The sequence below is a fragment of the Paramisgurnus dabryanus genome, chromosome 12 (assembly GCF_030506205.2).
Source record: "Paramisgurnus dabryanus chromosome 12, PD_genome_1.1, whole genome shotgun sequence".
In the NCBI taxonomy this organism is placed as follows: domain Eukaryota; kingdom Metazoa; phylum Chordata; class Actinopteri; order Cypriniformes; family Cobitidae; genus Paramisgurnus; species Paramisgurnus dabryanus.
In genome coordinates this window covers 1,241,579-1,313,667 of record NC_133348.1, presented here as the reverse complement: position 1 = coordinate 1,313,667, position 72,089 = coordinate 1,241,579, and the positions used below count along the sequence as shown (strand labels likewise).

At 37.1% G+C, this 72,089-nt stretch overlaps 4 protein-coding genes and 1 long non-coding RNA gene across 5 annotated transcripts in view; 4 read left to right on the top strand and 1 right to left on the bottom strand.

The window, feature by feature from the left end:
* Positions 1–8,610, bottom strand: part of cd2ap (CD2-associated protein) — a 56,875-nt gene extending 48,265 nt beyond the window's left edge. The window contains exon 1 of the mRNA XM_065256100.2: positions 8,341–8,610. Coding sequence (XP_065112172.2) covers positions 8,341–8,344 — 4 coding nt within the window. The 5' untranslated portion in view covers positions 8,345–8,610. The remainder of the gene's footprint in view (positions 1–8,340) is intronic.
* A 4,991-nt stretch (positions 8,611–13,601) lies between these two features.
* On the top strand, positions 13,602–36,585 carry tnfrsf21 (tumor necrosis factor receptor superfamily, member 21). Its single transcript, XM_065256099.2, has 6 exons — positions 13,602–13,927; positions 20,018–20,636; positions 21,040–21,546; positions 29,174–29,439; positions 35,542–35,755; positions 36,145–36,585. Exons 1-6 carry the CDS (start codon positions 13,808–13,810, stop codon positions 36,372–36,374), a joined length of 1,956 nt encoding a protein of 651 aa, XP_065112171.2. The 5' UTR covers positions 13,602–13,807; the 3' UTR covers positions 36,375–36,585.
* A 5,549-nt stretch (positions 36,586–42,134) lies between these two features.
* LOC141279914 (adhesion G-protein coupled receptor F1-like) lies at positions 42,135–43,577 on the top strand. Its single transcript, XM_073811477.1, has one exon. The coding sequence runs from the start codon at positions 42,135–42,137 to the stop codon at positions 43,575–43,577; it is 1,443 nt and encodes a 480-aa protein (XP_073667578.1).
* An 11,213-nt stretch (positions 43,578–54,790) lies between these two features.
* LOC135738182 (adhesion G-protein coupled receptor F1-like) lies at positions 54,791–67,208 on the top strand. The gene is made up of 16 exons (XM_073811476.1): positions 54,791–54,837; positions 55,295–55,370; positions 56,383–56,492; positions 59,770–59,818; positions 60,451–60,525; positions 61,320–61,420; positions 61,507–61,571; positions 61,684–61,820; positions 62,044–62,247; positions 62,465–62,671; positions 63,421–63,564; positions 63,670–63,860; positions 63,957–64,127; positions 65,170–66,510; positions 67,059–67,100; positions 67,182–67,208. Exons 2-16 carry the CDS (start codon positions 55,358–55,360, stop codon positions 67,206–67,208), a joined length of 2,877 nt encoding a protein of 958 aa, XP_073667577.1. The 5' UTR covers positions 54,791–54,837; positions 55,295–55,357.
* Positions 67,209–67,287: 79 nt separating this feature from the next.
* Positions 67,288–68,063, top strand: LOC135749686 (uncharacterized). The gene is made up of 3 exons (XR_012338064.1): positions 67,288–67,409; positions 67,502–67,544; positions 67,698–68,063. It is a non-coding gene; the product is annotated as an uncharacterized lncRNA (long non-coding RNA).
* The last annotated feature ends 4,026 nt before the right edge of the window (positions 68,064–72,089 follow it).

The window sequence follows — 72,089 nt, the reverse complement described above, 5'->3', positions numbered from 1 at the left end:
CTTTAACAGCAGACAGTTCAAGAACAATTCAAACTCTTTCTCGAGTGCTTTGGAATTACAGTGTTTAAGATTTTAATTCCATCAAGCTTATGGTCAAACAAACATGACAATGTCTAAATGATGTGTTTTTGCTTACTACCTAATCATTACCATGGACACAAACATCCAATTAACTTAGACATTCTTTGAGTCTTGTGGAGCGTTCTGAACAGTGCCTTAGGAAAACCGCTAAATCTGGCTGCGAGAGCGGTGCACGGGTCAGTGAAAAATGCGATTAGTAGCATACGCAGACACTATCTCCATTGACATAGGTTATTTACACAGCAATGCCAGAGATAGCTTAGAGAGATTTCTCATGGAAAATAGAGAATTTGGAAGTTAGGGGAATATTCACATGCAGTGTGTTTAACATGATCTTTGCTGATGTACATCTACTGAAACATTTTTTTTCCAAACTCACAGGTCATGAGACAAGGAAGGACGGAAATATAAGAAACAGTCCAGGAAAATTATCTTAAGAATCCTGAAATACAAATTCAAAGTAATGAATCATATTTTTCCAGTATTTGCAGTAAAATTCAATGTATTGCCCAATGCTAGTACACAAAGGCACGTACCGAATGTTCGTCAACCGAAACTATTTGGCCGAATATTGTTTTACCCATATAAGCAAAAAGACTGAAAACACTTACAGTGTAGAGCGAGAGGTAGGGGTGGGCAATACAGCCTCAAAATTATATAATGATATTTTAAGAATTTTTGTGGTAATGATATTTATGACGGTAAAAACAATTATGGAAAAGGAAGGGCCAAGTTTAAATCCATTGTCATAAGGTGGCAGAAACAGCATTAAAGTACAGCAGTAGTGACACAATCACACAGCATGAGTCAAATTTAAACAAAGTACAAACTAGAAATGAAATGGTATAAAAATTTTACATCACTATGACACTACCACATATTTTCAGTAATTTTCACAGATCCCAGTAAGTCATTAGCTAACAATTTAAAAATGTTATTTTAAAATGATTTTACATGTACGTGCACTTTTGTTCGCATAAACATCAAATAAATAACATAAACATTAATCATGGCACATTTGGGATAAAGATAAATGTTAATCCAGTTCAGATAAAACACAAGTGAATAAATCAGATTTTGATATAAACACAGGAAAAATCAGCAAATCTGTTATGTCTATGGTCTGTATGTTGTGAGAAATTTGGTGTACTTTAGGACCCAGTAGGGGACGATGCGCTCGCGCCTCACGGCACTCGCTGAAGAAACAAACAGGGTAAAACGGAGCTTTAAACTCATCAGATCCCATAATTTAATGGAAAATGAATAGAAAAGATGGATCTGTCTAATTAAATATTAAGTAAACGTGCGTCAGCACAACTAGAATGTGAATTTTTTTTGGATTTAATTCAGTCAGTAAAGTTACTGTCATCACAGTGGTACAGTGTTTTCCCTATATAACACAACTCCTTAACACTTCAGTTTAACAGTAACTAAAGTAGTTTGCACAGCGATGCGCAGTTGAGTCATTAGTTTATTTTTACCCGCATATCACCCGCTGCTAGTGCTCTCAGGTGTGCGCGTTAAGGAACGTAAATTAAGTAAACGTCATTGCGTTGCGCGTCGCTATATCATTGATATCATGATATGACATTTTTTATCATGTAAATTTTTTTTATCATTTTTTATCATGTAAAAAAATTATACCGGTATTATCTTGAACGGTATGATATGGCACACACCTAGCAAGAGGTGTGCATGCTTTATAAATGCAACCATGTGAAAGCATTTTAAAGTGTCCAGGAAAGATGTTTTTTGCTATTTTCGGCCAAATTTTCTGAACATCCCACGTTTTAGAGGAACTTGTTTCGGAAAGTCTATTATATAGGTGCAAAATAAATCGGTTCCTGGAAAGATTACAATGAAAAATCTCTTATAAGTCCCTGGGAAACTAAATGTAATCAATAGATTCACAATCCATAAAAGGGACCTTTCTGATCAAATGTCAGACTGTCTGCAGTCATCTCAACTTTTGACATCATCTTTTTTCAGCACTCTCTTTAGGCTCCAGTTGGCTAAAAATGTTCAGCTCTTCCTCTTCTTGCTGGTGTGCAGAAGTTTCATTAATCACTAAATTAAGGTTGTCTGATTGATTTTACCTAAAATCTACTCTTGATCCTCTTGCCAGCAACCACAAAGAACAAGAATATCCAAAATACCATAAGCTTATTTAGCTCTTTATTGAGCAGAAAATGCTTGCATTTCTCTCTCTTCAGATTTAGTTGTTTAATTTTATAAGCTTGAAAAACTGATTGCCAATACAAAAGAAAGACAGACTAAGTGAGGGCAGGCTTTGTGATGCAAACACTTTTAGTAAATCAATATTGCAGCTGCTGTATTGTAAGCATAGACTGCTGACTAAAGCACTTTTTAGACATTATTTGGTTGGTTTCTAAACAACATTTGAGTTACAAATGAACAGCTCAGAATGCAAAAGCCACTAAACGCCACATCCGTCAAGAATGTGATAATGATATTGACGAATGCTCTCTGCACGTATTATACGATCATCATGAAATACTTTGGATCAAATCCGCTTAAAACCCCAGCATCAGGCCATTTAGAAATACTGCTTTGTTGACAGAATCCATTAAATAACGATTTTTCAGCAAAGTGCACAGAAGAAGAATTAGATGAATGACGACACACGCGCCTAAGTCGGATATCAATTGTCATGCTGCAAGAGTTTTTTAACCTATAAAAAGAAGGTTTTCCCAGCTATTTTAGAACATTGATGGATTTTTTGAAGAGTGGCTTAAGACTTTATTAGAAGTGGGGTTTTTTTGCCAAAAAAAGCTTGCATGCACTTAGAGGGTTTTGCGGCAAAAGACAGACAAATTTGTTTTACCAATGAAAAGACTTAAAGAGCACCTATTTCAATGCTAAAAACCACGTTATTTTGTGTATTTGGTATAATACAATGTGTTTGCGTGGTTTATGGTAAATAAACACATTATTTTCCACATACCGTAAATTTTTGTAGCTCCTGGTATCCTGTCTTCCAGAAACGCAATGATTTTGTACAAAACCCATCGATCTGAAAATTTCTGTGTCCCTGAATGGCCAGCTAACATGTACGTTATGATTGGCCTGAATACCTCTGACGTCAGCAGGAAATGTGACACTCTCTACCATGTTTGAAAGATTTGCTTACAATGCAATGCTAACAGGAGTTAACTTACAGGCTGAGTCCAAGTGGGAGAAATTATGATAATGTCGGTCTTGTCTACATCAACTGGCCCAGGAAGTATAGCCTACAATCCATGTGTTTGTTGTAGTCCAAGAAAAGAGATTTACGTTGGAGACGATAACTCGCATCATCAATTACTTTGGGGTATGTACCTTTTGCATACCTTTAACATGTACTAATACACACTTACACACCAAAGGAAATGTAAAATCGTGAATCGGAGGATATGTGCTCTTTAAATAACCTTTTCATTTCCATTAAAGTGATATACCTGAACCTAAACAAAGCTTGATAAAAAAAATGCTCATTTACAAGAAAACATGTCAGACGCACTTAGAGGGTTTTGCATCTGAACTTGTCAACTATTACTATAAGATCAGTATGTCTGTCACATACCATACTGTTTGGGATGGGATCTCTGCAGTTTTTATGATATGAATTATACAGATGACATAGCATAGCTTCCAAATGGGGCGTTAGGCTGCCAAAACGTCCTGATTTACAGCACAGCATTGTATTTACATTTTGTACTTACATTTTTATGCACTTTCTAGATGTTTTTCCTACATTTTTTCAGTTTGTGTGTTTTCTGGGACTTTTTGAGCTGCTAATGCAATGCTTTACAGAAACACAATTATACTTTGCCAGAAACTGTCTACCTAGAGTTGACATACAGACAAGGTTGAGCGACTGTGGCTTCTTTGGCATGAGCGTCAGGATGCTCATGCCAAAGGCGCAAACCCAGGGCTTCCGATTTTATGTTTCTGCTGCTCTCCCTTATTCCCTCTGCTGCCATTCGGAAAGGAAGCCAGATAAGGTAATTCGCTGCTGAGCGCTCTGATCATTAAAATCTCGTCATGCTTTGCTCACGTGCGACTGTGTTACAATTTTTCCACAGTGTAGCTACAGGAAAAGACCGGGTGAGTGAAATTATACAAAAGACTAAAGCGAGCAGGAAATAACTTTAACTCTGAATCTGTGCCGTTAAAATAACTCAAAGGTTTTTTTAAATACAGCCAAAACTCCAACATTATGACTTGCACACCCTTGCCAAAGTTACACACTGAGGGACTATTACGGCATGGAAAAGAGATGCGTGTGAATCTGATCCACAAAAATGGCTTGCAATGTTTTCTGGGAAAAATGCGAGGTTCTTGGTCAGAATACGCTACAGCACATGATTGTTGGAAAAAAGCGAACCAGAATAGTTGCATGTGCTGTGAACCAAAGAGTCAGGTCAGACATTAAATGGGTCAGTGGTTTAATAAAATAAAATTACTACACAACAAAAACACACGCATACGACTGCAATAAATATTGACTTGGAAGAAATGAAGCAGTGGGCGCCCATAATATGGGATGCTACCATTCAACCTCATTATGATGCCCTCAAGCACCCTGGGCTAAGTCAAACAAAAGCCTGAATAACACCAACACGCATGTACACTGTGTAAACTGCTAAATTAGCCATTTAGCATATGCTTTTATCCAAAAAGACTTACAAATCTTAGCAAAAGAAGGCGATTTGTCACATGGAGGCAAGAATACAAAAAGTGCTTATAAAAGTTACTAGTTTTCACTATTCTAAAACAAGATTTTTCTTAAAGAAAATAGAATAGATAGAAAAGCATTCAACATATATTTATCAAAGAGTCTTTTAAAGGGGGGGTCCAATATTATTTCAAGCATTCTGACTTATTAACACAGTTATAGAGTTGTTTCCTCATGCTAAACGTAGGCAAAGTGTCAAAAAGCAGTTGGACATGTTACAGAGTATTTCTGTGCTGAATGCACTTCGCCAGGGTTCGTACAAGTTTCGGAAAGTTTTTTTCGATTACAGTTCTAACTGACGTTTCAGGTTTTTTTTATACGTATCACTTCTTTATATGGGCACTTCCCCCGGAAAACCCCTCCCACCGGTCAATCAGCGGGAAACGCTAGAACATTCACATCACGCGACAGCTCTGTTTAATTTCAAACTCAACAATGGCACGAATGAAGAAGTGTGTTTTTGGATGTAAGGAGAAGAAATCCAGCCTTATCAAAACAATGGATATAGTTTATTATCCGGGGTAGCAGCGGAGTTTTGCGTGTGTTTTTGATGCACTGGATTTTCCCAACCGGTTCACGAGTTGCATGCGGTAAGTAAGACTTCTGTCTTATGTTGTAAATATGCGCGTGCATATTATATAAATGACACGAACATGTAGTGAATCATAAGTTATAAGTGTTGTATAGTGTTGCATGACTTGTACTCGCTCCACCCGCGGTAGTAACTCCTCCTTCTTCATTTTTTCGTACGTTATCAGAAAGATTCGGTAAAGCTAATCTTTCTTTTATCTGATTAAACTAAAGACTCTTCGGAGATATAAAGGATGTCATACTACTCTATAGGTACTCCAGATTAAAATTAGAAATGCATCACAAATGTTATGTGAGCTTTAAAATATAAGTTTTTAGTTGTTGTTTTTTTATGTTGCTTTTTATGTTTACCGGACTGCATTAGGAAGATCATTCCACCAACATAGCAAAGGAAATAATTCAGTGTCCAAGATATCATCAATAGCCTCACATAAGAAGCAGAACTTAAATCTACCAAGAATAGAAGTGCATTTTTAGAAAATGACCAAACATAAAGGAAGAGTTTTTGACTAGCTTCAAAGATAAAATCTAGGTTTGCGGTGATGTTAGCTGTCACAAATATGAATGTCTAATATTTCCTAGTATGGTGCCAAACCATTAGTCTATTTACTAACATATTGACTTTAAACCACAAATATGTACAGCAAGCAAAATATTTATGCCGACAGTTACATCAAATGCAATCAAACCCATTATTATTATTATAATAATGTCAGCATGGTATTTTTCCGGAAAGTCACTTTGCATGGTAATTCATAGTGCTGTAGTTTGCATGTCGGGAGAGGCAGCTAAAATTCCTCACATAGTTTTGAGCTTTGGGTTTTTGTATGTTGTCGAGAGCAGAGTTTGACAAGCAGGTTTAATTTTTGTTTTAGTAGAGTACATATAGAGGAAGCTTAGATAAAAAAAATCTATTAATACTGAAATACTCAGTATGTTTCTCAAAGTTTACACAGACATATATGCATGCGGATATTAAGCTTTACAAGCCAGTACTTCATCATAGTCTGTCAAAAATAAATCAGCTTTGAAATAACAAACTCATAAATCAAACTAAACTTTGTTTACTTAAAGTTTGCAATAAATTATAAGACAGACTATATAGATTAAATGAACTATACTGGTTAATTCTGATATTTATTTATTTGAACGTTTAAAAGGCCACTTAGAAATGGTAAACAAGATTCAAGGGAGATCTTTAGGCCAGTAAGATTCCCACATGAGAGGAATAACAGCCCAGGGTAAAACTCCATCTGAAATCTGATATCAGTAAGAAATATAACCTATTTCAATTTTGTCTGCACTGACTTGGTTTGGAGTCAAGATCTGACATGACCAAGCAACGTCCACTTCCACCTGTGCAAGTAAACATTCATATTACTTCAACACGCTTCCTAACTTCTTGATGGGCTGACTTTCCATCCCAGGGCTTACATAACTTTGTGACAACATGATGAATTACTAACTGAGGGCCACGAAAGCAACCTGCATGCCAGCCAATGTTACAGATTTATTAGCTTTAGTGCTTCTGAATACAAAACAGACAAATGTAAAAGCATGTGTTGTAACACACCTTCAAATACAGTATGATTCCGACATATACGGTTCAGTTTAAAGAGATAGTTCACCCAAAAATGAAAATTCTTACAATGTTCTTACAAACCTGTATAAATAAACAAGAAGGAAGATTTTACAGTGCATAATATAACATGTGGTCATGTTTCACGTGTAAAAAACGTGGTATTTTTCCACACAATTTAATTATCCGTATTCCGCTGTTTTCACTGACCTCAAAACAGGCTGATGTCTTCCTTATTCTATAAAGTCCCTCCTTCAGAAATACGTAACGAGTTCTGATTGTGTAGTTTGTTTAGTGAGTTGTGATTCGACAGCAGCTTAGCTTAGCGGAGTTTAGTCAAAAACCGTTTTATTGACGTCATTCAACCGGGAAGTAGAGGCCTGTAGTCCAAACCGGCTGTTCGCTGTAGGCTTTGAAAGGGGAATTGTGTTAAAGAAAATATATCGCCTGGCAGTGAACTTTGAGCTTTATCATTTTGCAGGTATTATTAGTGCTCTAACAGCAACATTACACACTAACTAAAATTTGAAAAATGGAATCAGGAAGAATGTGACCTTTAAAGAAATTTGCTGATGAAATGTCACTTTACAAATTTAGGCAAAGGGTGTTTTGATGAGTATACTGTCATTCTGCAATTTTGAAAAAAAGAAAGTTTAACTAGTCACCCAATTTTACATAAAACTTTAATTCAGACTATAAATCATTTTTCACCAACAGCCATATTTACTAACCAAAACAGTCGTACGAGGAGATCTGAAAATCACTTCTCAAAACACAACAACTACAATAGGTGTCAATAGCTGAAATCGAGAGTAGTAAATATGGAAATGAACCCAACCTAAAAGAGGATTTGCAGATAACTTTAAGCATTTGCACTTTATTCAAACCAGCACTTATCCTTTACTAGAGCATGACAGTGCAGAACAGCACAGCTACAAAGTAACGTTTTCCACTGTTTACCTGCCCAACTTCTAGCGAGGGGGTGGCGCTTCTCTATTAAAGCCACAGCCAACTTAAGGGGGGCTACCTTGGAAATGAGCCACGGGACCTATAAACCGCTTTAAACACAACGCCAAACCCGCTTTTCGCGAAAAGTCAACAGGGAAACTGCAGAGCCAGAGCCTGACGCAGAACGCCTGGAATTTACTGGTCTGTACAGTACAAGCCGAGCCAGTTTGGGACACTGGCGCAAAATCAAATATTCGTCTGATTATAAAGTTCTCTAAATAAACTTGAATACAATGTTACAATTTTGAGTACCGCGTTCGAATGGTTTCCTTGGAAACGGGAACGCTTGGGAGAAACGGGGTGTTACAATGTAACAGTTGCATTAGAATCGAGCTGAACTCACCCATACTGTCCTTCGATACGAGACCGTCTTGATCTGATGTGTACAATCTGCCGTCCTGCTGGCTGATGTTAGCTAGCAGCCTGGATGCTAGCAGTAAATCCTACTCGTGCGAGAAATCGTGTCGGTTTGCGGGTGTGTTTCTCTGTGTTAATCCATTCGACTTGGTTTTAATGTCGGACTGTTGTTTAGGTATGAGGTATGATTTGTAAGAGTACTGTGCAGGAAGTTATCCCGAAGTCTCCACCTTTCTTAGATTTGCCTCCGCGATATTTCACCAGGAGGATCACGCGAGAAGTGAGAGATCCTCGCTGGAATGCAAGGGACTGTAGAAATGTGTACGCATTTTAGTCAGATTAATTGAAGAACTGTATTGAACTTTAGTCAGAACGGGACATTATAAAGTACTTTTCAACATAAAATTGCAGTGATTTACTTGTTCACAGACATATTTAATACATGATTGTATTTGTTTTATTTTATAACTATGTATAAATGTGCTTAACTTTATTTAATATACCTATTGTAAATAGCTTAGGGAGACATTTAAATTTTCATTTGACTTTTTATTATAGGCACACGACAGAAATTAAGTAGGCTGACAATCAAAAACAAATTTCGTTTTATGTGATACATTTATTAAAAAAAGAAAAACTAAAAAGTGTTGCATTTACATTGTAGGAGCAGTCTTTTTGTTAACACACAAAGTATGTAGGCAGCGCAGTACTAGCTCGTCTCCCAGCTTCTCTGTGGCTGCATTATTTGCATTAAATTTGGCTATTAAGCTGTTAACTGTAAAATGAAATTGTTCCAATAATAAACACTTTTCATATCTATGTACTTCCTTAACTTTTATTGTTTAAGTGTTTAAAACAATACAGACATTCTCTGTGATCCATGGGTTCTAATTATTGCATAGAAAATGCCTATGCAATAGACTAAATAAGAGTTAAATAGTTTTTATTATTGCAATATAAACTTCCAACTGGTGACTAAGACCCAAAAGTGGAAAGATTTTATTTATGAATCTTCATTAAACAGCTATTTTGCAAATAATAAATATAAGGGCAGCATTGTCTGCAACTATGGGACTATCACTTAAGAGTGGGCATTTTGTGTATTAAATTAATAACTATTATTCATTATTAATTGGTGTAATTATCTGTTCTAAAAACTGGATTTTCTATTCAATATATAATTAACCACACCCAAAGAATTCAATATTGTAATTCGTTTTGTAAAAATACCCTGTTTCACATGTGTAAGTCACATCATATGTTTACCACCAGAGGGCGGAATATGCACAGTAAAAATCTAATACGGTGGATAACAGATGTGTAGGAATGGTTGACTAAGTAAAAAAAAAAAATACATCTGCAAATATATAATCAGATTTTTTGGTATGTTTATTTTCCTGCTTTTACAGTTAGTGTTCATGTAGCTCAGTTGATGGAGGGCATTGCCTTATCAGTGAAAAAAACATGTGTTTATTTCCCAGAAGGGTAGACCATTTTTGAGAAAAAAGACTATATAACCAATTTTTTTGAAAAGAACATGTTGTCTTTATAATATCAGAATTAATATATATCTAACAGAGTTCAATGTTTTAATTCTTCACAACAGGCCAAATAAAGGTGAATTAGTCTGTGCCAGGGCTAATTGCCTTCCCACTGTCACAACAATGGCAAACCACAGACATTGGCCAGTGCCCAAGCTCTTTTTGTCAGTTACCCTTGTGCCAAAGAAGTTTACCTGAACCAAATGACCTTTAAATGTAAGCTTCACTGCTGAGGTCGGTTACATACAGTACTGTACTCCTTGATTAGGGCATGACCAGCTTGTTTTTGTTTCAATGTCCATAGATTACAGCATTTAAAGCCTCCCAAGCAACCCAATCTCAAAATGTATATAATATGACATGCTTAATGTGAGTATTTGCATTAGAAAATCCAGGGATAATGTGTGGCCAACGTGAAACCACCACACGATCTCTGCTTATTCCAGGTTTATTATTCCTGCTCACTGAGGGTCTGGCTTTCTCCTGCTGTAGGGTAAATGGCATTTACATCTCAGTGGCATACTGGTGCAGGCTTGTGGTCTGATGCTGCAGGGCTAATAAGCCTGGGAGGTCTATTCATAGTTTCAATATCACGCTACATTGTTATAGAAACACCCACCTGGATGGCAAAACAAATTACATTGAACTTTTTTTAAATTAATTAACTTAACTTTTAATTAACTTCACTAAACTAAACATGAATACCAACTTTAACTACTTTAACTGATAGGTCATTTAGTAGTAGCCAGTCAGGTTGTCTTAATCCCTGTAATTAATTTACAGATGATTTTTATAGATATTCTGAGTATGGCAGTGTCACATGTAAACATTTTGTTCTAGCAGCATGTGAGCAGTGTTGACTATAAATATGGCTCTAGAACTACGGATGCTGTTTTGTTGGTCCTGGATCAATGTTTCATCAAAGAAACCCCAAATTACCCTTAACTCAAACCCTAACCATTTTAACCCTCAAATTAGTGTGAAATAATTATAAATAAAAGCCCCTAACTCAATCCTAAATCTATAAATTTGTCAATTCCTCCAAAAAACAGTGTGAGGCGCTGTGGCAGCACATGACATCCAAGGGCTGCAAATTCAAAATAAGTGTTTGGAGTGTCATGTGTGTTGCTTATGTTTTCAAAATATGTGTTTGTTGCATCACATGAACCATGTGCATCACATGTTTTGTCAAAATAAGTGCCTGCTGCACACGCATCAAAACCGTTTATGATATAAGAGACGCTCACGTTCACAAAATATATGCAAGACACTCCCTTACGAGTAAACTCTGATTACGCATGAGATGATGCAAGTGTCTGGCAAACGCGGGTGTCTCTTTTATCATAAACCCTTTAGACGCGGGCTACATATGACATACATACATGTAAAGAAGTCACCTGCTGCCATTAGTGAGGCGCATTGAGAGTTTGCATTTATTTCAGGCAGAAATCATTTGGAATAGTTAATTGAAAAATTGGGACAAATAATAAACAGTATTGCTTTGTGGCATTCATGTAGTATTTTAATTTTAATATAGACCAGGGGCCCCCCGTAATGTATATTTTTGTGCTTTATAGGGGTCCCTAATGCTTATAGGAGGTCCGGGACCACCTGACCCCCCTCAGCTCGAACACTGGGTAATCAAAAAGCTATTTTTTACTTTGCACATTGTGTATGCACTTAAGTTAGCCGAGCTCATTTAACCCACTTAGATGATTTCCCGCAGCAAAAAAGCTGAGTGGAACGTGAGTGCTTTTCCCCGTTTTATCCTTTCGGCCAGAGATGCACGTGTAGGCCTGTGCCAGATGGTGTGTCCTTTATCTGCTTTTATCTGCCAGTAGCCTCTGAGCTCTGTCTGGAAGATGCTTTCTCACAAGATGCTATATCTTACAGCGACAAGGATGGTGGTAGCTTTTATTGGCCAAGGACCGCCCAAGAAACGTTCTGACTGACATATAAATCAACCAATCACAGCTCGGCTTTGTTTCCAGGTAGGGATGCACCGATACCACTTTTTTGGAATACGAGTATGAGTGCTTGCATTTCAGTACTTGCCGATACCGATACCGAGTACTTAAAGGTAACAGCTTTAGTCATATAATTTAACAAAAAACAAAGGACTAGTTTTCCAGTTTGTTGTAAACTCTGCCTCTTTGGACAACACAAGAGGCATTAACCCCTTACAAGCCGCTCAAACATAGAAATTTCTCAGACCGTGGTATCGATTCCAGGTATCGGGGGACTTTTAACGAGAACTTTAGAAAATGTGGTATCGAGGCCGATACCCGATACCAGTATCGGTGCATCCCTATTTCCAGGTGGATCCCCCAAAATACTTATTTCCAGTTTTGTGTGCCTTTTGCATCAGATGTTCAGCCAATGGTTCGTGACGTGTGAGGTTAAGACTATTGTTTGCATATGTCTGAGGTATCTTTTTGCAAATCAAAATGAAAATTATATTGGGAAGCTTCTGCAACATGCGTGCATGGAACCACGCTTTTAATAATTGTTAGTGCTTCTGTATAGCTCATTGGTAGAGTATAGCGTTTAAGAGCACAAAAGGTCATGGGTTTGAACCCAGGGAACACACAAAACTTTGTAATGCACTATAAATTGCTTTGGATAAAAGCGTCTGCAAAATACATAAGTATAAAATCATATGTGCCCAGGAAATTCCCATATTTCCAATACTAGAGCAGCAGCCCGATGGTTAGTATCGATTTCCAGGAGCCGTTTCTCAAAACCAAGTACGCCGAACGCGGACTTGTGTCCTTCGTAGTTCGAACTTGCAAGTTCAGACTCGGAAGAACGAACTCCTGACGCGAAATGCATTCTGGGAAACTTCGCTGTCATAAGTCCACACAAGTCTCCTCTGATGCATCCTCGATAAAATGGGCGGATCAAGAACACATCCGGGGATTTTATGTGAACTTGGGCTTGATGCGAACTTTGAATTGGAACAGTACTTGGGCCGCGACTGATGACGTTTCACAAGTCCACAAGAACACAAGTACAGACAAGAACGCATATTGAGAAACGGCTCAGGTCTGAAGTATCAGCGGAATGTAGGCTATTAAGTTTAAGGGGGGTTGAAATTGCTAGTTTTGTTGTTTATTACTTTTACTAAACTATCAAATTTTTGGTATGAGCTTTAACCCAAAGTAACTGCCTGCAGTGTATAAGACAAACATTTTATGTTCGCTGGGATTTGATCCCATGACCTTTTGCGCTGCAATGCCCTTCTAATTGACCAACACTATAGTGACTGTAAATATGTATATATATATATATATATATATATATATATATATATATATATATATACTGTAGACAATGACAAAATTATAATATCCACGTAGAGTTACCTTTGCAATATTTTTTTGTCCATAAAAATCCTACCCAGCTCGGAACTACTGCATAATATCAGTCCCATTATCTACCCGGAAACGATCCAGAGGTGCGGTGGACTTCACGAGGCGCTTCGCAAACGCATCGGCGTATGACATCAACATCCAGCGAGAGCAATTCGAAAGCTGTGCTTTAAAAACGCTCTCGCGGTACTTCGATATCACAAACCGATAAATCTTGCGCAGATCTGCTTCAAGTCCAACACACCTATGGTGGTGATAAGCGGCGCCCACACACAGCCAGTAGCGAGTTTCGGTTGTGACGCGCGTCGCCAGCGCCCGCCCCTTTTCAGTCCGCAGCCGTATCTTTGCGCCGCGCAGCACAAGGATTCAGTAACCTGGATAAGCAGAAGCCAGATCCACACATCCATCCATCATCGCTATGGGAATTATACCGTTCTTCTTCCAAAACGAAGCTCTCATCCCCTACTACTTGAAACCGGTGCACTCCGCGGCACAGACTATAAAAAGCCGTCAGTGGACGATATTTGTACACTAATAGGAGATGCGGAGATGGCGATGCTCCACCTATGAAGCCCAAAAGAAACAGATTTGGGCATTTATAAAGGAGACTGTATCCTATAGGACAACGGCTGGGAAAATGTCAATGACTTTGTCACTGGTGGTAAGTCGAGGATGCGTTTGTATCTTTGTCATCCTCCAGAATATTCTGGTATTTGTTGGATTTAAAGGGACAGTGGGGTCTCATGGATGTTCTTGTAGTCAGATGGGAAATACTGTATGTTTTACAAAATAATTTCTACCTTTTAATGTTACGTAGGCTGTTATACCTTTCTATGTTTTTTGTTGCACACCTGTTTTTGTTACTCAAGGTTAGATAGAGTTTGGGTGGCAAGTATTCTTATGGTTTTATTTGTGGGACATTTTCAGTAAATCATTAGTCTATAATAAAATAAAATTCAATTAAATGTGGAAATTTAAATGATGTCCCTCGCCTGAATAAGATTTTTCAATAGCACAAATAATTGTAAAGAATGGAACATTGCATTTTAAGGGCCCCAGCATTGAGGTGCGAGGACCCTATTGTTATTCAAGGAGTTATTATTATCATTCTTTAAAAAAAAATTAAAATAAAAAATAGAACAAAACGTTCCATATATCCAAACATCTCCCATCTCTTGGCAGCCAGAATACACAAATACAACATGACGCACACAGACAACACAGCACATTACATTGCAGTTTAAGAGATATTAAATTGGCAAATGTGCATTGTTGTGCTTGTACACAAGCTTAAAGGCCCACTAAAGTGCCTTGGTATGCGCAGCATTATTTGATGGTGACATCATTATAACTGAAACAGGAAGTCAGTGCGGAACTATATGAAAGACCCCTTCCCTATTTTAAATAGCAAACAATAGCATTTTGTTTATGGCACAGTCAGCAAAAGCTTGTGAGCGCCACATTTGTATTAAAATATGTCTTATAGAGTCCATATTTATATGTAATATAAATCTGTTATTACAGGATAAAAATAGTCATATGCATTGTATGTATGCAGCAGTGTCTTCTCATCTACTCATCAGTGCTGATCCCCCTTTTTTCGGCACAGGTTCGCACATATGATCCGCTCTGTGCTATCGCGTAGGGCCGGAGCACCCTGTATGTGTGTGCGTTTCAGCGGCTCGCATGACACTGATGCGATATCAGACGCCATTTACTCCAATAGAAGCATATTGACACTGTCTGAATCATTTTTATCCCCTACATAGTGCACTATATGCCTATCCCCACAAGAATTAGTAAATGTAAGTGCCTCATTTCAGGCGCCTGTGATTTCAAGCCGAGGTTTCGCGCAATGTGGTGGCGGGACAATTCGGCATCTAGAGTGCATTTGATTGGATTTGATGAGGCTGATGTAGACATTTTAGTGCGCATGCCAGCCAAACTGTAAGTTTTGGGCCATGCCAGTTTATATGATGCATAATGTATGTATACTAAGGGAAAAAGTAAAATTTTGATTTTGACTTTAAAGGGACATTCCACATTTTAAAAAATATACAAAATTTCCAACTCCCCTAGAGTTAAACATTAAGATTTTTACCATTTTGGAATCCATTCAGCTGATCTCCGGTTCTGGTGCTACCACTTTTAGCATAGCTTAGCATAATCCATTGAATCTATTTAGACCATTAGCATCACGCTATAAAAATAAAACTTTGCAGCTGTAACATGGCTGCAGCAGGCATAGTGATATTAAATAGTCCCCTGCTATTGAAAGTTACTAAGGGGACTATTTTCGGGCACTGCGTAATATCCTTGCACCTCCTGGAGCCATGTTACAGCTGCAAAGTCCTTGATTATTATGCCAGAATGAGAGTATAGTCCTAGTCATATCTGCCTAGAAAATCGCAACTTTTAAAGAGTAACTAAACCCTAAAACAACTTTTTTTAGTTAATGATCTGTAAGAATGGGGCTTTATTAGTGCTGTTCATTGATTTTAGTAAATTTTTTGACATTTGGATATAAAGTGTTTCAATACTACAATATATGGTGTAAAAACGTCTGAGTGCTGCCCTCTTCAGGTTGAACGGTGGCTACTGCAGTTGAATTTTCCTATAGGATGTTGGGTCAAAAAAATGACTTGTGACGTAAGCAGGTTCAAGCTCACCACGCCCTTGTTACGATCTCATCACACACTTGGTACAAGCTTAGTTTGTCCCCTCTATCTCCGTTGGGATCTGCCCACTTTCCTTGCATTTTTCAAATATTGCCAGTGGGTGGAGTCAGGCTCTGACCAGGAGTTTAGTTACACTTTAATTTTCAGTCGGTCTTAGTACACGATGTAACTACAGAAAAGTCAAGTTTTAAATAGGAAAAATATCGAAACTCTTTGGTTATTTGTTAGCGCGATGCTAATGGTCTAATCAGATTCAATGGATTGTGCTAAGCTATGCTAAAAGGGGTAGCGCCAGACCTGGAGATCAACTGAAGGGATTCCAAAATTGTAAAAATCAAATGTTTAACTCTAGGGGAGCTGGAAAATGAGTATATTTTTGAAAAAAGTAGAATGTCCCTTTGACAATGGCATTTTAAAATGATGTGCATGACTATATGTTTTAAATGTGTTTAAGACAATTGGATGAGCTAGAAAGCATTGTTGTTTTGTAGGCACCAACTGTTTATACACTTAAGTAAATATGCATATTTGATCGTCGTTTGAGGTAAATTTTATTTTACACATTAGGCTTATCCATTAGCCAGTACCAAGGGACCATTAGGACCCGTAATGCACATTTGACGTTACATTTGTATTCGATTGTTATAACACAAGCCTGTCAATGTATTTAGTCTCATATTACCACACTCTTAAAAAAAATTCTGTCAGTGTGAACCATTCATGTGGCAGTTAAAAACATATTAGTTGGCAGTGATGTAATGTTTTTGGCAAGGTTTCTGACATTTGCATGAATGTTCCTCATTCCTTCATTGTGTCTGCAGAGCCATTGGCTGTTGTCCATTATAAAATAGACATGGGTGCCTCTAGACAGGGAGTGTTTATATTGGCAGTGCACTTTTCAGTCATGCTGTATCACAGGTGTAACAGGTGTCCCCTTTGTCTGGCATTCAGAGTCTGGCACATGGAGTCCTGATGATATCACATCTGTCCCCATGGCTGTTCCTGCAGATTCGCACGCCATGTTTACTCACAAACCGACAAACAATCAGATATCTTTACAATGTAGTCATGTTTCCTGAAGCATATGCCAGTTTCCATTTACGGCATTTACATCTGTGGTTAATACCTGATGGGGTTCCTAGGAGTTTCTTAAAAGAAAACACCACAGTTTTTTCAGTATTTTACTATGCTCTTACCTTAACTAACCAAGACAAATAAATACATGCTTATCTTTATTCAATGTGTGCACTTTATCTTTGCACAGCGCATCGTGAATGTGTTAGCATTTAGCCTAGCCCCATTCATTCCTTAGGATCCAAACAGGGATGAATTAAGAAGCCACCAAACACTTTGATCTTTTCCCTATTTAAAGACATGAGTCACATGAGTAGTTACACGAGTAAGTATGGTGGCACAAAATAAAACGTGGCGATTTTTTAAGCGGATAACAAATGAGAACTATATTGTATGACGGAAGAGCACTTCGACCTTCGGCGCAGTAATATCTACTCTCAGTATTACTGCACCGGAGGTGTTGGTGGCTTCTAAATTTATCCCTGTTTGGATCCTAAGGAATGAATGGGGCTAGGCTAAATGCTAACACATTCACGACGTGCTGTGCAAAAATGAAGTGCACGCATTGAAAAAATACTTATGTATTAATTTGTCTAAGTTGAGCTAAGAGCATAGTAAAATATTGAAAAACGGTGGTGTTTTCCTTTTAGCGACGCGATATTCATATAAGCGATATTGTTGTTCTTACATTTTACCTTTGATAGTACTTAGCTAAGTCCTTGATATTGCTCACTAAATACCTATAATTGTAGAGGTTGCAAGCTTATGCAATTAGGTTGTAAAATGCCAAATCAATTTAATAACTGGTTAGTCAGGGAAACCGATGATTCATTTTAAACCCATTATAAATATTCTTTACAAGCTCATAAGAGATGATGAATCAACACTTAAGCTTTGGAAGACGACTGAAGTATTTTTATGTATCTGCCCTAGAAAAGGGCTATACCATTTCTTATGGCTTCAGGGGTAAATATTTATGCCTCAGGAATAATATTTATACGTTAGTGCCTAAGATGTTGATCAGATTCTGTGGCACTTTCAAAATTTTGGATGGGTGCCCGTAATGCATGTTTATTCAACTTTTAACCCTGGAGAACCCAAGAAGATTTTGGGTAGCACCAATTAACATTGGCCAAATTTTACCCCATGGGTTCTCCAGGGTTAAGATATGCAATTTTCACCTTACATTTTTTGTTTGCATACGAGGACAATGAGAATGAATGAAGTCTTAACAGAATTACAAGGACTCAACACACAAAGTCGTCACAAAGTTAACTCTAAAAAGGTCGAATTATTTTCAACCCAGCGTTGGGTCAAAAAGGGACAAACCCGTACAAGCATTAACATTAACTTGAAAAAGAGGAAAGACACTTTAACCCAGACACTGTTTTGGTGGTTTGAGGAGGTGGAGTTATAACATATCTGTGTTGAAAGCAATAAGAAGTTTCTCTTTATCTTAGATGGCAAGTTCCTCTTTCAACAGACTTCAGAAGCTTATCTTAATGCAACAGTGTCCTCCCTTATTGAAGGGAACTGAGTTCGAAACTGTTTTTGTAGCCCGGTTGTCAGACGGCCATTGTTATGTCACTAGTAATGTGTCCACCACCTCACTGCCCTACTTCAAACCCTTTTCTAGAGCCAAGGCTGATGGGAAAGCACAGCTTTATCTAATTGCTATTCATGAATGGCAGGTTTAGTTTTCTGTTGGCCTGCACCTCACGAAAACCAGCATGTGCAACTCAGACCAAAATGTCAAGCAGGTGGTCTGTCATTAGTCCCTTTCACGCATACAGTATTTACTGGTAAATTGCAGTTAACGGATCATGTGTAAACCTTCTGGTAAATCAGTGCTGCCAATTTACCAGTAAGAGAGGGTGTACGATTACCAGTCATTTACTGGTAAGTGCTGTGTGTGAATGAAGAATAAGGATTAGCGACATTTAGAACGTATGACGCTTATTACTCTTGTGAGTAGTCATATGAATGTTTCAAGCGAGAGTCAGCGTATGTTTTTTAAAGCGGTATGGCTCGGTGTCAGCCTCCCATTATTAGCTAAGGAAATTAGTCTTCTGTGCTTTTATTTGAGTTTTCTGTGCGGTCTTTTGTACAGGAACCATAATTAAACACCAGGGGTTTCATGATCTGCAGTTAATTGAAGTGGGTTTAGAAAGTGATGATGCAGCGAGGCGCTCGTGTGCTGGATGTTAGAGCTTATTGCTTTCCGGCATCGTATCTTTGATGAGGCCAAGATGCGATGAATTACCTGCCTAACGTGGCCAAAGCCCCATTTAGATGAAGAATTACGATGTGGGGTAACATCATAAAGAATATTAGGTGCTGTTATGGTGCTGTGCAGTCAGGAGGAGGGGAGGTGACTGTTATGATCGGAATTTGGCTTTCATGGATCACGTTCAGTCTGAAGTAACTTTAGAGCGCCTGTGTTTACTGGCTTCTTGTCATTAAAGACGTTTTAGAGGTCATTTGACATTAAGACTTCTGTCAACACATTCCAGGAATCCCTCGTAATGGACTTGAATGTGTTGGTCGCATGGGTGATTTGTTGGAGACTGTCTAAATGTTATTTAAATGTTTGTCAGGGTGTCTGCTTTTATTATCATGTTTATGGGAGTACCCAGATCAAAATTTAATTCTCAGCAGTCATAGCTCAGGAGATTTGATGAGTTCTCATTTTTCAGTCTTAAAAGAAAAAATACAAGTTTCTTGCAGCATTTTAAGTCAAAATCCATTGGCAATGCATTATGATGTCACATTAATGCTCCAGGGCATACAGTAATGGTTCTGGTACTTACCCTTTGTACTGCTGTTATGTAATGTAAGGCTACCGAAGCAATTAATGAACAGTTAAGTTACAATTCAGATGCCTATTATCATCATCTTACATAAACCCTTGACATAGTGGTCATTCATTCATGACATGTTTTGATTGTTTGTACTACCATTGCATAACAGTCACATTGTTCTTTTTTTCCCGCTGTTAGCTGCTGTGCTTTGTGGTCGGTGGCGTCTTAACCCACGTGCTGACCCCCAGCCCGACCACAGAGAAGCCCTTGTCTCCGCGAAACTACCACCACATCGACCCCACCACAAGAAAAATGCTAGTGTGCGACAAATGTCCTGCAGGCACCTACGTGTCCTCTCACTGCACAGAGACCAGCGTGCGGGAGTGCAGCCCCTGTCCGGAGGGCAACTTTACCCGGGGTGAGAACGGCGTGCAGCAGTGTCACCATTGTCGGAGCCGTTGCCAAGCACCTTTTATCGAAAAGACCCCCTGTACATCCATCACCGATCGGCAGTGCACCTGCCCGCCTGGCACCTTTTTCCATGGTGTAAAGTGCAAGCAGCACACGGCGTGTCCGCCAGGGTCGGGCGTCAAAAAACGCGGAAGCGAAACGGAGGACGTGCTTTGCAAGCCGTGTCAGCGCGGCACCTTTTCTGACGTGCCGTCGGTCATTCTGAAGTGCCGAGCTCACTCGGACTGCCAGTCTCTGGGTTTGATGCTGCTGTTCAAGGGTACGAAGAAGATGGATAATGTGTGTGGCCCGACTACAGCAAGTTCTAACTCGGTCGGAGAGGACGTTGCAACCACAGTTTCCAACAGTGAGTCAGCACATTTAAGCGTTTCCAAAGTGCTTTTCCGTCTGTCTATTTACAGTAAGAAAATGAGTCATGTTTACAGACAGTTAGGCTATAAATGAGACCGCTTGGCAGCATCACTGAGCTTTAAGTGACCCCTGTTTTATATTTATAAGAACAGTTTCTGTTTCATCAGGTTGCATGGACTAGTTTTTGGTCAGATCTGAGCAATCCATGTGAGCTTACATAGGGCTGTGCGGTTTGTGGGCTGAGCACCACAGCTTCAGTTTGCTTTCAACACATGCCAGCTTGATGCTGGATTAAAGTATTTGTTGCTCTCCCTTCTGTTTTGTTGTCTGGGTTAAGCTCATCTTTAGTACTACATTGAATTCTCCCTTTCTTGTTACACGATTTTTCTTTCACACAGAAAGTACTGCAATCTTACCAGCTGTGGGGATCGATGATGTAGCAGGGCTACCGCTCAATACCACAGAGACTCCCGTCGCCAACATTCCCGCAACCACGGCATCCTCTGAGGACACCGGAAAGGAAAAGCGTCAACAAATCTCCACCACTCAGGAGCTTCCCGGATTGCTCCACAAGATCTCCGTGTCACGAAATCACCAGCCGGCAATAGACACTGTTGACGAGGGCAAGGCCCAGGGACTGGGATTCCGACCTACCCGCAAGGGTGCGCCGAAACCGAGCATGCACAAGCACTTTGACATTAATGAGCACCTGCCCTGGATGATAGTCCTGCTGCTTTTGCTGGTCTTGGTGGTCATCGTGGTTTGCAGCGTGAAACGTAGCTCGCGGGTGCTGAAGAAGGGTCCCAGACAGGATCCCAGTAGCATCATGGAGAAAGCCATCCAAAAGAAGCCCGCTTCTCCTGCCCACACCAAAGAGAGGTGGATTTACTACTCAAACGGACAGGGTGAGTTATATCTGCTCAATGAAAAGTCTTTGTGGCTCATTTGGTAGAGCATTGCATTAGCAATGCAAAAGTTGTGGGTTAGATTTCCAGGGAACACTCATACTGAATCCACTGTAAGTCGCTTCTGCCAAATACATGAATGAGTTCATGGCTTCTCATACCAAAATGATCTGGATTAAGTCTAAAATATATTTTTTTATTCATTTGTCAAGTACCACTTTTAGCATAGCTTAGCATAATGACCAAAGATTTTGAATAGCTTAGCATTCCGCCTGCTGCAGCCATGGTACATGCTGCTAACGCAATGCTCTACCAATTGAGTTACAGAAACGCAACACCTTATCCTTTCCCAGCTTAATCTGAAAGGGTCAAGGCTGGTAGTCAGCAGTGTGTCACTATTAAAATGAAAATTGTTTGAGCAGTTTATCATAGCAACAATGTCTTGACCATTTGCGCAATACTGGGGAAGTCCACACACATTTGGTGTTCTTTAATGATAGACATAACCCGCTTCACCATTACCTAGAATTTGAAGAGACTTATGTATAAAGAAGTGTTAATGACTACATGCTCCGGCACATGCCAGACATCAATGCCCGGCACTTTGCAATGTGAGTGATGACTGGCAGACATGAAATTCCAATGAAGCAGTCAGACCATCTGTGGATCTGTCATCACAACAGCAATGTTAATCCCATCCATTTTCCTTTAAAGTAAACAATACTGTAGAGGGAAACCGAACGGTTACACAAGCATACGGAACCTGATCTCTCTAAGTTTTACTCATCCGGTGCTTCTTCTCTTCCTTTATTATTTATTTCACACTACACCCCTTGTGGTTACTGTGCAGCAGAAGTTGATGTGAAACTGCCGTTAGACTGGCACTTGCTTAAAGCTGCATGAGCTATTGTATCCGTCCATGTGTGTGTGACTTTGTTTAACCCCGAGCAGTTCGAACCAGATTATTCCAGTTCTCTGTGGTTTGAAAGCCGATGGGGCTTATCAGTGTGTATGCCCTGGTGGGAGATGGGCGAAGGTTTTAAATTATGCATCTTGAGAGGTGTGTGAGTTCATTGTCCCCCCCATCTGTCCTCATGTAAAGGTCATTTGAAATGTCTAATATGTAGTCGGGCTCTAAGAAAATGCCTTAGCAACTGCCTAGCAACATCCTAGATAGGCATGGAAACTCAGAAAGTGTTCAAATATAAGATGAGAAGATAGTTGTTTTATGATATTTATAAAGTTAAAGAGATCGTTTACAGATAAATTAATATTCTGTCGTCATTTACTTACCCTCACAAGGTTCCAAACTTATATAAATGTTATATTTATATAAACATGTTTGTAACTAAGCAGTGCTGGGGCACCATTGACTTCCATAGTATTATTTTTCCTACTACAGAAGTGAATGGTGCCTCAGATCTGTTTGGTTATTATTACCATTTTTCAAAATATCTTTATTTGTGTTCAGTAAAACAAAGAAATGTATACAGGTTTAGAACAACTCAAGGGCTAGTAAATGATAACAAAATGTTAATTTTTTAGTTTTAAATGGCACCTATTTTCTGATTCACAATTTTTCATTTTCAAGTAAATTATGGCGCGAGTTATCGCCTCCAACGTAAATCTCTTTTCTTGGACTACAACAAACACACAGATTGTAGCCAACAGTTTACTTCCTCTGATTGCTGATGTAGACAAGACCGACATTATCATAACTCCTCCTGCTTGGACTCACAGCCTGTAAGTTAACTCCTGTTAGCATTGCATTGTGAGCGAATCTTTCAAACATGGTAAGGAGCGTCACGTTTCCTGCTGATGTCAGAGGTATTCAGGCCAATCACAACGTACAGATTAGCTGGCCAATCAGGGACACAAAGCTTTTCGAATCGATGAGTTTTATACAAAAGCCCTTTGTTTCAGGAAGAGAGTGAAATCTGGAGCTACAAAAATGTACGGTATGTGGAAAATAATGTGTTTTTTTTTAACCATAAACCACGCAAACACATTATATTATACCAAATACACAAAATAACGTTGTTTTTTAGTAAAAAAAACTTCCATCAGATGCAAAAACAAAACGTTTACTGTGGTGTTTTTCTCCCTAGTGCTCTCCGAAGCATCCTATTTCAATGTTTATTAACTTTAAAGAATTTATTCGAGGCCTTTTAAATCATGTGTATTACAAAGCAAAGGTAAACTTTACACAGCATCCACGAACACAACACAAACTATTTGCCTAATTCATTCAAGGTGCGTTATTGGGCAGCCCGAAGGCATGTGCGTTTACTACATTAGTTAAATAATGGCCATAAAGGACCGCATGGGAAACATATATAAAGATGAAGGAGTGATCGCACAAATAATGAATTCTTTCATTGGAGGCCAGGATGTGCCTCATACGGAATAACCAAGCACGCATGGTTGAAAAACAGAGAAACAGAACCACCCGCATGTAAACCCCACAAAACAACCTCTGCAATAGGTGTTATCTATAAAAGCCCACTGCCCAGAATCAGGGTGGGCTTGGAGTTTTATTACCGACGATTAGGAACTTCATGGGTGAGCTCAGCTTTGCCAGTGTTTTGTGTAAGAGTCAGGGAAACTCGGGAAAGCTTGTAGGATTCCCTCCTCGTAAGCATGTCCCGGTCTGTGTTTAATACTTCAGGAGAAGACTTTCATTGTTTTGATGGGGAAGTGGTAATTACTGCAGGCGGTAAGAGGCATGGGGTGTCAGGGATTTATGGGGATGGCTGTGTTGCAGACATTCTTGTGGAGCCACAGCGGTCACTTTCCTGGAAAGGGGAATTCCTGGTTGGCTTTCGGGGTTTCTTTGTTATGTGGCCAACCCAGACCTGTTGTATCTGGTTTTACAGCTTTGTTTGAATTTGATATGTAGATGTTAAGGCTTTGTTGTATCGTGAGGGTCAAAGAGATCTGATATTGTCTTTGCACCTGCAAATTTGTCCATAAAGTGTTTTTGCACTTTTACCAAAAGGCTTTTGTATGCTTGCAGACTGTATGCCAACAGCAAGAGCTTTAACACCATTTAAAACAGATAGATGACATCATGACGTAATGACAACAGAACAGATGTGGTCTGTGTAATAATGCAAATTACTGTCTAGCAGTCAAACAGTTCAGTTTCAAAGAGCAAAATAAACCCAGCACCCTATATACATTTTTATGTATGACAATGTGAAGTGTGGCTTAATAAGCATGCAACTTAAAGCATTGCATTTCATTTATGTAGTATTACAGTAATGGGGGGTTCACATTTTTAAATTTCCTTTGGTGTATAAGTGTGTATAAGTACATGTTAATGATATGCAAAAGGTACATACCCCAAAGTAAACGATGACGCGAGTTATCGTCTCCAACATAAATCTCTTTTCTTGGACTACAACAAACACACGGATTGTAGGCAACAGTTACCGTCCTGGGATTGGTGATGTAGACAAGACCGACATTATCATAATTCCTCCCGCTTCGGACTCACAGCCTGTAAGTTAACTCCTGTTAGCATTGCATTGTGAGCGAATCTTTCAAACATGGTATTCAGGCCAATCACAACGTACAGTTTAGCTGGCCAATCAGGGACACAGAGCTTTTCAAATCTGTGCGTTTCAGGAAGGGAGTGAAATCTGAAGCTACAAAAATGTACGGTATGTGGAAAATAATGTGTTTTTTAACCATAAACCACGCGAACACATTGTATTATACCAAATACGCAAAATAATGTTGTTTTTAGCAATGAAATAGGTGCTCTTTAACACTGTTAAAGTGTTGGATTCCTTATGCTAAACATACTGTGGGCAGTGTCAAAAAAGTATTTGGACGTATTTGGAGTATTTTTGTGCCGAATGTACTTCACCTAAGTTCGTACAACTTTCGGAAAGTTTTTTTTGAACATGAAAGATTAATACGTAACAATCTTGCTTTATTTCTTTTATGGCCAATTTCAGTGCAGGAAGTTGAAGTCCTTATATGGGCACTTATGCACCGGAATAGCGTGCACACACAACAGAGCTGACACGAAATCAACGTCACCCAAGTGTGTTGTTGTTTGTGAGGGAAATTTAAGCTTTTTCAGCTTGCCAAAGAACCCAGTCTTAGGAAACAACGGATATAGTTTGTTTATCCGGGGTAGCAGTGGAGTTGTGCTTGTGTTTGTTTAACACTGGATTTTGTGGAAATGGGACAGGCCCAACTCAGTCATGAGTCGCAGGCGGTAAGTAAAACCGCATCAAATGTCTGTTTTGTTGGCGATCGGTGTGTAAGTGTATATAATGTAAACAACAAACATGTAGTGAATCATAAGTTATCCAGAGATAGTGGGATGTTTTGGGTGTGTTACTTGCTCGTGACTCACTCCAGCTAATAGAATCTGTAAAGCTGATCTGTCTTTTATAAATCTAATAAAACTAAAGACTCTTTGGACACACAAAGGATGTAATACTACTCTATAGGTACTCAAGATTAACATAAGATAAGCAAAAACAGCATGTGTTATGTGAGCTTTAATGCACTGATGCATTTAGTCTATGTATTATTTTTATCATGTATGCATGCCCAAACCCATGTCTTTTGCACTGCTAATGCAATGCTCTACCAGTTGAGCAACAGGAACATCTGAAAAAAAAAAACATGAATGAAATATGTGTGATTATTATGCACTATTTCTAGGTCAATCTAATAAGGAAGCTTGTGAAATAGATCATGTTTACTTCTACTAAAGCACACAAGATGTTCTTTGGAACGTTTTCAAATCGTGCTGGGATAACATGAATCATCATGTTTTGTCCGTGCCAGCTCGAACTGTCATTAAGGCAAAAGTAGGACATGACAAATACTAAAGATCTAAAATTCTGGTTCATTTTTAAAATCTTTTAACTTTTAAAATATGTATACAACATTTTAGACCACGTTTTGGATACAGTGTGTAAAACAAACAAATTTTAAAGTCACTTAAGGGTGGTTTCCCGGACAGGGATTATCTTAAGACAGGACTAGGTCTTAGTTTAATTTGAAAATATAGTTTTAACACACATGCCTTACTAAAAACATTACTTATATATATTACTTACATAACATTACTGCAATTTGAGGCAAAACAAAGGACACTGATGTATTTTAAGATAGGTCAGTGCAAGATGTTTTCAGTTTGGACAGCTCTTACATTTATTTTAGTTTAGGACTAGTCTAATCCCTGTCCGGGAAACCCCCCCATAGACTTTAAGAATACCATTGTACTTGCTGATAAAACACCATCATAAAAACAAGGTCTTTAAACATTTGTAAACACTCTGTCTGTGTTCATGTAGTAGCTGCACGTGTTTTCCCAGCATTTCTCAAAAGTTGCCTCCAGGACTGGGGCATCCAAGTCCATCAGTTAAAACAGTTATAGAGGAGAAAAACAACATCACGCGACCTGTCAAATTCATCCTAAATCATTTAGACAGAGACTGTCACTTAGACACAGTCGAGTGGATGGGCACCCTGCAGGCCTTGGCATTTTTCGATCCATGGCACGCTATCCTCCAGAGAACTCCAGTGAATTTGCTACAGATGAATCACAAACAAAACAGATCTGGCTTTCAGATAGATGCTTTAATACCTTCCAGCAGCCGTTATCCTATAAAATCATCCTGTTACCCTGGACTCCATTAGGTTTATGTTCAGTAAAGAGAAATACAACATGGATTACCTTGATCCAGGTTGTTATTTATTATATCATCTAAATAATGTTATGAGATTATAATTTGCACCTGTAAGCGCAGTATCTGGTGGTTATTGAAATTTTGAAGGGGTTTTGTTGTTTTATTTGATAGTTTTAACAGTTTATATATGAAGAGCTTAGATGCGAAACCCTCTTGTGCATCTGACATGTTTTCTTGTAAATGAGCGTTTTTATCAGACTCTTAATGGATTCTTCCAACAAACAAGGATTTCTGAATGGCCTGAGGCTGGGATTGAGCGGATTTAAAAGTATTTGATGAGCATTAGGTTAAAACATAATCTTATTTTTTACGGAGGTGGCGTTTAGTGGCTTTTGCATCTGAGCCAATTATATAGTAATGTAGCCTCACCATTCACAAGCAAATATAAATAACAGGCTTGTGAGAGCATTTTTAACATTTTATAACATGTTTTGTAACAGATACAATCAAATACAACTATGTTTGCGCTTTCTGGATATGAAAAGAAATTGTGAATAGTGCTTAGCCATGCAGAAATTGCCTCCCTGATGCTGGGAACTTTTGGGTGGATGCCAGGGTGTTGATTAGCACAGCAAATGTTGCATAATAGTCTTTGAGTGTTATGGAGGCAGTTTCCCAGACAGGGTTTAGATTAATCCAGGACTAGGCCTTAGTTATATTGAAGGGACACTCCACTTTTTCAAAAATGTGCTCATTTTCCAGCCCCTGTAGAGTTAAACATTTGATTTTTACCGTTTTGGAATCCACTCAGCGGATCTCCGGGTCTGGTGCTACCACTTTTAGCATAGCTTAGCATAATCCATTGAATCTGATTAGACCATTAGCATCAAAAGATGACTCTTCTGTAGTTACATCGTGTACTAAGGCCGACGGAAATTAAAAGTTGCGATTTTCTAGGCAGATATGGCTAGGAACTATCAAGAAATTTGCTGCTGTAACATGGCTGCAGGAGGCGCAATGATATTACGCAGTGCCCGAAAATAGTCTGCTGCTATTGAAAGATACTAAGGGGACTATTCTCGGCTGCTGCGTAATATCATTGCGCCTCCTGCAGCCATGTTACGGAGGCAAAGTCCTTGATTATTATGCCAGAATGAGAGTATAGTTCCTAGCCATATCTGACTAGAATATTGCTGCTTTTAATTTTCAGTCGGTCTTAGTACACGACGTAACTACAGAAGAGTCAAGTTTTTAATAGGACAAATATCAAAACTCTTTGGTTATTTCTGAGCACGATGCTAATGGTCTAATCAGATTCAATGGATTGTGCTAAGCTATGCTAAAAGTGGTAGCACCAGACCCGGAGATCAGCTGAATGGATTCCAAAACGGTAAATATCAAATGTTCAACTGTAGGGGAGCTGTAGGATGGTCCCTTTAAGACATTATGTCAGTACAAGGTGTTTTTAAATTAAGGCAGCTCCAACATGCATTTTAGTCTGGGAATATGATAAGCCCTGTGTGGAAAACTGGGATAAAGGACCTTAAAAATCTAGTGTCAGATATTTAATGCTCTCTTTGGTGATGAACGCCCCAACATAGTTCAGCTAAGTGTATCAAAACATGTATCAGTTTGGGTCATTACTTTGAACCTAACCACAGGACAGAATGTCCCGCGGCAGACACTGGTGTACGTAACCCTAGAGCCCTTTGGAACTGTATGCCTTTATCCCCCGTGTAGATGCACACACTGCACCAACATTAGATCATGGGGTTATCAAGAAGACACACAAAGGCTTTGATATATTAAGTACAAACAAAAGTATTTATTTATCAATATATCGCTTGCTTTCCTATAATATGGCACGTTGAGCTTACTTGGAAGTGTTGTGCTTGTGTACAGGGTTGAAATGTAACTACAGTGTGCAGTAGATAGACACAGGATTGACCTTTGCTCTCATTCCCCAGGTGTTGACATCCTGAAGCTGGTAGCAGCACAGATTGGCAGTCAGTGGATTGATATGTACAAATCCCTGGCCAGCGCCACAGAGCACGAGGTGGCTGCCTTTTCAAACGGCTACTCGGCTGATCACGAGAGGGCGTACGCTACTCTTCAGCACTGGACCATACGAGACAGCGATGCCAACCTGGCCAAGTTGATCAATGCCCTCCACCACCAACGCCGCATTGATGTGGTGGACAAGATACGTAGTGTAATGGAAGACAATCCTCAGGTGAGCTTCAACTACTTAGTCCCTGAGCCCATCTGGTTTGTTTTGATGGTTGAGCAGCTGGCCAGGATGTCCAGTTAGGCCACCTGAACAACAGCTTAGCCAAGCTGGGAAACCTGCTAAAAGTTGAAGCCAGCAAACAACATTAGCCAGTTAAAGCTCCCACCAGTCTGCCATTGTTTGGACAAACATATCTACAGTCACACTTACACAATTGGTTGATCCAGGAGTTTTCATTTTGAAAGTGTTTAAATTTTCAACATGTCATGCTTGCACAATAAGCTTGTTACACATTAAGCTAGTATAGTTTAAGTGTTTAAACATCAAAAACGTACACACCCTAAATATGCCACGTGCCATTAAACTGCCAAACGTTTGAGTGATTACACATACATCAAAATTTATATATTAGTCAAGCCGTGTTTCTGCATTATTACATAACTCGCACACCCCAGGTCTAGAACAAAGTTTGGATAATGGGGTGAACAAAACACATGAGTGCCTCATGACTCCTGGCTGCATCCCATTGAGTTGCGTTGCACATCATAACTAAGAACTGACACGCAACCAGTTACAAAGGATCAATCATCAGAATTAATTTAAAAGGTACAAGACCTTCCTGTGTCCAGTCCATAAAGGCCATTTTATTCACCCCGACCTTGTCCCAAGGTCACAGTAGATTTTGAACCTATACCACCGCTGATATAATCAAGATAAAAAACTTCTTACGACTGTTTTGTGTATCTGCCTGTCAACACCACCTAATAATGACAGAATTGCCGGTGCAGGTTTTGACTTTCACTAAACCTTTATCTGGGCATGAAGGGCAAAGGAAGTCCTGATGTTACAGGGCTACATTCTTTACCCCGCATATTTTGTACAAAGCTACACAGCACTTTTCGTTTATTCTCCCCACCTGAATTCATTCCTTCATGTTTTGTTTCAAACTTGCACAGGTTGTAATATATAATCAACATGTTTTACATTCTATCTGGGAAAAGAAAGCATCTCTCATCTCTGTCTAGCCAGTCTCTAAAACTTTAAATGAGCATCCAATTTTGAAGTATTAAAAACATCTTGCAGTTATTGCAAACTATTGCAATGCATGTTTGGGATATTTTGTTAACCTACAAAACCAGTATCACAGGTATATTTGTATTAATAGCCAAAAATACAATGTATTGGTCAAAATTACTGTAGGATATGCCAAAAATCAGTAGGATATTAACTCAAATGTTTCATCCTCACGCGGTATTGCAGATTAAAATTTTTTTATTCAGAAACACGTTTTTATGCAAAAGTTGTTTTCTTAATTAACAAGATAACTTATCAATGGCGGGGAAAGACTAAATAATAATCAAGTTCCATAAAGATATTTTGTAACTTTCCTACTTTCCTACAGTCAATTTCTTAAATCATTTGAAATAAATAAGCTTTTCATTTATGTATGGTTTGTTAGTACAAGACAATATTTGTTCATGATACAACTATTTGAAAATCTGAAATCTAAGGGTGAAAAAAAAAATATATATATATATTTATTGAGAAAATCACTGTTAAGTTATCACAAATTAAGTTATTAGCAACTGGATCAACTCACAGAAATAAAGTTTTGATATATTTAAAGTGGGAAATTTACAAATAATTTTCATGGAAGATTATCTTTACATAATTTCCTAATGATTTTTGGCATAAAAGAAAAATTATTTTGACCCATACTTTGTATTTTTTTGTTTTTGCTACAAATATACTCGTGCTACTTGTGACTGATTTTGTGGTCCAGGGTCACATATCAAAAATGTATTAATCATTAGTAATTAGTAAAGACAATTTTCTCAATATTAAAATTTTTTTGCACACTCAGATTCTAGATTTTTAAACTATTGTATCTCAGCCCAATACATACATCTATGGAAAGCTAATTATTCAACTTTCAGATGATGACTTAAAAACATTTACCATTATGACTCGTTTTGTGGTCCAGGGTCACATATTTCATTTGTGAAATAGATCACACAGAAATAGTACATTATATTAAATAAATGTAACACTTTACAATAAGGTTCATTAGTTTACATAGTTAACAACATTAGTTAACATGAACTAATAATTAACTGCACTCACACAGCATTTATTAATCTTTGTTAATTTCAACAATTACTAATACTTTATTAAAATCTTGTTAACGTTCGTTAATGCACTGTGAACTAACATGGAAAAACAATTAAAAGCTTTTTTCTAGTAATTAACATTAACAAAGATTAATAAATACTGTAACAAGTGCATTGCTCATGGTTTGTTCATGTTAGTTAATACATTAACTAATGCTAACTTATAAACCTTATTGTAAAGTGTTACCACATGAATTACATAAATATTACATATAACACTTTTAAATTTGGACATTTCATTGAGTCTCTTATAAATTGAAAAATTCCTGCCATTATCCGCCCACCACCAGAACACCACACCACATAATATTATATGTAATATTTATATAATTCATGTGGTAACACTTTACAATAAGGTTTATAAGTTAACATTAGTTAATGTATTTCCCGCACTACATTCCCTTGTCTGGAAAGCACATTTTTGGCTTCTCGGAAGACAAATCATGATATGAAGTGGAACGAGATCTGATATTGAATTAGCCATGCTGAGCCCATCTGAGCCACATACTCCCAGATGTGATCACATGGATCGAATTTATTGTCACACATTTTGCCAGTAATTTAATTAAGATTTACTACAACTTATTTCCAAAATTTTCCCTCATATGGCAATATACCGTACGACTATACCGACTGGAGAGCAAAAAATATGATCCGAATTTTAGCTCATACCTCCCACCCCTTACGCACGCATGACAGGGGAATGAATTACACATGGCAAGACAAGAGGCAAAGATCAGATGAAGACATTTTCGACTTCCACTCAGTATTTGTGTAATGCTCATCTGTACAGATATACTATTGTGTATCCGACAGCTAGCAGTATCATCAGATCAACAGATTTTAAACATTAAGGTGTATGGGGTATTAAATAATTAAACCATTAAAGTCTGTATTAGATGTGTTCTCAGTTTGTCACACCACAGAAAAATTATATTAACCACCTGGTCAAATTTGAATAGTTAAAAAAACACCAAATAAAATTTTTTGAAATTCTCTTTTTTTTCAAATGCTAGAGGCGCTGAAACCACTCCCACTCGTGGGAAAACTGCCAGTCTTTCTCAACTTTCAAATACAGCTAAAACCTGAATGCATGCTTGGGATTCTGTTAGGGGCGGGGCCATGCTCTGGGCTTTAGTGTGTCATCAAGCCACCGTTTTAACCCCGCCCAAATAATCCTGAACACTGAAATGTGGAAATATTGTTTAACGGTGTAACTTCACAATTCAGTACTACACAATTCACATAGTTTAGTTAACATTGCAATATCAATACATTTCTAACATTTCTGTGTTTAGAAACAGTTCTCTGATGGACTTTAAAGGAGTATAGTTTATCCAAAAACAGAAATTGTTCAGTTACCCTTCAGTAAATGATAAGAGGATGAGTAAATGATGACAACATTTATTTTTTGCTAAATTATATTTTAAAGACATTCTGATTAGATACAGTTAAAGGAAAACACCACCGTTTTGAATATTTTTACAATGTTTTTACCTCAACTAAGATGAATTAATACATACCTATGTTTTTTCAATGCATGCACTTTTAATCTTTGTACAGCGTTTCTTGAATGTGTTAGCATTTAGCCTAGCCCCATTCATTCCTATGGCAACAAACAAAAGTTTTATTTTGTGCCACCATACTTACTCGTTTAACCATTCATGTAACAGTCTTTAAAGGGATAGTTCAGCCAAAAATGATATTAAACCCATGATTTACTCACCCCCAAGCTGTCCGAGTTGCATATGTCCATCGTTTTTCAGACAAACAGATTTTCAGATATTTTAGAAAATGTTTTAGATCTTTCAGTTGATTAAATGTAATGTTACGGGGTCCACGACCTTCAAGTTAAAACAAAATAGCGTCCATCCTTCACAAATTAAATCCAAACGGCTCCAGGATAATAAACAAAGGTCTTCTGAGGGTAATCCGCGCGGTGTTGTTGTAGAAATATCCATACTTAAAACTTTATTAACGAAAATAAATACCTTCCGGTAGCGCCGCCATCCTAGACTTATTCAGGAGAGAGTATTAGCGTAGTGTACGCACTTTTCTTAGTGACGTATGACAAATTCGGAGGGCGGGGGCACAGAGCAGCAGCAGAGTAGCCTCCGCAGGCTGCGTAAGCTCTCATCCTGAATGCGGACGCGACTAAGATGGCGGCGCTACCGGAAGGTAGTTATTTACGTTAATAAAGTTTTAAATATGGATATTTCTACAACAATTCTTTTTTGGACTTGAAGGTCGTGGACCCCGTAACATTACATTTAATCAACTGAAAGATCTGTGTTTGTCTAAAAAACGATTGACATATGCAACTCGGACAGCTTGGGGGTGAGTAAATCATGGGTTTAATATCATTTTTGGCCGAACTATCCCTTTAAATAGGGAAAACATGGAAGTGTTTGGTGGCTTCTAAATTCATCCCTGTTTGGAACCATAGGAATAAATGGGGCTAGGCTAAATGCTAACACATTCGCGAGACGTTGTACAAAGATTAAAAGTGCACGCATTGAAGAAAGATAGGTATGTATTCATTTGTCTAAGTTGAGGTAAGAACATAGTAAAATATCGAAAAACGGTGGTGTTTTCCTTTAAACCTCCTTTCGCAGTGTGACCCTAAAAGGTGCATTTGGGCTAACATGAAGTCTCTCAGACAGTAAAAAAATCTGTAAATCTGTAGTGTTGCAGTTTTACTAATGGTGTTCATGCAGTTCAGTAGTGTTTGTCTCTATGTGGGGTGAGTAATGAATGACCAAATGTGATCCCTCACTGTGCCACTAACAGTGCTCTTGCTTTTCTTTATCCCATTGATTATTCACTGCTGAGTCAATGACAAACATTTACAGGAAACAAATGTGTGGGGGGTATTCTGTTCTTCCTATAATTCGTACTCAATGTGCCACTTTCAACGTTTGTATGTTTGGGTACCTTCCAGATAGAAAAATACAACTAGGCATAAAAATTACAATGACTAAGCCTATAGTAGAACTTTAGGAAATGGTGGGTGTCATTTTTGTCACTTCCAGTAGCTTTTTTTGTCCCAAAGCCCTAGTTAATATCTGAACCCTGGTTTATATGCTTCCTTGAATAGATTGCGTAATAAAAAAATAAGTGATCTGTCTCTCTGTTTACAAAATGACCCTGTGTCACTCAGTGTGCATATTGTTAAGACTATGTTTAGCATATTTATTCACACCACTGCTTTGTATTAATGATTAAATTCAGTACTAGACTGTGACTCACATTTCCGGAAATACATCATTAATGTACCATCACAGTGACATAACAAGAATGATTTGTGTAGTGTGACTGTATCACAGGCCATGTGTTCTGTGGGTAGGGAATTTCTGGCTGGCCAGAATCTTTTTCATGCCTTCCCAAGTAACCGTCCCCTGACGCAAAGGGCACCATGGACGGGACTCTTGTGGGTGGTCCAAGGCCACGAAGGCTGAACCCTTTGTGCTAACTATGCAATGGGCAAATAGTGACACACTTGTAGTCCCCGGACATTGTGCACTTAATACAGTCTTTCCAGTCTCTCTCTCAGCAAAAAGCCCTTCTTTCAAGCCCGTTACTTGCATAATTGTTCCAAGAAATTATTATTTGTCCAAACAGGATAATGCTTTATTGTCATGGGCTCATAACAATAAAATAAACATTTTGTTACATGTGGCATTGATAACACACATCAAACATGGATAAGGCGGCCTCAACAGGTTAAAATAAGTATTACATGTTGGGAATTTTTGAAGTTATGAGGTTTTTCTATCAATGGATGTTAGTAGTACCCTTTAATGAATGATAGTGGTACTCTTTAATAAATGTCTTGGCAAATTTGAGTTTTGTACATTACACATGACAATTTTTTTCCCATCCCTGTCTTAATGATATATCATTAACGTTTTCTGTGACATCACTTTTGCCATAGGTCGACCTGAACAAGCTAATGACGGCTGTGAATGTTACCCCATGCCCGAGTCCCAACCATAAGCCTTTAGAGTCACCGGGCATTGTGGTGGAGCAGTCGCCCATGGAGCGAACCAAGGGATTCTTTCCCGACGAATCAGAGCCGCTGCTGCGATGTGACTCCACTTCCAGCAAGGACTCTGCCCTCAGCCGGACAGGCTCTTTCATAACCAAAGGTAAGAGTACGTAAATAAACACAAAAACACAGCTGGTAACATTTATGCTTGTGGTTACACATTTGTTAACATCTGCATCTGGACAGCAGGAATGTATTTAGTTAGCATCCTTCTTTATTAAGTTATTCACGTGTCTTTCCTAATTAAGTTTGGGAAAACTTTTTTTTTGTTTTGTTTGATCATGCAGCACAAATTATCAACTAAAACTGTATTAAAGCTCTAGTAGTCCCTCTGGTGGCTGCTCTATGTTACTGCATCAAACTCAGTTTGATCTCAGACTAATAAGAAACCCATTTACTTTTTTGTTTATTTGTAGTTTTCACTGATATTTATATGAATAATCAATAACAATATTTGTGTTAACGTCTCTACACTTCTCTGTCCCTCAGAAAAAAAGGACACAGTGCTACGGCAGGTGCGTCTGGACCCCTGTGACCTGCAGCCCATCTTTGATGACATGTTGCACATTCTTAACCCCGAAGAGCTTCACGTCATTGAGGAAATCCCCATGGCAGAGGACAGGCTAGACCGCTTGTTCGAGATTGCCGGGGTGAAGAGTCAAGAAGCAAGCCAAACTCTGCTCGACTCGGTCTATAGCCACTTGCCTGACCTCCTTTAGACCCCTGTATTCATTTCATTACTGTCAGCTAAAAAACAAAGGGACGGACATCTATATGTGCACTTACAATCTTATGTCTCGTTCAATTCAACATGCACGCAGCTAGGGAATGCTCCAACAGAAGTCTCTTTGCACATTAAAGTACTCCTTGCATTTAAACTGGGTTGATAGTCTTCATAGTTTGGAGCTTTCTTGTATGTGTGCTGCTGGACTATACTGCCCTACAAAGCGAAAGCGCAGTAACTACACATTTGGTCAAAATTGAGTTAAGGGTTAAAATGGGCTTTGTGAGATCTGTTGTGTCTTGTGACAAAGTCTCCTGGTTAAATTTTGTCCCATTTCAGAGAAATGTGTGTGCCAAAATTGCAGTAACATGTTTGACTGGCTGGTGTAAAAAACTTTAAAGTCATTTTTCTCAGTTTCAGTGTTTGCGTAGATACTGCACTTAGCCTTTGGAGGGCAGTATAAACCGCCGGTGTCAAAGCTATAATCTCTTTAACATGTAGCATATTATTGCACACACATTGGCATGATGTCTAACGCAGAAGCTATGTAATGTAATTTATGAACCGTTTGTTTAAGTCCTTTGATATTATGTTAAAATAAGTTTTGTATTACTACTAACATGTTACCAAAACACCAAGGTATTTTTTATGTTTTTTGTACATTACCACTGTAGCTTTTTAGATTTTCATTTGTTATTGTAATTTAATTTGTGTGCTATGTGATTTCAAGGGCATTGAATGAAAACCATTCCTGTTGGGTAGTGTACATTCATTATACTCTACTTTAAACAAAGTTATTCCCCCACGATCAGCCTCTCTGGAGTGTTACCACTAAATGCTTTTGATTTCAAACAGGTTGGAGTACAACCAAAAAAATACATTTCATGACACAAAATGAAGCATTTCAGAATACTGTAGATGCTTAAACAGAGAGAATGTCTCTCCTAAACTCTGTGCAAGTGAATCAAGCCGTTGGTGCTAGATTGTGGACAGTTTTACCCCAATAACAGGGTGTGTATGGCCATTTGACCTCTGAGCTTGTGGGCCAAAAGTATAGCTGGTCATGTGGATCTTAAATAAAAGCGTTGGATGTTCAAAAACACAAGAACAAACATACGCAGTGACAGAAGTATGGAAATTACAGATATGTTTTTTCTAATGGCTGTTTTGAGATGTAACACATGTAACCAAGACATTTATTGTTGTTTTAATTATAATATAACCTGAAAAATCAATGAGTTTTTGTCATAATTTGTGAAGTTGAAGTTGTGCAACATTCATGAATCATAACCTAACGGACGGCATGTTTTTTTGGTGTATTGATTATTGTCAGCAAAACCCAGGGTTAAGCGCAGTGTTAAAAGCCCCAGAGACAGGATCTGCAAAGAGTTTGGCTGAAGAGAGTTATACTGTTGCTGAAATGGTGGTGAAATATAAGTTCTCATTCATAATATAGTGGGATTTTTAGCATTTCAAAAATATAACACATGTTCCCAACTAGTTCCCTCAGTGAATCTTGGTCATTTGGTTACATTTGTATTGTATATGTAGATTTCAATAAAAAGTGTAACCTCTTTCAGGGTAGATTCTCCATGATCCACATCACTAGCATGCATCCATAAACTTTGTGTTCAGCTTCAGCCAAAACATTTGTTTCATAGGTATTTCTGGACTTGTGATACTAGACGTTTGCTTTTCTCATTATAATTCAAAATGTCAATAAAGTTGGCACAGTCAACTCTTTATCATCATAATTACACTCTAGCAATATTGACATTTTTTGTTCATTATGTTAGTCTTGGTGTTAGTAACACCCATGTCAAGTCAACCTTTTTCCTGAAAAAAAAAAAATCTAATCATGTTTTAAAATCCATCTGATATGCTTGTAACATAACCCATATAAGAATTCATACATATACATGTTTTAAATATATGTATTTAAATATATTTTAATATGAGTATTCCATATAGGTTTAAAACATATATATTCATATATCAAAAGTATCTATATATGTGATATTAATATTGCATATATATGTAGCATATATGCCAAGATCGGTTTTGATATAGGGACATATAAAACCCCATTCACACAGACCTCTGGTCCCAGAAAATACCCGTAAAATTGCCAGACAAGAGTCTGTGTGAACAAAAACTCGTTCCCTTAATCTTCTGGGATCGTTGCCGGAAAGAGGACCTAGTAAGATACGCGGGTAACCCTCTGTGTGAACAAGAAGCCGCAAGAATGCCCTAACGCCGCATTCACACGGGGCGTAAGCGTTGACGCTTCCCATTCACTTTTAATGGGTGACGTCAAGCGTTGACGAACTGAATTGTGGATCCGTCGGCGCCGCGTCAGTGCCGTTGCTCGCGGCAGAAGTTGAACATTTCTCAACTTTTCAAGCGGCAACGCGTGCGTCAGCCAATCATATCGCCTTATGCAAATAACCTAAGCAGAGCCAGCCAATTACGTTTATGGAAGACCGGAGCTTGTGTTGCGGCCACAGTGATTGGCTGTTGGCCACGCTTCAGACAAGCCTTCCGTTAAGAGTTAACGCTGACGGACCGTGTGAATGCGGCGTAAAGGGCGTGTCGAAGTGAGGACGCGCGCGTCATCATCACAACACAAGTTATGGTTCAGCTCCTTACAACGAGAGATAACATGCATATAAACATTCACCACGAGAAATGTTGCAAACTAGATTGAAGCAGTTATCAGGAAATGATTAATGAGACGCATAAACAATGACGCACGTGCCATAGTGAGGACGCGCGTGTCATGGCAACATGAAGTTGGTTCAACTCTTTAAAATGAGGGATTTACAACATTCACTACGAGAAATGTCAGCAAACTGGTCTGAAGCAGATATCAGGTAAGTTAGCTCGTCATCCTAACAAGATATATCGTCCAGCTCCTCAAAATGCGGGTTTTAAATGCATATAAACAATCACGATGAGAAATGTCTGAAAACTGTATCAAAGCAGAAATCAGGGAGCTCGTCAAATATCCACTCTGAAGCTGAGATCATTCACCAGAATAGAACTGTGCGTTCACGCGCTCCTTTGTAGTCTTATTATAAACAAAAATGCACGCGAGCAGTGTTGCCAGATCTCGCGAGACAAATAAGCAACCAGGCCTGTGAAAACAAGCCCAAAACAAGCGACTTTTCTACACCAATCCCCCCTCCCCCCGTCCGTAAGCCTAAAAAAACACAAAGCTGATATATTTGGTCAAAGCTGTGAGTGATAAGCACGCGAGACGGCAGAACGTTGCTATGGTAATTTCTGTGTCAATCATCGGGAGTGAGTCTTGTTCCATACAGACATGAAACGAACATTTAGGGGATTCACTCCTGCATTTAAATGCGGTTGTCATTCTCGAAAGTTTGCAGTGTGTACGAGACCATTGAGGAAAACGGGGCTGCATTTTTTATGTTTCTATGTGCTATCATCATGTTGTACAAGGTCCGCATGGTGTGCACGTATTTCACACTTAACTGATATTCTGCACAGTGTTTTGAGTCGTCCAGCACAAGTTGAATCCATTCTTTTACTCCTTTCTCTTTCTCCCAGTCTTTTCCCACTTTGTCCCAGGCATTTGTTCCTCCAAAATATTCTCCTACAGTTCAGTCATTCAACACCAGTCTCAACTCGCGCGGATTAATTTAAAGTTTACATCACTCACTGACTACGTTTTCCTAACCAGAAAAAAAAACAGATTGCCCTGCTCTGCCTCTGATTGGCTAGTACTCGTTGCCATCTGGGTCAGAGCCAATTAGAAACAGGTGTGGGTGGGAAAAACTGCTGTCTCCTGTGTGTATGGGGAAATGGGAAAGACTGAGAGAACAGGCTAGACAAACTCCTACGTTTAAATAACATATAGAAAATATCTGATTGACAACTTATTATGGAGCTGCACTGTAAAAAAATCCGTAGATATTTCAATGTTATTGCAGCTGGGGTGCCGGAAATTTACCGTAGATTTACGTTTATGTTATTTACTAGCAAGAGTTTGTTCAAAGTTAAATCAATTTTAAATATTAACAAGTCTTTATCTTTACAGAATAAAACTATACAATAACAGCCTCATGCAAAGCATTCTGGGAACCAGAAATCATCATCAACCTTTTTCTGTTTTAGCTTCAGATTTTGTTTCCCAGAATGTTTTGCCTGATGCTGTTTTTTTTTTTTTACTCTGTAAAGACAAAGACTTGTAAATGTTAAATGATCATTTATCTTTGAACAAACTCTTGCCAGTAAATAACATAAATGTAAATCTACGGTAAATTACCGTCAACCCAGCTGCAATTTCTACGGATTTTTTTTACAGTGTGGGATCAAGCCCAAAAAAGCAACTACACTTAAGAAACAAGCCCAAAATATTGCGACCCGCGACTACCTATATTTGTAAGCGACTTTACAGAAAAGCAAGCCCAAAGTCGCTTATAATAAGCGGAATTGGCAACACTGCACGCGAGTTGTTTCTGGAGAGAGAAATAATAAATAATATGCAAACTTCAGACGCTGCGTAGAAGAGAGGGCGGGACTTTCAACAGGTCACGTGTCTTTCTGGGACCATCACATATGCCGGGTAAACTTGGCAGTGTGAATGAATAAAATATCAAGCAGTCCTGTAAAATTCCAGGATGCCTGTCCCGTGTATCTTACGGCATATCTGTGTGAAAAGGGCTATAGATTACATTTCTGTATGGGATGGTACGACTGTTGGACTTCAATGAACAATAGTGGGCGTCACCTTTCTAACTCGATTCCTTTAGTCTGTTTAGGCTGAGGGGCAACCTTCCGATCGCTCTAATGAAGCCAATACGTGACTTAAACTGCAATTCATCGACTGGCCACTAGAGGCTGGCTCCAAAAGGGAGTCAATTCCCATAGACTCCCATGTTAAAAATGCCCAACTTTACAGTAGAAAATAATATGTTTATAGCCTGGTACAAAAAGTGCTTTTGGTCTATATCAGAGGTGGGTAGAGTACCCAAAATCTGTACTCAAGTAAAAGTACAAGTACATATACAAAAATGTACTCCAGTAAAAGTAAAAGTATCAAATCTAATTATTTACTTGAGTAAGAGTAAAAAAGTATTAGATGAAAAAACTACTCAAGTAGTTAGTTACTCGTTACTTCCGATCTGATAGAGAAGTAGCGCAAAAGCACCAAATTTCAGACTACTTATAGGGTTTTCACAAACCTCTCCTTAAAAGTCTCATTGTTCTGCTTATATACAAGTAAAGCAGCCTATCCCAGTCCTGAAATGGGTACATTATCACATAACGTGTCATTTGAGAAAAAATCTCAAACACACACACACAGATGTTTTCTGACGGTTAACTCTTTATTTATTTTCATGTTCACAACACAAACTTGTCAGCATCTGCCTTTAAACATGCAAACAGTAAACAAAAAATATGAATGGGTTATTTTCATTGCCATTAAAGTGCAATTACTGAACATAAACAGGAGCTTAATAAAAATTATCATTTTAGAATTTCATATGGAACTTATCTGTTTGTGCAAATCAACTCTACATGTATTATAATATATAATACATGTTTCTTTAAAATCAAACTTTATTCTTTTATTTTTATTCATTCATTCTTTAGGAAGGATTTAAATAAAATACAATCCCGTTTTTATATGAATGTATTTTCTACATGTTCATGTTTTTATGCAAATGTACCATATTATATACAATTTACGCTTGTTGTTTACAATTATTCATCATATTGATGCATCATGGATGCTCACATGAAAATGTCTATACTAATATTTGTATTTAATTTCCAGGATTTTCTTAAAACTATAGACATCATTGTATCAGATGAATTTAAAAACACATGGGAAGAATTGAACAATGGTGACACAACAGGACACAAAAGCACTGAACTTTTGCAAGTGATTGAGACTATAAGTGATCGGCTCTCAGACGACAGTTTTACGATTGAGGAAACCTCCATTCAGTTAAATAGAACAACAATTGAAAACTCATTCATTGGATCATCTTTACTGCAAAACTTAACTACTCAGGTTGTGATATCAAATGTTGAACCGACCCTCATAACCATTTTTATCTTCACAAAGCTTGACAATGTTTTACCAACTCGAAATGCTTCTAATGACAACAAGACCTCAGAAAACCACATCAATGGAGCTGTGGTAATAATAAAGGTTAATGAAAAAATTAACAATATTTCATTAACATTCAATGTTATGAATACATCATTGAAAAATCCTCAGTGTGTCTTTTGGAACTTTGATCTCAACCATTGGGATTCCACTGGATGTAAAGTTAAGCACTCGGGGAACGACATGGTTACATGTGAATGCAACCACACAACCTCTTTTTCAATCCTGATGTCTGCAATTGATAACCCTGTGTTAGATTATATTACATACATTGGTGTAGCTATTTCAATGGCCAGCTTGATTCTGTGCCTTATAATTGAAATGATCGTATGGAGGTCAGTGACAAGAAATGACACAGCGTACATGCGTCACGTTTCAATAGTCAACATCGCAGTGTCCCTGCTGATCGCAGATATCTGGTTTATCATCGGAGCTGCAACTGCAAATCCAGGACAACCCACACCAGTGAATCCCTGCAGTGCAGTGGTTTTCTTCATTCACTTTTTCTACCTGTCTCTTTTCTTCTGGATGTTCATTTCAGCACTTTTACTCTTTAACTGCACTGTCATGGTCTTTGCGCAATTGTCAAGGGCTAAAATGATGGTCATTGCCTTCACAGTTGGTTATTGTGCACCTTTGCTCATATCCGTTATTACTGTCGCATCCACACCTGGAGCTGGCAGATATATTTGGACGAGAGATGTATGTTGGCTGAACTGGTTTGAATCTAAGGCCCTGCTGGCATTTGTGATTCCAGCTCTGACTACTGTTGCCTGTAACCTCCTGGTTTTGATTGCGGTTGTCTGCAAGATGTTAAGGAGAGGACTTTGTACTCATCAATCAGATGCAAGACATGAGAGTCTTGTGTTCACTGTACTATGTGTGGCTTTTCTGACTCCTCTCTTTGGTCTTACATGGGGATTTGGCACTGGAACCATGGTATCACAAGACGATTCCATTCATGTCGTGTTTGCAATCTTTAATTCACTGCAGGTAGTTTTTTTATTACCTTACATAACATGTTCAGTATATTATTGTTCATTGATTTATTAAAAGATTCTAGTTTTTAACAGCTGAAAAGTATTGCAAATATAGTATCACTTTTTTATCTGTAAATATTTATAACTTATCTACTAATCTTTTAATAGGAATTTTTTTTTTTTTGGTGTTTGAAATGCTTTCAGACAAGAAGGTATGAGTATATTCTGTTACTTTGTGTGCCTTGACAAAAACCTGTGATACTTATAATGTTTTAGACACTCTACAAAGCCACAGTTTACTCTGTTACTGTAGTAAATGCTATTCTAATTGAAACATTGGATTTTCCTTAAAAATATGCCTTTATATAAGGCATTGTGTGACACACACACACACACACACACACACACACACACACACACACACACACACACACAAACACACACACAAGCATTCTGGTTTCCATGTTTTGTGGGGACATTCCATAGACGTAATGCATTTTATACTGTATAAACTGTATATTCTATTCCCCTTACCTGCCCCATTCCCTAACCCCAACCATCACAAAAACCTTTCTTGTACCTTAGATTTTCAATAAACATCATCTTGTTTGATTTATAAGGTTGTTTCCTCATGGGGACACACACACACACACACACACACACACACACACACACACACACACACACACACACACACACACACACACACACACACACACACACACACACACACACACACACACACACACACACACACACACACACAGGTTTTAGGCGTTTTAGGAGTAAATGGGTTAAGACATTTGACAGGTTAGGTGTATGATTTACAATAATCAGCACCCATGGAACATTTCGCAACAAGCTCAGAAGAATATCCCCAGGGTATAAGTACAAATACTGTAGAGTTACACTATTGTTCCAAAAAGCTATGCAATAATTCAATTCATTTACATGTTAAATTGTCTCTAAATTATAGTTACCCGAAAATTAAAACATACAAAAATGTTTTTTAAGGTTATTCCCAAGGTTAAATTCGTGTTATTCTATCATTTTGATGATTTGAGCAACATGCAACTTTTTGCAGATGTGAGCAGTATATCTGAAGAAAGATCATCTTCTGACAGCTTCGATGAACAGAATAACCTCATGAATGACTAAATAACTACAATATTCACTTCAGGTCTCATTTAGAGGTGTGCATTCTATTACTTTTTCATTTTTTATTTAGAGGAACATGTCATTTTTTGCCAGAAATTATTGATTAATGATAATTATTTCTAGTGCACTAGGAGTGCTCTGGCTGATGTCGGACATAACAAAAGGGGGCAGATGGCCAGGTCTTTACGAAGGGTCAATTCGAGGACAACTTTTCTTGCACATGAAACCACATATGATCCATACCAATAAAGTGTTAAAAAGTAGGCTACGAGTAATAATAATTTATTTTATTAATACATTATTAACCATTTTGGAAGTTTATTAAATTGTTAAAGTAAGTGTGTTTTGCTGCATCTACTGTAAATATTTGAAGTGTATTTAGCAAATGTTTATAAATTGCTTGACTGAAGGTCAAATGTAAGGTTTGTTATCTTGTGTGTTTTATTATATGCAGCACATGCACTGTAAAAAAATGCAGAACCATGTTAAAACAACTTGGTTTTGCAAGTCCATTCAACCATTCAACCTAAAATATGAAATATACAAATTTTGAATAATCTGCACATTTGGGGGGGGGGTTTATAGTGTAAATAAAATGTAAATAACTTTCTTATAGTAAAATATATGTCAAAGTGATGCATATCTGCAGAAAGTAGAATTTCTAAGCTTTCAAACAGTATCTCATATAGGGATATATATATCCATTACAAACCATTAAATATTAAAGGAATATTTTATATTAAATTACAGAAATGTCTAACAGTGTATGGTTCCAGTTTTAATTATTGTTGCTTTAATGCTTGTTTGAGCTTGTCAATAAAGTTAATTCTGTACCTGCAACTGATTCTTGCCTTGATTTCCTGACAAATCAGTCTTACCAACAATTAATTCAGTATGAACGGATCCCATTCGCTCTGCCCTCGCACATCATGGTGCCCATCTGGGATAGCATCCTTGCCAGCTGAATGCTACTGCTTACAAGGTGGATGTTCTTACTGCTCAGATTTATGGGGGGCCATGTGGCTAATAAATCATACTTAACTTATGAATACATATAAAAAGCATGCATGCAAACATATAAACACTTGCATATGCATGTATACTATTGGATGTTTAAGCAAATACTTATGAAATACGAATACATACTAATGTGAAATTCATAACAATACATCTTAAGTTAGAAATGAATACATATATTCACTTGTGAATAACTTGCATATTCATGTAAACTTGATGCACACATACACCTATAAACACTTGCATGTAAACTTGATGCACACATACACATATAAACACCTACACCTCGCACATACACATAAACTTGATGCACGCACATATATAAACACTCCCACAAATATATAAACTCTGTCCATGCATATACATGACTGCCCATGTGCAGGACTCTGCCATGGAATATGCCTATATAAAAACTGCAATAACTGTAATAAATAAAATAACTCGTAATTATTTGATTTATTTGTGGATCTAAAGACCTCAATCATGGTCTATCACAATCCGTCCTGTAGGTCCATTTGGAATGTACCTGGTGCACGGCTCCAGTCAGGACAGATCAGCGACCTGCAAGATAAAAAAGCGGGCTTTGTTTAACGCATTTAATGCATAAATATGATGGACACGTCTCCCATTTATCAAGAATTGATTAAATATTTTCACTTAATCCTTTTTACCTTTTACAAAAAGTAGAAGCCTACACATCAGTACTTGTGTGAACAACCAAAAGTATGGCTGTGGCATTGAAGAAACTTTCCTTTTACTGTATAGTTACAAATAAATATGTTCAATTGCTATTATTATGTAGCATATATTGATGATTTTTTTAAAAACAAATACTAAGTAACCTTAGCCTTTAGCCTTTATTTATTTATTGGCAAATGCAGAACAACAAGGAGCAAGCAGAACAAAAAGTAGGCTCCACGCATTTCTCCCTTGTGATAAGAAGATTATGCATACTGTAGCTAACTTAAGCTTAGTGAAATTTTAAAATTTCGTTAATTTAAAGTTTTAAAATGAAAGCGCATTGTTTGTGCATGTCAAATTTATGCTGACTAGGTCACAAAATTTCCTCATATTTTATTTATTTATCCGTGTTCATGGACGGGCCGGACAGGGACTAAAAACCGGCTCTGCACTTTCTCACCCATGCAGCCCACCACACCCTGCTCGCAACACACCACAGCACACTGGCCCAACATAAATATATAATGAAATTGTTAATTAAATGCAAACCAATGAATCAATGTTGAAATACTTTAATGATTAAACATATATTTCATATCACGTTTATTTTGGGCAATTTATTTTTATTTATTTTGGAATTGCTTTTTCATTTATACATGAGCTTGTGTCTTTCATTATCATTTTCATGGTACAGCTGTTGGCACGTCACTTAACAATAGTGGGCGTCACCTTAACTCGATTTCCCTTGGTCTGTTTTTAGGTGCGTATTTTCCTTTCTGATAGGAATGCCGCTCAGTAACATGTATAGATGCATATGGGAGGTTTTTTTTTTTGATTGTATTTAAATGGGTTATGCGTTTAGATTGGATCAGTGGCATAATGCCCTTTTTACGGTTTTACAGACTAATTTCCAGTCACAAATGGGACTAAAGTAGTCGCACTCCAAAGCTCTGTGACCATATCACCACATTTTTTGGCTAAGCATCCTCCATCACCTAATAGCTAATATTGCCATCACTGTAGAACAGACCTATTTTTTATTTGTAAACAGGGTTGACACAATTCTGTGAACTGGTGGCAAAAACCATTGAGGGTCATCGTTCGAATGCCTTCTCAAATTATTTGAATAGTTTATCAACAAGAACCAGTTGTCCTGCATTAAGAAATTATCACTTGGATGGAAATTGGTTAGCTTATTTTACATTAATAAGCTAACCCTAAACATGTGAGGTTTCTTAAATCATACTTAATCTCAGGTTAACAATCCGCAACTTTATATAAAATTGCACGTAAAGACATTTTACTAAGAAAATGTTAAAGAAAACAAATGAAATTAAACTACCAAAAAGTACAATGCCAAGGATTCTTTTACATAGTACGTAGTCTTTCCCTTTAAAATGATATAAGACATTTTTTTGTTAGAGGCCAGAAAAGACAAAATATAATATATGTATGTGGTAAGTTGTCTCACTAAATCATCTTTTAACCCTTGTGTGGTGTTCGGGTCTGTGGGACCCGTTTTTAATGTTTACTAAAAGAAAAATTATGCAATTAATTATTGTTTCAACCTCAGATTCATTGGCCTTGGCTCATTTTCTATAAAGAACATTAAAATAAACAAATTTATAATGACTGTACACTGTTCACCCCCCTACGCATTTATATTACATATGTGGTGTTCGGGTCCACTGGACCCGGGGTTAATAAGAGTGTAAAAATTGAATGTGCTATGTAACTTCACTCTGTTTTTCTTCTATCTGGGAGTCCTGTGAGTGCATGAGTGTGTTTTTATATATGTCTGTACATATGTGATGGATGCATGTCAGAGTTTTGTCCTTCTGCACTTGCTATAATGCTGCAAGGATACAACATGTTATATATCAAGCATGAACACTCATCTGGCCACACTGTCCCAAACACTTTACCTTCTGTCTAACAGGAACCATTCTACATTTTCCCATTATCTCCCTTACAAAAAATATTCATGCTTGTATTATAGTAAAAGTGTAGTAATCATGGCAAATTGGTGTATTGATTACCATTTGTAAAACCATGGGTTTACCACAAAACCTATGGTGTGTGCGCGCACGTGTGTGTGTGTGTGTGTGTGTGTGTGTGTGTGTGTGTATGAGTGCGGAGAGAGAGAAAGTAAATAGAGAAGTAGAAATAGAGAAAGTAAAATTTTATATCCAAGCATTTTTATCATTTTAGGTTGTAGCCAATAGCAACACATTTTACTGCAGTGTGTGTGGACATAAGATGGACAGGACGACACAGTATATGTCTATAAAATGCAAGAAATGCATATGCAACACAGCTACATAGTAAAAATCTGCTTTTTATGTGTTGTGTAGGCTGGCATGAACAGGTTATGTGTTCAATGTGGATGATGTGTTATGATACAGCATCTTTCCAGATGGGGCTTGTGCTATGTAAACTGACACAAATGTGTACAATTTCAAACTAAGTTCAAAGACTTAAACATCAAAGTGATAAAAAACGTGTTTGAGATGAAAAAGTGATAAATACTTATTTAAGATAAACATGTTTTTCCCCAATATCTGGGAGAGAATAGAATTTTCTTCTCTTATTTCATATTATCACAAAAACGAATAGCACTTTAATCTATAAATAGTCCTCTACTAGTGGTAAATGACAAATATTAACCATAAATTCTGTCTATATTACTTGCAATAAGGCTAAAATAAACATCTGTAAACAGTTATACATAAATTTGTATGACTGGATTGTTTTAGGATACGAATAATGCCGTGTGTCCACTAGACCCACAAACATTGTCTAAGTAACAAAAATATGAACACCACACGAGGGTTAAACAGCCTATAATGTGGAATGTGGAATGTGTTAATCTATTTTTACTATTTCATTACTAATGATTAGTAATAATCCTGTGGTTTCGTTTTTATTTCTATGTTTAGATTCAAGTTTTATTTCAGTTGATTAAATTTCTTTTTCTGTTTCACCATGGTCTGTTTTTTATGTGAAACGACATTATTAATACAGAAACTGATAAAGTTTGCATAGAATAGAACAATGTCAAATGTTCTCCTATACAGAGTTTAAGAGTTTTGGTCACCATTACTAAAACTGTCATTGTTTTTTTATTATTAGGTTAAATCAAAAATAATAAGGGATTGGAACTATATGGAAGAGTAATGTATGTAGCCTACATGAATTTATTAACATAATAATACTGGTCCCAATTTGGAAAAAAAGCATCACAATGCTCTCTTCACAGCATCACTGAGGGCTAAGCCCCCCTAAGAATGAAATCCTAGAACCGCCCCTGCTCCATAGCTGAATGATTTTAATTGTAATTTATAAAGTGTGGCACATACATAATATAAATGTTATCACACATTATCACATATGAATCTGAAATTCCTAGATTTATCCGTGATTCACTCTTACAAAACCATGCAATGTGCTTTATCTTAAATTATATAGAAATAAAAGCCCACACGAGTACAATTTTAATATGTCTATATTAGGTAAACCAAAGTCACTTGTGGGAAATCAAATCACTAGCAGGGCTCCAGACTTTTTGCGACCAAAATTTGAGAGTGTGCAACTGAATTTTACATCCAGTCGCACATGTGCGACCAGTAAATTTGCCTCCCCCCACCCTCCGTATTTTTTTATACATTAAACGTGGAAGGGGCATGTCAATGATCAATGAAATGAGCAATGAAATAATCAATGAGACTCGAGCGCACACAGGGCCGCCTTAACCTAATGTGAGGCCCTGGGGCTGAGAGGTTTTGGAGGCCCCCCATACCCTCAATTTATAGTCTCATTTTGAAAAAAAAAGTGTAATATCTATGTACTCTACATCACAAAATGTAGTTTTCCCTCTTTGACCCAGAAAACACCATATTATCATTAATAACATATCACTGAGCCCACTTGAGCATAAACACAAGACACTTTATTTAACAACCACAAACAGCAACTTGTGGTGAATATAAAACCAAAAGTATATATGTTTATAAGCTTTATGTTTATATAGTTTTTGGAATATACAAATTTGCAGAAAATTGCCACTCACTAACTAAATGCTCACCACAGTTGTAAAAATATAAGAAGTTAAAGTTAGTTTTAAAGTGAAAATGCATTAATATTAAACAAAAGGTAAGTCTTTATAGACAGAATCTTGTTTTTTAATCAGTTATTTATTTTGTAGGCTACTGAAGATATAGTATGCATTGTATTTAGTATTTATGCATACTACGCATGTAAAACGAACACGTATGAATATGCACAAAACAGACAGGGAACATACCTGTATATAAGATCTTTAGATAAGGAGATTAGAAATATGAATGGTGCGATCAGGGGATGATCATTTGAGATGGTCTTGTCGCGCTTTGACTTGCACATTTACCGTTGCGTCGTCTTTCTAAACCAGATGTGTGTACTGTGAGCTTACATCGCGTCAAACTACAGCGCTCCGGCTGCGCACGCGTCACTGATATAAACGCGAGTAAACTTAAACTTTATAACAACGAACAGCATTAATGTTCGGGAACTCCTTTCTTTATTTGGCGGCACTGTATCTTGCGCACGGTTGGAGAGACTTCTGCATGCCAGAGACGCAGCTGTACGAGCACAGAGAGAGTGAGCGCGCGCGCGAAAGAGAGAGAGAGACCTGCACCTCAGTGCTTATTATGAAATTTCGGAAATCACTCTTTCATTTGTTGGTGGATTATTTCCCGTTTCTCTGTCACACTCACTCTTACATGCAGGAATGCCAAGTTGACAACGCGCACTTAATTACATTACACGGAATAGAAAAATCTGTTACGTCTGATATTTTATTTCAGCAGAGAAACAAGAAAAACTGATCCAAGACACAAATGTTGCGAGCATGATGTTGTGCTCTTCCATAATATGAGATGTTTCCAGGTAATCATGGTCTTGCAATGCCCCCAAACCACTGTTAGATCTGTGTATTGAGAAAGAGGAGAAAATTGCATGTAAAAAAAGAAAGGTCAAGGAGGTCATTAGATTTATTAACATGTTCTAAATTTCATCAATGAATTGCATGCTTAATTTTTTTCTCACTCTTCTCTTGTGTTCTGACCAGGAAACGAATGGTGGTCCTCCTCTTCTTCCTTTAGTGTTTGAACATCACAGACACTGGAAATTAACATAATCATGATTGCAGTCTATCTATCGATCTATCTGACATAAATGTCAGTTTGCTTAGGCAACATTAGAGTATTTGTAATATGATAAAACATTACAGTACTATCACATTTAGAGAGGATTAGATGAAAATATAATTTATAGTATAAATTTTGGTAATTTTAACAAATCATCTCATTACAATCCTAATCTTTTAAAGATTATATCATCGAACAAGTTAACGCACCCTTAATTCCTCTGAAGTGTCCTCCTGAGTTGGAGTTTACAGCACCATGTAAACAAACTCGTCACGCTTCCCCGTTTCAGTCTATGTAACTCCAGGAGCGAACGAACAATGCAGTCCTGATTAAAAAGTTTGAAGCACCCTCTCGTGTTGTCTGTTATCTAATGAGAAAGTCAGTGAACTATTTTGATAACTGCCATCCAAAACGTGTAGCTAGCGTTAGCTAACTAAAGCTATTTCACTTACCTAAAAATAAGGTCCAATATCCCTTTGAGTCACTCGGGAATCGATGAAAGGATATATATTATCACTCGTTAATAGGATGTACAGCCTAATACACAACATCGCATTCGCAACTCTCATGTGATTCACGGCGATACTTCCGGGTTTCTCCACCGGAGGCTCGGATGCGCGACGTCAGCGTATTGTACCTACCCTTTCCGTAATAAACGTAAATTTGTTTCACAACTTGTAATTTTGTTCGCTCATTGTAAATTTGTTTAAACACTTGTAAATTTGTTAAAAAAACTTGTACATTTGTTCACTTATTGTAAATATGTTAAAAAACTTGAAATTTTGTTTGCTCATTGTAAATTTGTTAAAAAAACATGTAAATTTATAGCCTAGAAATCTAGACGCACCCTAGCGGCCGCAAAATATATTTGCTGCCAGGGTTTAGTCTAGGCACTCACAATACACTTAACAGCTCCAAAAACCAAAATTTGGTCAGGCCAATCACATCGTGTGTAGCGTCTGTGGGGCGGGCTTAACATGATGACGACAGAGCTGCGACGGTTCCTACTTGAAAACTTCGTTCTTCGTTGCTCTGATTGGTCATAGCGCTATCCTATTGCGTGCAGAGGCATTTTGAGGGACAACCTTATATCCCGCCCCTTGCATTGAGCCGTTTGTGTGAAGAGTTGCCAGACCTTACATCTTGATGTAGGTCTGGCTAACCAGGCTAGTAAATTTATTCACTTATTGTAAATTTGTTAAAAAACTTGTAAATGTGTTCACTCATTGTAAATTTGTTGAAAAACTTGTACATTTATTAAAAAAATTGTAAATTTGTTTAAAAAACTTGTAAATTTGTTAAAAAAAACTTGTAAATTTGTTTAAAAACTTATAAATTTGTTTTAAATCTTGTAAATAAAATTGCACTTCAAGGCCACCGTAGATTCTGGACTGTGTTAACGATTACGATTACTATCTACCTGCCCCAAGCCGTATCTGTGTTCACATTCCTGTCTTACCGCTACATTGCATTGCCTTTGTCTAAACTGCTGTGTGATACGAATAAAGATTTGCAAATGGATCAAACCTTGTCTGACGCATCACAATATTTAGAATCAGTGCAGGTTGTTGTTAGGAAGTTTATGAATCGGGTTATGCATGCTACGAAAAGTCTGTTTTCATATAAATTGTTAGTATTCAGAAAACATTGACTACATATGTTATGAATAACTTTTAAACCTTTATAGCTGTTTAAGAGTTTTGGTCACCATTACTAAAACTGTAATTTTTTTTTATTATTAGGTTAAATCAAAAATCATAAGGGCTTGGAACTATATGAAAGAGTAATGTATGTAGCCTACATGAATTTATTAATATAATAATACTGGTCCCAATTGCAAAAAGGCATCACAATGCTCTCTTCACAGCATCACTGAGGGCTAAGCCCCCCTAAGAATGAAATGCTAGATCCGCCGCTGCTCTTACCTGAATTATTTTAATTGTAATTTATAAAGTGTGGCACATACATATGTTGTCACACATTATCACATATAAATCTGAAATTCCTAGATTTATCCATGATTCAGGGCCCTATTTTAATTATCTAGCGCATGGTCTAAAGCGCACAGCACACGGTCTAAACTAATTGCTGTAAATGTATTGATATCCTACATAATAATTGTAATCTCGCAAATATGCAAGAAAAGGTTTGTACTCTAAAAATACTTTATTTGTAACAAACAAGAAATAAAAGAATTTACAAACGTGCGGAGAACCTTCAGCACTCGGACAGCGCCATGTTTTTTTTTTTTTTTTTAAGTATAAGGCTACTTAAAAATGTTTCTCATCTCACCATATGCACAGGTACAGAGTCATCGTATACAATAAATCCGTGGGGTAGCATAAAAAAACATTTAAAAATAGATGCATTTGTTTAAAGCAAAGTACTTACCAGTTTTTCACATTTTGAAACGTTTATGTGCATCCATGTGATTAGCAAATTAACGGGCGTTGTCATCGCGTTTATAGGAGCATATTACAAATGCGCTCATTAATTAACAAAAACACCATTGACTTTAGACTTTAGACCAGGTTTTTGTTGGTCAATGGCATAGTCTATTTTAGTTGCCTCAAAATACCAACGCGCCAACAGTGCGCCTGAACACACCTCGTTTTCAGACCAGAACGCCCATGGGGACAAATTGGGCGCAAATGCATTTGCTATTTGAACAACGTGGCTTTAAACATGAAAATGATCATTGCGCCTGGTTGAAACTGGCATAAGACACTTGCATCGCGCATTGCGCTGCATAGCGCTGGGTGTATGATAGAGCCCTCAGTTTTACAAAACCATGCAACGTGCTTTATCTTAAAATATATAGAAATAAAAGCCCACACTGAGTACAATTTTGATATGTTTATATTAGGTAAACCAAAGTCACTTGTTGGAAATCACACCACTAGGCAGCCATGTTTCCGGACAGGTTTTTCAGTAATGCAAGACTAAAGTCCCATTTACTTGAATGAGATTTTTACTGTTTAACAACATCCTCTGAAACCCTGAGACATTCCCTTATTTGAGAAAATACTTAAGATTAAAGAGTAATCCGGAATAAAAATGAATACATAAAAATTAGCAAATGTAAATTGTACTCTCGAGTCAGAATTTAATCTCTAAGACAGTACACTTATAAATTATTTTGGGAAGGTCAGGAATCAAACCTGACAGGTTTCTTTTAAGAGACGAGGTTCCTAGAATAAGTTTTAAGTTACTTTAATATTATGGGTGGATCATTTGACAAGGAAACAAAATGAGAGAAGACAGGTCAGCATACTAATGGTGTAACTTCAGGTAAGAGTGCTAGACATTAGTTTACTTTTTTAAGTATAATGAATGTTCTTTTGGGATGTTAAAATGAAAATTGTTTTCACGTAATTATAAGTCACTAATTTATCATATTTCTGTGGATATGTGACAAAGTTGTGAGTATCAGTTATGTATAGATGGTTACTCAACCCGAGTAATTTTTACAGAAGTAAGTTACAGTATAACAACAATTTAGCCCTACAGTTTATTAAGATATTACAGGGAACAGGGCACATGCTGTAATGTTAGTAGTGTTTTGGTAATCACAATGATACAATCTTGGCATGTTTAATGGAACAAAATAATATAATATAATACATTAATAATAATAATAAAGTCTCATGGTAATGTGCACTAAATTTGTCAGCGTTTACTAAGGTTAGTACTAGAATCTTGAATAAAATTATTTCTGTTTTGTCCTGATGTAACTAATTTTTTACAGATGTGAAAGTAAAATTTGAAGAAACGTTAAAGCTATTTTGTCCTAAATACTTCAGGGAGAAAAATGACTCTTCAAGGTATGATAAATTACATTTACTTTCAAGTTTGTGCAAAGCCCCCTAATGGCCTTCATAGGGCAGAAATCTTGTTGCTTTAAAAAAAACTTTAAACATTCTTGTTAGCTTTAACCCTACCCAACACACTTGTGTTTAATCAACTTGTTTAGCTGGTTTAGATATTTTTGGTTGCAGCTGGAACTGTACCAGTTTCCTTCCACAATGGCATTTAGTTTGTATGCAGACAACTTGGTTTCACTGTGGGGTTAATGTGTACAAAACTTCAGGAATGACTTAAGCTCTTTATACAGTCATATTTCACAGATGAAATTTTGTTGCAAAATGGAAGTCTATGTTCTTTGGATTTTTCACAAGCACTGTTTATATCCCTTGCACTTTGTATTCCATGTGTTAACAAATGATTGTTACATTTTGGAGATTTGGCCCTGTAATGAAACATGCACTAGGTGTTTCTCAATGTCAAGGAAGGATCCTCAGAAGCCAGAATTTTGAGGATGTTACATCATCGACATCCGTCGAAGGACGGTTCCAATGTCGAGGATCCTCGGAATTTAGTCCTTCGTTCCAGAAATATCCCATATACAGGAAAGTATGCATATGTGTAGCCTTTGCGCTCTGAAATCACCCACAATCCTATGCGTGCAGCGCTGAAAGCACACCTTTTCAATGACGTAATGACGCAATGATGTGCACTTGCTAGCCTGTTCCATTTACGTGTTCTCTGAATGCTAAAGAGGAGCCTAGCCTAGTAGCCTCTGAAGGAAGTGACTTGTAAGGACCAGTCCTTCCAAGGAAGTATCCTTGACATTGAGAAACGGCTACTGTTAAAGTTTCATGCACAGTGAATCTATGCAAATTTGCATCTACAACCACAATTGTGGCTGTTCAAGCAAAAGTAACTGTAGTCTTAACAAAAAAATCAGATTTGGCTACACAGTATGTAGAAGTTAAATATATTGATATGGCTGGATTAAGAACCCCTGCTTATTAAATGATGAGAAATATTTTTTAGACACAGGACAAACATGGAAGTACCTCACAGGATTGACTGTGGCTATTCTGCTTATGCATGTTTGTGTGGTGAAAACACTTGATTTCCGAGAAACACGCATTGATTCACAGGTAAAGCAACATTGATATGCGAGCCTGTAAAATAAAAATTAACAGATTCTGGGCAATTTCATTAATCTAAGATTACCCTTTATTAAAGATCAAACGCTGATATTGAAATGGGGAAAGCGGGGCACAACCAAATGCTTTATGTTTTTGGCCATTCAAAACATATTCAAAGAAACTTTTTTTTTTTTACAAAACACTCTATATTAATCTAGTATCTTACTGAAAAAACTTTTTTAGGAAATAGCAGAATAGTAGCATAGAGACCGCACTCAGAGACTGAATCAAGTACAAAAACTGTATTAAAGTACCGAAAAATTCCAACAGGCCACAACAAACATAAGACAAACGTTTCAGGCTTAGCCCATCATCAGTGTCGCAACTTTGAAACACGTCAAGGCGCTAATGCCTCTTATAGGTTCCTGCACCAATCACTCCGTATGTGAAAAAAGGACAAACCCATGATAATTACTGACAACCAACAATAGGCTATTGTCATAAATATTACGTGAACATGTCCAATAGAACATCCTATCAATTAAAACCATGATATAATATACTTCAAGAGACAAAAAATATTATAATAGGATTCAAGAAACAACATTTTAAGAAACAAAAAAATATATATTATCAAAAGATATAATTACATAAAGAAAACTAAATAAGACAAGAGTGAAACAATCAACCATACTAGTCTATAATATAATCCAATAATAAAGAAAGAGAAAAGAAAGCAGAAAAACAGGTCATGTGTAAACACAGGTAACAAATCAATAAATTATTCTCTTAAAAAAAACATGTAAAATCCAATTCTTCATTCATACCCCCTGGGATGCAAGGTTTTAAGAATAGAGATCCAAAAACGTTCTCTTTGTAGGAGTTTCCTTTCTATATCTCCACCCCTACGTGCCGATTTTATATGTTCTATAATATGATGTCTAGCTACTGAAGATTTCTCATCCTTGTGTCTGATTGCACTATTGTGTTCAATCATGCGTGTTTTAATAGGTCTTAATGGATTAACAGATTTTTGACACCACTGTGTTTTAAGAGGGTAGCACTTTATCGACCAGTTTATACACAAAGCCTACTGATAAGAATAGCATTTTACATGCTTCGAGTCGAGTGTGCATCTGACATATTTAAAAAGAGGTCTTCCATATACACAGTTCCTTAGAATTAAACGGATATGCACTATGGAATCCGATTTTAATAATGAAATAAGGAAAATGTACAAACAGTTTAGCCTGAGAGGATACCGTCTACTTGACTTAATGAAGCCCTGGAAAAAGTTTATAACAACGAAACCACCCCGAAGACGGTGAGGCGTGTTTCGGTGGTTTGTACTACCACATATACAAGACCCCAAATTAAAGAATCCATACAAAAACATTGGCATATACCAGCCTGGTCTCACTGTTAATACGTAGTATTTACACGTAACTTTAAAAAACAAAAAACGTATTTTTGTTTGTTTAAATAGATACTAAAACGTACAATGTAAACTTATTTACAACATTTAAACGTTGCAATATTACGTTTTGACAGCTAAAAAACTTAAAACCTTTACGTATCTTTCATTCCATAAAGATTGCTGTATAATTTCCCTTTAACCATTTTAGCGATATGTTACCACCTTAACCCTACCCCAAACCTTACCCTAAACCCAAACTCTTTTTATACAAAATCTTTAAATACGTAATGTATTCTTTTTATATTATGCAACGTAACAGACAGATATGTTTAGGAACATATTAGTAACAATATAGCAAACAGTTTGTTAAAATCATTTAATGGTACTGTTTAAAAAATCATAACAGACAGACAAGTGTAATAACAACAACTTATTTATTGCAAATAATAAAATCAGTACCAAAAGTAGTAAAAATGATGATGTGCTGCACCCAAGGTCCTCTCTGGAGTATATGAAGTAAAGTAAAGAGAAGTATTAAAGTTATTAACCCAAGAGTTTGATAAGCGTTGATCCGGCTTCCCTCTCTGTCACAGCGCGCTTTTTTCATTTCAAACGTACACAAACGAAAATGGAAATGACGCAAATATGTCACATGGCACTCAAAGAGCCAATGAGCTTTTGATATCACTGCTGTAAAGCAATGTGTCGTAAAGCTTCTTGAGGCGGGATATTTGAATTCACATTAACGAACGCACGGTCTGACTTTACGGTTGCTGATGAGAATTCTGATCAATATCGCTGGATAAAGGCTGAATTTGTATCTGTTCCTCGTAATCGTATGAATTTTAAAGATGTGGATTACAGCAAATGAATAAAAATAACATCTTTTGTGAATTTATGTTGTATTTTGTTGTAATTATTGCTTAATAATAACGTATTGCATAGAAGACAGCAGGAGAAAACGCGTTTTTGTGTGTCATGGCAAACAAACTCAATATAAATACAGAAATGCTATTAATTTTAAAGTTTAAAATGTTAAATTTTGTGAAATTCTCTGAATATCATAATCATTTCATTAGGTAAATGGGTAAACTCCGCCCAGTAGCAGTGCTTAGTCTTCTGAGAATATAGTTCCCAGTATGTATACTGTTAAAAAATGTCTGTGTCTCATATGATCTTGTTATTTGTACACGGTGTGAGTATACAAATCACAACATATAATTAGGAATATGTTTGCGTTATTTTGTCATTTATTTTGTACTTGATTCAGTCTCTGAGTGCAGTCTCTATGCTACTATTATACTATTTTATCTTGGAGTTACGCACCGGGCACACTATTTATATTGATGAACACAAAAAAATATATTTTGAGAAATTATGGTAAACACACAGCAGTAAGTGACCATTGACTTCCATAGGATAATTTTTTTTTTGGAAGTATTGTGATAAATTACTAAGAAAATATTTTGATAAATGACGCTACCCATTAAATTCCATCATTTTTTTATTCCTACTATGGAAGTCTATGGTCACTTACTTCTGTGTGTTTACCATCATTTCTGAAAATATCTTCTTTTGTGTTCATCAGAAAAATGAAATTCATACAGGTTTAGAACAACATGAGGATGATTAAATTATGACAGAATTTTCATTTTAAAGTGAACTATCCCTTTAAGAAATAGCAGGAAATTGTTTTGAGAAAACGACCAAAAACACAGATTACTCTGCCCTGCGTTAGTTTGTGCCCAGCTCACCCCTACATATGAAAGAAACTTTAACTTTGTCTATAGCAATAATAACTGGTGAAAGCTCAATTAATAAATGCTTAATAAAAATGAATGTAATTTAATAAATATAATTTGTTTGCAGTTTAGCTACACAGATTGGCTACAGCATCATATAAAAAAAAGAGACGCAGGTCTGATTCACCATTATATTCTTAATCTTTACATAGTGATCTAACATGTTTAAAAAAAATTGGTATTATTCAACATCATTCATTTTTAGTTTTTAGTGTTGCTTAAAGGGTACTCCAGCCAAATATCAAAATCACCCCATGATTTACTCACCCTCGAGCAATCCCAGATACATATGTCCATCATCTTAAAGACAAGCACACAAATATTATATTTTATAGTTAAAAATATGGATATTTTTGTTACAAAATCGAATTGATTACCCGCAAAATACCTTTATTAACCCTATTGGAGCCATGTGGATTACATTCTGGATTACATTCACATTCTGTGAAGGATGGATGCATGTTTTTGGAGTTTGACATCAGAAGTTGTTCCCTGATCCCTGTTTTCTACCATTAAAAGCTTGGAAAAGCAAGGACATTTACTAAAATAACTCCAAATGGGTTTGGACATCTGTACCTCAGGTTGCTTAGGGTGAGTAAATCATGGAGTAATTGTGTTATTTGGCTGGAGTATTGCTTTAAATGTGCTAAAAGTAAACAGTTTAATATTTTAACTAATTACTGAATAAGCAGTAATTTTTACATGTTATAACTAATAAATAATGTAACACTACCATCAACAATTACAGTAAAACCAACAACTACAACAACGACGACACCAAAAACAAATGACACACTTAAATCAATACAACCAATATCAACAGGTATACTGTAAAAAATGATACATGTATAATATTTGACTATTCACCATTTAGTACATTTTACAGTTGTTTTAAAGGTCCCGTTCTTTCTGTGTTTTTGAAGCTTTGATTGTGTTTAAAGTGCGCAATATAACATGTGTTCATGTTTCACGTGTAAAAAAACACGGTATTTTTCACACAATTTACTTATCTGTAAACCGCTGTTTTCACTGTCCTATGATGTCTTCCTTGTTCTATGAAGTTCCTCCTTCAGAAAAACGTATCGAGTTCTGATTGTGTAGCTTTGTTTAGTGTGTTGTGATTCGATAGCAGCTTAGCTTGCCGTTAGTTTAACCGGCCACTGACGTATGGGTAGAGTTTAGTCAAAAAACTGTTCTAGTGACGTCATTAAAGCAGGAAGTAGAGGGCTGTAGTCCAAACTGGCCGTTCGCGGTGTAGGCTTTGAAAGGGGAATTCTGTTAAAGAAAACATATCGCCTGGCAGTGAACTTTGAGCTTTTTCATTTTACAGGTATTATTTATGCTATAATAACAACATTACTCACTAACTAGGGTTTAAAAAATTGGATCAGAAAGAACGTGACCTTTAATGTCAATGAATGTTAATGTCAATGACCTTTAATGTCAATGTTAATGTTACCTCTTCCCTAAGCCTTACAGTCTACTCTAATGACAGTTAATTGACGTATAGTTGCAAATTATTGAAAGTTAGTTGACATGTAGTTGCAAAGTTATGTATAGTTAGTAGAATGTCTAAAGTGGACTATCAAAATAAAGTGTAACCATTTTTGTTTGCAGTTATACAAATGTCAATGAGAATAAATCAAATTTTTGAAACCAGTCTCACCAACAAAGCTGATCCGAAGTTCATATACTATGTAGCTCGCATTACATTCGCAGTGAGTATTGCATATTTCATATATAAATTCACTGCCTATTTTTTTTTGTTACCTCAATGTACATTAAGTGCTTTTGTTTTTTACAGATTGAAAATAGTTACAAGAATCTGCCTAACTACATTAAAGGTTCAGTAAATGTCATTGGCTTCAGGTATGAAAGTTTAGAGTCTGTATACTCATATGTCACTGGAAATGTGCTATTGTTGTCTTTAACTCTTGTTCCAGTGTCTTCTTACTGCCATGGTTTGTGTTTTGCTCCATAGGCCTGGTAGCATCATAGCAGACTACACAATTAATGCAACCAGCAGCAATCTGGATTTAACAACAGCAAACATACAAGTAACTTACATTCTAGCAGCTGCAGGAATCCCTTTAGCTCAGAATGCTTTTGCTAAAAGTGGTATAAAATCTTAAAACATTTGTATTTTTAAATTCCTCTTTGCTGTTTGTTTTTATGATGTTTATTGCACATTCTTCTACCTCACATACTATTTATTTTTCAATTCATGATTTATTTAAATTTATTTAACTTAACTAACTTAACTAATATTATTATGAGCATTAAGAATTGTTAAAAAAAAAAACAAGAAAGGTGAGAGGAGCTTTATTGCTTTTATTTTCAGAGGAAAAAATCCTGACAACCAAAGATAAGTTTTATCCTCTGCAAGATGTGGAACTGAGGTGTACACGTCCAAATTCTGTTGTGGGAACAATGAAATGGAGTGTGAATGACCAAGATCCTGCAGAAAACAGTTCAAAATACACCATAATAAATGACAATATCGGTAGCACTCTTATTGTAAAAGTTGCAAGTGAAAGTGACAGTGGTGAGTTACAGGATTGATCTTTGTCTGTCAGTAAAGTCTTAGAAAGCCTCCCTTTTGCTAAAAGGAGATAAAACCAATGTTTTAGTAAAATACTATAGTATAACTGCTTAAGTGCACATTGAAAAATTCTTGAATTAACCAAACTGAGTAGAATTAAAATGATTTATTTTGCTTTATGAAATAATACATATGTATTGATATCTTTGTTCACTTACAGGTAGATACTCATGTATCATACAAAGCTTCCCAATACCTTACATTCAGTGGCAAACAGTATCTATTGAACCACAACCTAATATTATTGTGGACAAAACGGATGTACAGCTTCAGTGTAAAGACCAGACTGTCCCGCTGACATGCTGTACAGATGGTTACACGATTGAGTGGTCTGGGATTCATGCTGGTGATGTAGTGATAAATTCAGGTTGAGCAGACACAAAGATGTTGCTTTATTTGACGTTAGTGTATACATTTGGTTTCAAGAGTTCACACTGAAACTCTAGGATTCAAAATCCAGCTTGTATTTGAAGTAAAGGTTAAAGCTACAGTCTGTTTCTTTAAGTTGTATAACTGCTGGTTACTTATGTACAGTCAGTCATATGCAAAAGTTTGGGCACCCCTGACAATTTTCATGATTTTCATTTGGATTCGCAATTTCATTTTGATCTATCAAATAACTGAAGGACACAGTTATATTTCAGCAGTGAAATAATAAACCTCATTTCACTACTGAAATATAACTGTGTATTTCAGTTATTTATGGATCAAAATGAAATTGCTGACCCAAACACCTAAATATTTATAAATGAAAATTCAAATGATGTCAAACTGACATTTTGTATGTAAAATCATACTCAACAGCCCAACTTATAAATTATTACTAGCTTATTATTATGGATATGATACTACTACTACTACTACTACTAGTTACTACTATGTGCTCAATGACTGATTTACCAAAAAAGTTATGGATTGCAGCTTTAGGAAAATAGAAAAGATTGTAATGAAAGAAATGAATCATCAGTCTGTTTAGGTGTTAAATGTGATATTATATGACAATCTGTTTTTCCTCATTATTGTGCGAATAACAAAATAGAAAATAATTTCACTTGTGGAATTCTATGACCCCTATTTTACTGTATGTGTTATTTATTAATTTGGTTTTGCAATTAGGACCTGGCTGCATCACATTACAACATAAAATCTTTAGTACAAATTGTGGGTCTAAAGAAATCTTCACTTGCCGACTAAACGACATGCCAGAATTACAAACATTTGATTACAGCAGCAGGACAGTCCAAGTTCAGACAGTCAATAGTGAGCATTACATTTCTCTTTCTCTACATTCAGTATCAAGTTTGTTGTTCTGTTTATGTTATAAATAAATGTTTTTTTCTTAACATACATTTTTGCTATTTCCAGAGTATAACTGTATAAATGACACAATTGGAGTTGGAGAAATAGGTGACATTGTAACAGGATTGTGTGAAAAAGGCCAGGAAGGCCTCTTAACTTATGTATGTAAACAGACAGGAGATCTCAAATATAACTGGACAGAAGTACACAGAGATTGTGTTGTTCAAGCTATCAAAGACCTTGAAAGGAGATCTGAGGTAATCTATCAATCACATGGATTCACAAATGGAATAAATGTCTATTATAAATATTTATAGCCTAGTATTTACATTTCTTCTTCTTTTGTAATGTAGGTTTTAGGTGTGAATGATATTCCAGTGTTCATGACAAACCTCAGTAACACTGTCGTGCAGAGTAATACTGTGATAACACAATCTGCTGCGACTGTCCAATCCATTGTTGACATACTTACCACAATTGCTAGCATCTCACAAACTATTACCATCAGTCAACCTGTGATGAAGGTATGTATATGTAGTTTTCATGGAAATGTACCATGGATTATTTTCAATTTATGCAAATGTATGCTTGTTGTGCTTCTCATCCATCATGAAAGGAAAGCTACTCTAGCTGCCAAAATACAAATGTCACCTTCTGAGACCACATACTGTTGTTGTTACTGAGTTGTGTGCCTGTTTAGGGTTACTGTAGAAAAATTGCAATGCATAATGGCAACTTCAATGTAACGGGGCCCATGGTGTATGTTAATAAAAGCGGCTCATTTTATGGTAATAAAAACATAACGGTTCATTATGTAAGGTCTTTATACAGCACTATACACGTAGTTATGTATATTATATTGCATTTCAGTCAATAGATCTTCCTAAAATGTACACATTGAACCTTTAAATGCATATCAGCGTTTGCAATGAAAAATATCTGCAAACTGGAGTAAAGCAGAGAGCAGGAAGATCATTCCATAGCTTAATAAAATGGTACACAATGCACCAGTTTATGATTGAATTAGAAAAAATGCAGGAGTGTAGTTTTTTTTTAGAGAAATCAAAGTTCACAAGGGGTTAAAGTGACACTAGATCTCATAGAAAATCAGATGGCCAAAATCTGATTTCAGGAGTAAAAATATGGAGGAAATATGTGTGCATTGTGATAGTTCTGACAGCACATGCAACATCTGGTTGAAGCTTGCTCGCTCTCACTGGCTAAAAAGTCAGTTTGCAAAAAAGCCTTGAGTCGGGCCACGTCCCACTAATTGGTGTGGGTGCAAATCAGGTCCAATCTTTCTTAAAATCTCTTCTAAATTAGTTGACATGTCAGTGCAACATTCCTTATAGTCAACAGAATGTCAGGGAACCATCAAATAAAGTGATACCATTGATATTAATATCTGTTATTATTTCTATCAAATTGTGGCTAATTCAAATTATGGTGCTTTAATTGGACTGCCACATTTTTATTGCAAATACACTATTAAATATTGCACACATTGGCATGTTTGTTTATTTGTTTTGATTATTGTACTAATCATGATTTTTTTTCAATTTCCAGGATTTTCTTAAAACAGTGGACATAATTGTATCAGATGCATCTAAAAACACATGGGTAGAATTGAACAATGACAGCAAAACAGAAAACAAAAGCACTGAACTTCTTCAAGCTATTGAGACTTTAAGTGATCGGCTCTCTGATGATGATTATATAATTAGCGAAACCTCCATTCAATTGATTAGAACAACAATTAAAAACTCATTCAATGGATCATCTTCACTGCCAGACTCAACTACTGAGATTGTGATACGAAATGTTAAACCGACCCTCATAACCATTATTATCTTCACAAAACTTGACAATGTTTTACCAACTCGAAATACTTCTAATAATGACAACAAGACCTCAGAAAACTACATCAATGGAGACGTGGTTGTTGTTAGAGTAAATGAAGCAATTAACAACATTTCATTTACCTTTGATACTACAGATACATCATTGAAAAATCCTCAGTGTGTCTTCTGGAACTTTGATCTCAACCATTGGGATTCCACTGGATGTAAAGTCAAGCCCTCGGGGAACGACATGGTTACATGTGAATGCAACCACACAACCTCTTTTTCAATCCTCATGTCACCGTTTGCAATTGATAACCCAGCCTTAGGCTATATAACATATATTGGTGTAGCTATTTCAATGGCCAGCTTGATTCTGTGCCTCATTATTGAGATGATTGTGTGGAAGTCAGCAACAAGAAATGACACGTCGTACATGCGTCACGTCTCAATAGTCAATGTCGCTGTGTCACTGCTGATCGCAAACATCTGTTTTATCATCGCAGCTGCAATTGCAGACCAAGAGCAGCCAACATCAGTGGATCGTTGCAGTCCAGTGGTTTTCTTCATGCACTTTTTTTACCTGGCTGTTTTCTTCTGGATGTTCATTTCAGCACTTTTGCTCCTTTACCGCACCGTCATGGTCTTTTCTCAAATGTCAACTACTACTATGATGTTCATTGCCTTTATGGTTGGTTATTGTGCACCTCTGCTCATAGCGGTTATTACAGTCGCATCCACAGCTGGACCTCAACACTATGTCTCAACAGAAAAGGCATGTTGGCTGAACTGGTTTGAATCTAAGGCCCTGCTGGCATTTTTGATTCCAGCTCTGACTATTGTTGCCTTTAGCCTTCTGGTTTTGATTGTGGTTTTGGGGATGAGGGGGATGAGAGGGATTGGTGCTACAACTCAATCAGATGAGAGTAATACTCTTGTAGTCATTGCCCGATGTGTGGCCATTCTGACTCCAATCTTTGGTCTAACATGGGGATTTGGCATTGGAACCATGGTGTCACCTGACATTGGCGTTCATGTGATGTTTGCAATCCTCAATTCACTGCAGGTACCATTTTATTTATTTACAAGAGATACTGTCTGTTTGGTTTGTGTTTGTTCCAACGGCACTTTATGTATTTATTACACTGCTCTTTGGAATACTTAATTGTGATGTTTATGCTTTATGCACGGTTTGATAATTGTCATTGACCACAGCATATACAACATTACAGTAATACTGGACCGTTAATTAAATTTATTTTTGGGGGGGAGGGATGGATGAATGTTTACCCCTGTTTTTTGATACCTAATACGTTCTAAAGTCTCAAAACATGATTTGTGTCTATTTAGGTATTCATATGACAAGTAGCTGTGTAATAAGCAGTAATGTTAGTCAGCCATTAAAATGAAATAAACTCCCACTGGATGATACAAGATCCATCTGGTTTACATCAGGGTTATGATCACCCTGACAGATTTTATTTGAGTATAGTACATATAACATGATCACCATAATGTTATTCATCAATTTATTATAAGACTCATATTTAACAATTGAATTACAGCAGCTAATGTTGTTTTCATCTTATTTATTTGTTACACTTCTTTCAATAGGGATTTCTTGTTTTAGTGTTTGGAACACTTTCCGACAGACAGGTACAGTATGACTTTATTATGTTGCTTTGTGGTTTGCCAAATTCCTGTGATTCTTATGATACTAATAATGTTTAACTTAAGACAGTGTACAAAGACACAGTTTACTGAATATAACATAATAATCAAAAAAATGGATTTGACTTTTTTGCCTAAATACAGTACAACATTGTATAACATTAAACACCTGTTTCAACTTCATGTTAAATGATGTTTAAGTCTTGGTGACTTACACATGGTTTTTGGTTGCAGGTCCGAGAGTCACTGCCAACAAGCTGTTATTACAGAATCTCATTTTCCAATTGTACCAGGGTAAGTTATATTATATAAATCACACTGCATAAGGCGGACTGCATCTCTATGACCTCTATCTAGGGTTAACCTTTACCCTGACTCTATTACAGAGCACTAATGCAGAAAGTGGAGTTTTTGTCTTGCAAAGGATAGGTAAGTGTACACAATCTCTCTCTCTCTCTCTCTCTCTCTCTCTCTCTCTCTCTCTCTCTCTCTCTCTCTCTCTCAATATACATAAAGTCTAAATTTTTATGAAAAAATTTAAAACAATGCAACAGTTCTTAAGTAAGACATAACTATTTTCAGATGTGAACAGTATATATGACGCAAGGAGTGTCTCATCATCATCATCTTCTTACAGCTCCACTGCATCACGCACCTTCAAGTATACATAAATAACTACTGTATTGACTTTAAAGGCATTGATTATGCTGTGATCATTTCACCCTCTTAAAACAAATGTGTTAAAATAAAACATCTTGTGTCAAGGACTTAACACTACTCTTTCATAATTATTTGGAATCATGTTGTTTTAACACATCTTGGGCCCTATTTTAACGATCTGAAACGCAAGTGCGAAGCGCAACGCGCAAGTGAGTTTGTGGGCGGATCTTGGGCGCTGTTGCTATTTTCCCGGCGTGAGAAATAACTCTTGCGCCGGGCGCAAATCAATAAGGGGTTGGTCTGAAGTAGGTTCATTTTTCATTTGTGTGTTTTGGGCGTAACGTCAAATAAACCAATCAGAACGCTATCCAACATTCCCTTTAAACGCAAGGGCGCAAGTTCCATGGCGGGTTGCTATTACAATGACGGATTTACCAGGCGCACGCCAGGAGCGGTTCACAGCCGAGGAGACCGACGTTCTTGTAAGAGCAGTCAAAGACAGAGAAGTTGTTTTGTATGGGGATGGGAGAAACCCGCCCAAATCAGCGTAGGTTAAACAGGCGTGGGAGGAAATAGCCACAGTCTCATCAGCTGGCATATCGTTGCGCCAAGCGCTACAATGATGTCAGGAGACGGGGGAATCCCAAACTTGCCAGCATAAATCGGGCACGCCGTGTAACGGGAGGTGGATCTGCCTCAGGACCTGACGCCAGCAGAGGACATCGCTGCGTCCACCCTCACCGCTGAAAGGGTTTGGGGGCTTTGAAATCGGACCCAAGAAACGCAAGCAAGGTCCAACCCCAAAGTACTCTTACAAATCAAGTTCACATACATTAAGGTTTCTTGTGAAAACATTTTAATTATTATTTACATAAAATAAACGTAATACAGCCACACAACAAACTTATTATTATTAACTTATGAAAATATTTTAATCGTTATTTGCATGATAATTTTTTAACGCAGCCACACAATAAATAAAAACTATCACCACAATGCTCACCACTATGATTCCCCTTATCTCGTGTATTAATATTTTTTTGTGTAACAATTTATGATTTGCAAAAATAACTGTTGCATCTGTGTAGATTAGATGCAAAGTGTATGCGCGTTGTGCACGCTATACATTATGGTCAAGCATGCGCCCTTAAAATAGCATAATGAACCACGCGCAACGCGCCACTGACTTTAAACTTTTTTTTCTGGTCAGTGGCGCAATTGTTTTTTGAAACTGCAAAATAGCATCAGGGATGGTTTGCGCCGGAACACGCCTCTTTTTTTGCGCTGAACCGCCCAGGGAGCGCAAGTTCATTCCCTAGTTTGCCGACGTGCGTTTGTGGAGGGAAAAACCAGCTGTGCGCCGGTGCAAAATACGAATGATACATGCGTCACTGACAAAGTCAATTGCGCTGAGTGCAAGATAGGGCCCCTTGTGTTGCCCCTTTTATTTATTTGAGCTCAAAATCTGGTCAAAATGACACATAATGTGTTAAATAGGACAACACAAAACAATGTGTCAAAATAACACATAATGTGTTAAATAGAATAACACAAAGCAATGTGTTAAAATTAATGCGTCCTTTCTTAGAGTGCAGGGAGATAATATTTTTATGTTCTGAGATAAATACATGAAGTTGTTTTTGGTTTTATTATATAATGTACTTTGAATCATGTTGTTAAAAGTTAACAGTCTATGAGCAGATAAATCTAGGGGACAATGGGGCTAGTTGTCACAGTCTTTACTAGTGTAAGTAATTTCTGTTAAGCTTAAGTTCTACACATAAAGTCAATTCTTTGCTACACAAGAAAGTACCACTAGTGCACTTTTATGAACAGAACAGAAAAGAGCTTTTGGAATAGATGTTGGGGACAGTTCTGACCTAATGGTTAGAGAGTCAGGCTTGTAACCCAAAGGTCTCAGGTTTGAGTCTCACAGCTGGCAGGTTGCGACTGAGGTACCCTTGTGCAAGGCAAGTTTCCCCCAGTTGCTCCCCAGTGATAGCTGCACACTCGTGTGTGTTCACGACTTGCAGTGCTTGAGTTCAATACTTAGTGGGATTGAGTAAATGCAGGTCACATTTTGAATATGGGCTAAACACGTGAAGTTTACTTTCACTTTGATACCAACAAACAAAATGCATTTATGTAATTGAACTTTCAACCCTCAAATCATTACTGTGAACCTTGTGATAAACTTGTTAACTTAATCTCCAATTCTAAATCAAATGTTGTGTATTTTCTTAAAATTTATTTTTTACTGAAGTTTACAAAATTTACTCAAATTGACAGTGCTAATTTTTGAGGCCAGACTGAGGCTTTTCAGTTGGACAAATTACATCCTGTATTCTTATTTTATTTTTCTTGGATTGAAATAAACAAACAAAAAAAGGGAGATTTTTATGGAAATTCTTTTAATTTTGAATTTGCTATTATGAACTAACATAAAAAAAGATTTAAGATTAAGCATAGCTAACTTAGGCTAAGTGGAATTTAAAAATTTTGTTAATTTAAAGTTTTAAAACGAAAGCAAATTGTTTGTGCATGTCAAATGTATGCTGACTGGTTCACAAAATTTCATCACGCAATATTTGATTTATTTATCCGTGTTCATGGAAAACAATACAGGCTATAGAAATGTGTGCTGAGTGACACAAAAAATAGGAAAAGTAGTCTGTAGTAAAGTTAAAAAATGCTGACCTTACAATGCTGTTAGATCCAATTGCTGGTTTTATTAAAGAATATCCACATACAGGCAAGGGTCAACAGTAAGGCAAACAACATCAAAGATAATCCAAAAACATAGTCAATAATACAGGCTTAGGTCAGGGTAGGCAGCAAACAATCATAAACACAATAAACAGGCACAGGTCAAAACAAGGCACGATGCAGAACAGAGTGATAGGAAAAGTATGCTCGGAAATGCAGACAATGCTAGCAAGACTTCGCAACGAGTGTTGCAGAGTCCCAATTCGCTTACTTATACAATGACTTAAAAGTATGTACTTTTTTTGTGAGGAAAAAAGTACTTTTGAGTATGTAGCAAAAGAGTATGCACGTTCTGGGACATATTTGTGACCCGTCACGGAAACCAGGGACACAAGTCGGCAGCACAAGTTTCGAGAAAATGAGAAACAAAGTTTTTTTTTCAAAATTTGTGATTTTCGTTTTATTGCAGAATCTGTTAGTTGAGATCACGAAGAAGCCTCGCCATGTTTGAGATAGCAGTTTTTGTATATTTAAAAGCGTACATTTTGCGGTTGAAATAGGCTTGTTTTTCCGGAGATTCTAGCGTGCAGCGGGGGGCGTCATTGTCTGTGTGTATATTTACATACTGTATAAGCTTTTGTTTTCGCCTCCGCCCCCAAAGGGAACAGCGTGACTACTAAATAAGGATTGTTCGCCCAAAAATAAAAATAATGTAATTAATGACTTACCTTTATGTCGTTCTAAACTCGGAAGACCTCCATTCATCTTCGGAACACAGTTTAAGATGTTTTATCGTTAGATTTAGTCCGAGAGCTTTCTATCCCCTTCATTGAAAATCTATGTATGGGTTCCATGTCCAGAAAGGTAATAAAACATCATCAAAGTAGTCCATGTGACATCAGTGTGTCAGTAAGATTGTGTTGATGCATCGAAAATACAGTTTAGTCCAAAAATAGCAGAATTACGACTTTATTTAGCATTGTCTTCTCTTCCGGCTCGAGCGTGAAGTCACGTGACTGTAGTGACGCGACTGCCCTGTTCCTCAGACATGTTTGCTAAGTTTTTTTTTTTTTTTCAAACTTATAGCGTGTGTCTCCCCAGACTGTAAAGCTCGGGCGCACAAAACAAAAGAAAAATAAAAGAAGCTGGGGCGGAACAAATAACAGTCAGCCGCATTGTACGTCAGCCGCGTCACTGACTTTATGCGGCGCCGCAGTCGGATGACGTCAAAGTATCGCGAGAGCTCTTCAAGAAATCTTATGGAGTAGTTTGATTCCGACTCGCTCTCGTGGTACTTTGACGTCATCTCTATGTCAGTTCTTGCAGCGCAGCATGAGTCCAAACACACAGAAGTTACACAGATATCGTTGTATTCTTTATATAATTGGCTACATGTTTTGTCTATAAATATTTTCCATTAAGTCATTGGCTGATGGAGGAACGAGCGAGCGATTGGTGATAGACTTGTTCGACTTCATGCCTGGATGCAAGAATCGACAGCCGTATGACGTCAAAGTACCGCGAGAGCGATTCGCTAAATCATACAGAGGAGTTTGCTTTAACTCGCTCTCGCGGAACTTTGACGTCATCCGGCTGTCAGTTCCTGCG

Bases quoted from the DNA above. Each gene is read 5' to 3' on its own strand.
- LOC141279914 (XM_073811477.1), top strand. From the start codon at position 42,135: ATGGATGCTCACATGAAAATGTCTATACTAATATTTGTATTTAATTTC.
- LOC135738182 (XM_073811476.1), top strand. The intron at 61,821-62,043 runs GTATAAAATCTT...TTTTATTTTCAG, and splicing joins GAATGCTTTTGCTAAAAGTG to AGGAAAAAATCCTGACAACC. The intron at 64,128-65,169 runs GTATGTATATGT...TTCAATTTCCAG, and splicing joins TCAGTCAACCTGTGATGAAG to GATTTTCTTAAAACAGTGGA.
- tnfrsf21 (XM_065256099.2), top strand. From the start codon at position 13,808: ATGCGGAGATGGCGATGCTCCACCTATGAAGCCCAAAAGAAACAGATT. The intron at 20,637-21,039 runs GTGAGTCAGCAC...TCTTTCACACAG, and splicing joins TGCAACCACAGTTTCCAACA to AAAGTACTGCAATCTTACCA. The intron at 21,547-29,173 runs GTGAGTTATATC...CTCATTCCCCAG, and splicing joins TTACTACTCAAACGGACAGG to GTGTTGACATCCTGAAGCTG.